We start from the raw sequence: 72,089 nt of genomic DNA on the forward strand, positions 1-72,089 counted from the left end.
AGATTAATACTCATAAAAATGGTATAACTCAAAATAAAAGGAAAACAGGTTTGTGCTCAGTAAGAAAATCGGGGTTTTCCACAACTAGCACGTGTACGTACTCGTCACCTCACGTACACGGCGCTCACATATCACAATAGTTCCAAATCTTAAGGGAATTTCCCCCACACAAAGTTAGGCAAGACACTTACCTCGAGTCAAGCTCAATTAATCCTTCACAATGTCTTTCACACGAATATCTGGCTCTGAATGACCCAAATCTAGCCAAAAGCAATTACATATCATAAATACAACAATAATAGACTCATCTAATTAACAAAATCAATATTTTAACGAAAATTCCAAAATTAACTCAAAAATTGCCTGTGGGGCCCACTTCTCAGAATCGGGTAAAAGTCATAAAATTTGAAAGCCCGTTGACTCACGAGTTCATTCATACCAAAATTTACCAAATCCGGTGTCTAAATCCCAATCAAAACTCAGAATTTCATTTAGGGAACTTTCCCCAATTTTTTTCCAATTTTTCAATCCAAAACCGAAATTAAATGGAGAAAACAACTATATATTAATAAAATACAATCAAAAACGAGTTAGGAATCGTTAACCCAAAGCTCTCTCTGAAAAACCCTCAAAGAATCGCCAATTTCTGAGCTCCCAAGTCCAAAAATGGAGAAATGACTCAAGCCTTCGAAACTCTCTCTTTTCTGCCGAGCGAACTCGTTTCTGCGAGCCCAAAAATGCACCTGCGATACCTCTTTTGCGGCTAGGACGCCACACCTGCGAGTTTTCATAAAACTCCCAAGCTCGCACCTGCGCGCCTAAGTCCGAATCTGTGGATGTGCTTCTGCGCTCAATCGTCCGCTTCTGCGGAACCTTGAGTCCTTCTCATCTCCGCATTTGCGACTGCCCTTCCACAGATGCGGCTCTGCTCCTACGGCTAACTCGTCGCATATGCGAATACTGACTCCTCGGCCTAAAAGTGCACCTGCGATCCCAACCTCGCTTCTGCGAGGCCGCACCTGCGGATTTCCCACCGCAGGTGCAAAAACACCAGAACCAGCAACTTCAAAATTCTTCTAAGTCCAAGCTTTTACCCGTTAAGCACCCGAAACTCACTCGAGGCCCCCGGGACCTCAACCAAATATACCAACCAATCATAAAACACCATATGAACTAAGTCGAGCCCTCAAATCACATCAACGAATGCTAAAATCACAATTCATCCTCCGATTCAAACTTAAAGTACTTGAAACTTCCAAATTCGACAACCGACGCCGAAACCAACCAAACCACGTCCGATTGACCCCAAATTTTGCACACATGTCATATTCAACATTACGTACCTACTCCAACCTTCGGAATCGAAAAATGACCCCGATATCAAAAGTTCCACTACCGGCCCAAAACTCCAAAAATGCGACTTTCGCCATTTTAAGCCTAAATGAGCTACGGACCTCTAAAACACAATCTGGACATGCCCCTAAGTCCAAAATCACCTAACAAATCTAATGGAACCGACGAAACTCCATTATGGAGTCATCTTCATACAGTTCCAATTACGGTAAAAAATCCTAAGACTTAAGCTCTCATTTTAGGGACAAAATGTCCCAAATCATTCCAAAACCAAAACGAAACCCCTCGGCAAGTCACAATAGCAGAAATAGATATTTGAGAAGCAGTAAATAGGGAATCAGGGCTATTACTCTCAAAACGACCGGCCGAGTCATTACATCCTTCCCCTTTAAAAATAATCGTTGGTCCTCGAACGAGCATAAAGACATACCTGAAGTGGTGAAAAGGTGAGGGTAACGGCTGCGCATAACATGTTCGGTCTCCCAAGTTGCCTCCTCGACCGGCTGTCCCCTCCAATGAACCTTCACGGAAGCAATGTTCTTTGATCTTAGCTTTCTGACCTGCCTATCCAAAATAGCCATTGGCTCCTCAACATAAGATAGATCCCTGTCCAACTGGACTGAGCTGAAATCCAACACATGCGACAGATCGCCGTGATACTTCTGGAGCATAGAAACGTGGAATACCGGATGAACTCCTGCTAAACTGGGAGGCAAGGCAAGCTCATAAGCAACCTCTCCAACTCGAGGCAACACCTCAAATAGACCAATGAACCTTGGTCTTAGCTTGCCCTTATTTCCAAACCTCATAACGCCCTTCATAGGCGAAACCCTGAGCAAGACTCGCTCTCCAACCATGAATGCCACATTGCAAACCTTCCGGTCTGCATAACTCTTCTGTCAGAATCCGATTCTGAAAATTTGAACAACTTCGTTACGTCATTTATGACTTGTGTGCCAAATTTGAAGTCATTCTGGATTCATTTAATATGTTTTGGCATAAGATTTGCAAATTGAAAAGTTTAAAACTCAAAGTTTGAATCGGGGTGTGAATTGTAATTTTAGCATTGTTTGATGTGATACGAGACCTCGAATAAGTCCGTATTATGTTATTGGACTTGTTGGTATATTCGTACGGGGTCCCGAGTACCCCGAGAGTGATACAGATTGAAATTGGATCAAGAATTGGACTTAAGAAAAATCTGAATTTTTCCTTCTGTTGTAATCGCACCTGCGGATTTTTGACCGCAGGTGCGAGCTCGCAAAAGCGAGCCTTCCATCGCAAATGCGCCCAGGCGTGTCCAGGCTTCGATCACATAAGCGGACAGCTTCTCGCAGAAGCATCTCCGCAGATACGCACCAAATCACGTAGATGCGGGACTGGGCTGGCCTGGGGTCTTCGCAGGTGCGACCATTTTGCGTAAAAGCGGATATCGCAGGTGCGACACGAGTGTCTGCAGATGCGGAACTTCACCTGGTAGCCTGGCATCATAAATGAGAGATTTGTCTTGCAAATGCGAGTCCGAAAATGCAGAACTTTTATCCGCAGATGCAAAAATGACTGGGCAGAGCCCATAAATTCGGAAGTCGCCAGAACTTTAACCAAAAGTGATTATATTTCACTAATCAATGTCTATATTCATCATTTATTTCGGATTTAGATGGAAGAAATTAGAATTTTTGTAAAACTTTCCAAAAAAATAAAAATTTAGATTTGAAGGTCCATTTGACATCGGAATTGGATAATTTTTATATGGTTGAACTCGTAGCGGAACGGGTGTTTGGATTTTGCGAGTTTTTTTGAGATTTGAAACGTGGGTCCCACTGTCGAATATTTTAATAAATTTCGGATTTTTATCCGAAAAATTTATAAATTCATATGGAATTAATTCCTATGATTAGTATTGAATATATCGAATTATTTTTGAATAGATTCGAAGCTTTCGGAGACAAATTTAAAAGGAAAAGTTGTGGTTGAGTAATTGATTGGAATTTACAAAGCGAGGTAAGTGTCGTGGTTAACCTTGACTTGAGGGAATAGAACCCTTAAATTATTTGTTATGTGAAATGCATGTGAACGACGTATAGGCGAGGTGACGAGTGTCTATACGTCGTCAAATTAATTGTTTGCATATTTACTTGAAAAATCATAAATTATTTTAAATCCTAAATTAATTATTATAATAATTGTTTCTCTCCTATTCTTTGTCAAATATTAATTCTTGAATTCCTGCATTAATTGTTATATGCTATTTGAATTATGCATTTTAATTGTTATATGACATTTAGCATATTAAATATTAAACTACCTATTTTCTCCCTTATTTCCATAATAATTTGCTAATTGTCATTGTTTGTTTCGTGATTAAATCATAATTATTGTATATTTGTTGTCTTATAATTTTATATTAATTGTTGCATTTATTTGAGAAATTTCTTCTATAAGAATTGGTAAATGGATATATTGGAGGATCGGGTTGCACACCACAACAAATTTGATTGAAATGGATATATTGGAGGATCGGATTGCACGCCGCAACAGACTTATTAAAAGTCAATATTCGGGGATCGGATTGCACGCCGCAACAGACTTATTAAAAAGTCTATATATACTTTATTGAAATAAATATATGACACACTTGATTAAAATGAATATATTGGGAGAGCGGGTTGCACGCTGCAATAGAATTGAATGTGAATATGTTGTGAGAGCGAGTTGCACGCTGCAACAGATTTGATGAAAATGATAATTGGTTACGACTGCTGAATTGGCTTCAATTATTATAAATGAGTTACCTAATTTAATTCAATTATTTGTTGTTGTTACTAATATTGCGTACAGTTTAATGTAAGTGACCCGCCTTAGCCTCATCACTACTTCGTCGAGGTTAGGCTCAGCACTTACTAGTACATGGGGTCGGCTGTACTGATACTACACTCTGCACTTCTTGTGCAGATTTCGGAGTTGGTCCCATTGGCATACTATAGACTTGCTTGGATTTCAGCTACCAGAGGAGACTTGAGGTATAACTGTATGGCGTCCGCAGTTCTGAAGTCCTCGCCTATTTTACTTTAGCTGTATGTTTATTTCCAGATAGCTTTATTTTATTCAGGCCTTTATTTGTATTATCCTAGAAGCTCGTGCACTTGTGACACCAATTCTGAGATGGTATTTAGACATCGTTGTTTTTATGGATTATTCACTACATTTTAGAATTTACTTCCGTATTTGTTCTTTGATTATTAATAAATTTTTAAAAAAAATTAAAAATAAATAATATTATTCTAATGTTGGCTTGCCTAGCAAGTGAAATGTTAGGCGCCATCACGGTCCGAAGGTGGGAATTTTGGGCCGTGACACATTTCCACTCCAGAATATCTAACTTATGAAGCAATCCACCTGGTCGCTGATGCTCATATTTTACCTGCTGGCAATTCAGACATCGAGCCACATACTCTACTATGTTTTTCTTCATCCGCCTCCATCAATAGTGCTGTCTCAAGTCTTGATACATCTTTGCATCACCCGGATGAATGGAGTACCGCGAACAGTGAGCCTGCTGGAGAATCAACTCACGCAAACCATCTACATAGGGCACACATAGCCTGCCCTGTATCCTCAATGCACCATCATCTCCGATAGTGACCTCCTTAGCATCATCGTGCTGGACTGTGTCCTTAAGGACAAGCAGGTGGGGGTCACCATACTGACACTCCCTGATACTATCATAAAGAGAAGACCCAGAGACCATACAAGCCAATACTTGGCTCGGCTCAGAAATATCCAATTTCACAAACTGGCTGGCTAAGGCCTGAACATCCAACGCCAATGGCCTTTCTACTGCTGGTAGATATGCTAAACTCCCCAAACATAATGCCCGGCGACTCAAAGCATCAGCCACCACATTGGCCTTCCCAGGGTGGTACAAAATAGTGATATCATAATCCTTAAGTAGCTCCAACCACCTCCGCTGACGTAAGTTAAGATCTTTCTGCTTAAACAGATGCTGCAAACTCCAATGATCGGTGTAAATCTCACAAGGAACACCGTACAAATAATGCCGCCATATCTTCAAGGCATGAACAATAGTTGCTAACTCAAGGTTATGGAAAAGATAGTTCTTTTCGTGCACCTTCAGCTGTCTGGATGTATAGGCAATCACCCTACCGTCCTGCATCAATACCGCACCGAGACCAATTCGCAATGCATCGCAATATACAGTATAAAACCCCAAACCTGTAGGTAATACCAATACTGGGGTTGTAGTCAAAGCTGTCTTGAGCTTCTGAAAGCTCCCCTCACATTCCTCTGTCCACCTGAATGGAGCACCCTTCTGCAATAGATGAGAATCCCTCTACAAAGCGACGGTAATACCCCGCCAAACCAAGAGAACTCTGGATCTCTGTAGCTGGCCAACTCTGCACTGCTTCAACCTTCTTTGGATCCACTCACTCGATACTATATGACCCAATAATGCCACTGAGTCTAGCCAAAACTCACACTTTGAAAATTTTACATATAACTTCTTTTCTCTCAAGGTCTGAAGTGCAGTCCTCAGGTGATGCTCATGATCCTCCCGACTCCGGGAGTATACCATAATGTCGTCAATAAACACGATGACGAATAAGTCAAGATAGGATCGGAACACACTTTGCATCAAGTGCATAAAGCTGTTGGGGCATTGGTCAGCCCAAAAGACATCACAAGAAACTCATAGTGACCATATTTGGTCTTGAAAGCAGTCTTCGGGATATCCGACTCCCGAATCTTCAACTGATGATAACCTGAACGTAAGTCAATCTTGAAAAACACTCTGGAACCCTATAATTGATTAAGTAAGTCATCAATACGAGGCAATGGATACATGTTCTTCACTGTGACGTTGTTCAACTGGCGGTAATCAATACACATCCGCATAGAACCATCCTTCTTCTTCACAAATAAGACAAGAGCACCCCAAGGTGACACACTGGGCCGAATGAAGCCCTTGTCAAGCAATTCCTATAATTTCTCCTTCAAAACTCAGGAGGATCCATACGATATGGAGGAATAGAGATGGGATGAGTGTCCGACAATAAGTCAATGCCAAAATCAATATTTTTGTCGGGCGGCATGCCCGAAAGATCAGCTGGAACCACATCTGGAAAGTCCCTCACTATTGGAACTGACTCAACTGTAGGGGTATCAATACTAAAATCTCTCACATAAGCTAGATACGCATCACACCCCTTCTCAACCATTCGTTGAGCTTTAAGAAAAGAAACAACTTTGCTGGAGTATACTCTAAGGTACCTCTCCACTCTAATCGTGGTAAACCTGGCATAGCCAGCATCACGGTCTTAGCGTGACAATCAAGAATAGCATAATGGGGCAACAACCAGTCCATGCTAAAAATAATATCAAAGTCCACCATGTTGAGCAATAATAATTCAGCTCTGGTCTCAAAACCACTAAGAGCAATCACACACGACAGATACACGAGGTTCACAACAAAAGAATCTCCCACATGAGTAGACACATAAATAGAAAAACTCAAAGAATCCCGAGATACGCCCAAATAGATCCCGGGTCAAATAGTACTGACACATCTCTATGACAGACCGGAACAATATATGTAATGATAGAATCAGAAGCAACTGCCTCTGTACGAGCAGGAAGTGCATAATATCTGGCATGGCCTCCCCCTCTAGGGTGACCTCTACCTCCCCGAGCTCCACCTCGAGCTGGCTGAGCAGGTGGGGTGGCAGCTGGGTGCTGTAATCATAGCCTGAGGACCCTGTGGAGCACGTTGTGGCTGAGAAGTCTATGGAGATGCACCAATACTAATCCTGGGGCAATCCCTCACCACATGCCAAGTGTCACCACACTCAAAACAAGCTATGGGAGGGCGTGGCTGCTGTTACTGGCTCGGACCAGGTCTGCTGGACTGGCCGCTAGGAACACCCCGTACTGGAGGCACACTAGATACTGGCGGTGCATACTAAGGCTCCTGGGGTCTAGAAGGAGCTGGAACACCGCTGGCGGCTGAAAGAGCTGAATGAATGAGGCGGCTCACACAACCCCTACCATGGCGAGCTGCTGGGACACGAGCTCCAGAATAATAACCAGTCTCTCGAGACCTCTTGGCCTCCCTCTCCACTCTATCCCGGGCAAACATGCCCTCAAATCTCCTAGCAATACTCACAACCTGCTGATAAGAAATATCCATCTCTAACTCCCTGGACATACTACTCCGGATGCTGGGATGGAGTCCCTCAATAAACTGTCGAACCCTCTCTCGAACTGTGGCAACTAAGGTCGGTACACGTCGGGCTAAATCATTGAAGCAAACTGCATACTCTGACACAGTCATAGCGCCTTGGCGCAGCTGCTCAAACTCCATGCGCCATGAGTTCCTGAGGCTCTGAGGGACATACTCTTTCAAAAACATGTCCAAGAACTGAGTCCATATAAGCGAAGCTGCCTCAGTCGGACTACTCAACTCATAAGCACGCCACCACTGATAGGCTGCTCCTCTAAGCTGGAATGTAGTAAAAGAAACCTCGCTCGTCTCCGCTATGCCCACAGTACGGAGAATACGATGACATTCCTCCAGAAAACCCTAAGCATCATCTGTAGCCAATCCGCTGAAAGTAGGTGGGTGGTACTTTTTGTACCTCTCAAGTCTGAGCTGCTCCACCTCAGAAGTTGCTGCCCTAACCTCGGGCTGAGCTGGAGCTACCGGGTGCATTGGTACAACCTCTGGAACCTGGTCGACCTGAACCCGCTGCTCTGGAATACCGACGACGGCAGTCTGTGCTCCTCCCCGGCCTGAGATGTGTCAGGAGCAAGTGGAATCAATCCAGCCTGAGCTAAGGTGCTGAACATGCTTAGAAACTGGGCTAGAGTCTCCTGGAGGGCTGGTGCAGAAACAGGTACCCCAGGTGTCTGCCCTCCAGGTGGAGCTACTGGGGGCTCCTCTGTAGCAGCTCGTGCGGATGCTCTGGCTGCACCACGTGGACGTCTTCGGCCTCTACCCCGACCCCAGCCTCTCGAGGCTCTAGCAGAGGGCGCGAGTGCCTGGTCATCAGATCCGCTTGTACGTGTCCTCACCATCTGTGAGAGAATAGTATACAGAAGTTTAGAATCTTTGAAGTCAATAATTTTTCGCACGACAAGGAATCAAAGTAGTGAAATTTTCCTAACAGTTCCATAGCCTCCCGAAGATAAGTACAGACATCTCCATACCGATCCGTGAGACTCTACTAAACCGGTTTGTGACTCACGACACCTATGAACCTAGAGTTCTGATACCAACTTATCACGACCCAATTTCTCCTCTGTGTGACGTCGTGACGACACCTAGTCTCTACAACTAGGTAAGCCTAACATTTTGCGGAATAATGAAATAAAAATATAAATTTAACCAAATATTGAAAAATACACAACAAATCCCAAAACCCGGAACATCGTGAATCACAAACTACGGAAGGAAAGATCTAGTGTCTCTATACATCAAAGTTTAACAAAAAAAAATACAGAAGATAATGGACATGAGAAAGAGTAGAAGGGGACTCCGAGGTCTGCGGACGCGGCATATATACCTTGAAGTCTCCAAAGCTATCCTGGCTCACTGATAGTGCGACTGATAAGGTACACCTGGATCTGCACACGAAAAAATATACAGACAGTAGCATTAGTACACCACAATCGGTACCCAGTAAGTGCCAAGCCTAACCCTGGTCGAGTAGTGACGAGGTTAGGTCAGGTCAGGGCCCTACTGGTAAATATATAATAAAACAATATAGAGTGAAATGCCGCAATAAAATAAAGGCTAAAATTTAACAACAATGAAATCATAGAAGGTAACAACTCAGTACATAGAAACATAACATGGGATCTTCCGAGATACCGTCTCGTAGTCCCAAACGTGCAAGGGGATCTCCCGGAATACCGTTCCATAGTCCCAAAGTAAATATCCAGTACAGGGGGATCTCCCGAAATACCGTTTCGTAGTCCCAAAGTAAATATGCAGTACAGGGGGATCTCCCGAAATACCATTCCGTAGTCACAAAGTAAATATCCAAGACATGGGGATCACCCGGAATACCGTTCCGTAGTCCCAAAGTAAATATGTAGTACATGGGGATCTCCCGGAATACCGTTCTGTAGTCTCTAAGTAAATATGCAGCGCAAATAATAGAAATACAACTACATCACGAAATCTTAAGATTTAGACTAAGTACCAGTCAAGGAAGAAGCAGGAAATTCACTAAGCATGCTGCACAGAGTTCACATAGGCAAATAAGACACGTAGACATATTGTATTAGACTAAACAGGAAAGCTACGCAAATGGGAAAAAACTCAATTAAGAATGAAAATAGATTAATACTCAAAAAAAGGGTATAACTCAAAATAAAAGGAAAACAGGTTTTTGCTTAGTAAGAAAATTGGGTTTTTCCGCAACTAGCACGTGTACGTACTCGTCACCTCACGTACACGGCGCTCACATATCATAATAGTTCCATTTTCCCAACTTTTCAATCCAAAACCGAAATTGAATAGAGAAAATAACTATAGATTAATTAAATACAACCAAAATCGAGTTAGGAATCATTACCCCAAAGCTCTCTCTGAAAATCCCTCAAAGAATTGCCAATTTTCGAGCTCCCAAGTCCAAAAATGGAGAAATGACTCAATCCCTCGAAACTCTCTCTTTTCTGCCCAGCGAACTCGCTTCTGCGAGCCAAAAACTGCACCTGCGGTACCGCTTCTGCGTCTAGGATGCCGCACCTGCGAGTTTTCATAAAACTCCAGAGCCCGAACCTGTGCGCCTAAGTCCGCACCAACGGATGTGCTTCTGCTCTCAATCGTCTGCTTCTGCGGAACCTTGGGTCCTTCTCATCTCCGCATCTGCGACTGCCCTTCCGCAGATGCGGCTAACTTGTCGCATCTACGACTACTGACTCCCCAGCCTAAATGCACAGCTGCGATCCCAACCTCACTTTTGCGAGGCCGCACCTGCGGATTTCCCACCGCAGGTGCGAAAACACTAGAACCAGCAACTTCAAAATTCTTCCAAGTCCAAGCTTTCACCCGTTAAGCACCCGAAACTCACCCGAGGCCCCCGGGACCTCGACCAAATATACCAACCAATCATAAAATACCATACGATCTAAGTTGATCTCTCAAATCATATCAACTAATGCTAAAATCACAAATTATCCTCCGATTCAATCTTAAAGAACTTGAAACTTCAAAATTTGACAACCGATGCCGAAACCAACCAAACCACGTCTAATTGACCCCAAATTCTGCACACACATTATATTCAACATTATGGACCTACTCTAACTTTCGGAATAGGAAAACGGCCTCGATATCAAAAATTCCACTACTGGCCCAAAACTCCAAAAATTTGACTTTCGTCATTTCAAGCCTAAATGAGCTACGGACCTCCAAAACACAATCCGGACATGACACTAAGTGTAAAATACCCTAACGGAGCTAACAGAACCGACAGAACTCCATTCCAGAGTCGTCTTCACACAGTTCCGATTACGGTCAAAAATCCTAATACTTAAGCTCTCGTTTTAGGGACTAAGTGTTCCAAATCATTCCAAAAATCAAAACGAAATCCCTCGGCAAGTCACAATAGCAGAAATAGATATGGGAGAAGTAGTAAATAGGGGATCAGGGCTAATACTCTCAAAACGACAGGCCCGGTCGTTACAGTTAATGACCCTCTCGACATTTAGTTGTTGGTCGGTGAGATACCCCAGCAAAAAGAGGGATCACTGTATGAAAACGCTGTTTTTCTTTCTATCTATTTAACAGATTTTATTTTAAAATGAATGCTAAATATTTTTCCCTAATTTTTTTGCAGTGACTGTGGTGTATACATGGCGGCATTTGCAAAATATCTCATCATTGAAGAGCTAACGATTTCAAAGGAAGCCCTTTCTGATATTGATCAATACCGTAGACGCTATGGAGCGCTACTTTGGGATTATGCTAGGAAAAACAAGAGCTTGGTGCAATTAGTGAAAGTGGGGTGATTGGAAGATTAGCAAGAAGAAAAGGTAACGAGAGAACACAAGTCCGAAAAAAGAAGAATTAGTTGCCCTTTTCTGTAGAAAAATTATAGTTAAATTGTTTAGTTGTAGCTGGTTTATAGTAAAGTTGTAGACAAATTATTAACTAAGAACAAGTCAACTGTAATTTATTTATAGCAGATTTGTGCTACAATTGTTTTACCTTTTGTTTTGTTAATTTGTCCAGAATTCTACTACTTAGAATAGAAAATATCTGTGATTTTTTTTGGTTGAAAGTTGTTAGTACTTGATCTCGATATTGTTAGCATATAATTTCTTTACAGTTTAACTACAATTATGTCTAAAACTAATATACAAAAAATACATAATCCATTCAATTTTAAGCAGTGTTGTTAGGAAAGGCTGAAATAAATAAACTAAGTAATTGAACAAAACAACTACAAACCAATTACATTAAAAGTTGAAAATATTTTATTATAAGAGACAGTCTTTATTCAAATTAGCAACACAATTACACCTCAATTATAATTCTCCAGAATAGAACAAATACAACTTCATATCTTAAACTACAGATTATCTTCAACAGTACTCAGGAAAAAAAATCTTGTGACTGTATCAATTTTTATTTCCTTTTGGGAGCATTCTTACAAGATCTTTCGTTATGTCATTCTAGTCCGCAGTTGCCACATGAAACCTTGTACTTCTTTACATTTACTTCATCATATGGTTTGTATCTTTATTTTTTAGGTCTCCCTGGCTGTCTTTTCCCAGTAGGTGGCATTACAACTTCTTCAGCTATATGTTGTGGCACATTTTATTTGCTTTCGTTTGGCAGCGGGTCTACTAGTATTTTATAAGTATGCAAAAGGCTCTTCCTCGTGTAATAAGGAGAACAATAGTTTTCATAAGACTAGTTCATGTGCCTCAAAGCCGCCAAAGCATATGCACAAGGAAGTTCATCAAGCTGGAATTGTCCACAACTACATCTTTTATTTTGAAGGCAAATAATGAAGCGCTTCACACCATCTATCACAGTATGGATGTGATCTGTGGAAGCCCTCACCTATAATTTCATTACAAACACACAATAAATTGTCAGTAACATATATAAAATAACTACAATTATACAACACTTTATCTACAATTAACAATATATATTTAGTTTGATGGAATCAATGATATGATATTATTGGCTATAGTTTACTCTCATCATCTGCGATAATGTCATGTTGTCCTCCAACTCTTTGTTGTATTTTTTTCCAAGCTATGTGAATGTACCCTTTGCTTTCAATAAATTTTCATTAGTCCAACATTCAAGAAGAGTCCTCATGTACTCTAATAGTTCTACTACGGGTAGCTCTCTTGTATCTTTTATTATTGCATTCAATGACTCTGCAATATTTGATGTCATCGTCGACGTTATGTTCACCATAGCATGTACCCAAGATCATCTGTGATAGCCAATATCGTATAGGTATGCTTTAACACACATGTCGATCTCTTCAATCTGTGACATTCTTTCATTAAATTCATTAAGCGTGTATGATCCTGCCATGGCAAAGTACAATTCGCTTAACTTTAGATGACCCTTCTTGAACTTTGACCTTATATTTGTCCAAATATGCAATATGCAAGCATAATGTGGTATGCCGGTATAAACAGTAGATGTTACCTTCAAGATACTCTCATTCCGGTGTGAAACAATACACGTATTTGGTTTTTCACCATACGCATATTTGAATTGCTCAAAAAATCACGTCCATGATGCGTCATTTTCTGAATCAACAACATCGTATGTCAGTGGTAATATGCTACCTATCACACAGGTGACAAAAAGAAATTCAATTCCTATAATAAAACTTGAGAGTATAAAAAATACATACTGAAAAATAACTTTATAACAATATTTCTGTAATTAATCTACAATACCTGTTGCATCCATTGTGCTACATGTTAACATTATTTCCCTATATGCCGACTTCAAGAAGGTGCCATCAACTACAACAACTGGCCTACAATACTCCCAACCCTTGATGGACGTACTAAGTGCAACAAATGCGTACAAGAAACAGTCATCTTCAGTCTTCTGTAATTTAACTACCGACCCCGGATAAGTCTTCTCCAGAATAACTTGGCAAGCGACTGTAGGAATCAACAAGATGACCTCTCAAAAATTACAAAGCCTTTTCCTTTGCTCTTCAAGCTTGTATGTATGTTAAGTTCACACCATGTTCCGACAACATATCAGTTTGTATGTCTTTTGGTGTGTATATTGTCTTAGGATCCGCATATTTTAATATAACCATACTACCAACTACCAACTACCATGGCAGTAGGTTTGCGTTGTATGTATGTATTGTGCATCAAAGAGTATGTGTGCAAGCTATTGAATTTTCGAACCTTGAACAATGCTGATTCTTTTATGCTGGTGGACTTGAAGTGCCATGTACAATTGTCCCCAACACATACGAGGCAGTAGCTACAGAATAAAAATAATTTTAAAAATATGATGAAAAATGTAACTACAAAATAAGAGGCTGCTTAAGCACAAAAATCTTATATTAAACAATTTATATACAAAAAAATTACAAATTATATAAAATTTATATAAAAGAATCTACAAATTATACAAAAAAATGCAAAAAAACTACAAATTAAACAAAATATGAATTTGACAATTGAACTGTTCCTACCTTCTTGCGCTAGACCTTTTCACCCTAAATTGAAACTTATTCATGACAGAATAGTGCTTCATTGCATTGACAATTGTTTGCTTGTCTTTGTAGACTTGGCCTACTTCAACAATATTTGGTGTATGTTCTGTTATGATGATACTTTCATATTCCACAATCGCCGGAGATGTTGGCCTATCAATAAACTTCATTGTTCCTGATACTTCTCCAATTTTATTACAATTGCTTGACAATTGAACCACGTTAGACATACGATAATCAGATGAACCTGCACTCAATTAAAAGTATCTACAATTCAGACCTACATTATAGATAGGTTGTTGTAAAATTGTAGAACACGCGAAATTGAATACTTCAATAAACATAACAGTTGAACTACATTTGTTATGTAGTATCATTGTAGATATGTTGTAGAAAAATTATAGAACACATGAAACTGACAAAACATCACCACTGAAAAAACAGAGCAAAAACATGCAATTGTGCTCGAATTAGAGATACTGCATTCTAAATCGAATTCATGCACTGCTATACACATCGGATACATTCCTAAACTTTTGTTTTTCTTTTTCGTCTCCATGTATACTTGAACTCCCATATCGCTCCGAATTTCCATTGGAGGACAACGTTCATTGAGAGTGTATTTGATTTCGATGATTTTTGTGGAGGTATCGATCATTAGATGCTCTGCAATTGCAGAATTCAATCGACTATAATTTGAATCCTCGTTAACTATAATTCCATCAACATTAAAATCTTTGTATTTCCCAATGCTATCTCAGTGACCATTTAGCTGAAGCATAATCACTAATTTTGACATTATGTAACGAAATTCAATACAATTGTAGATAATTGTTTGCAAATTTTTTTCAAAAACTTTGCTTATGGAAAACCAGAGAAAACCAGAGAACAGAACTTGATTATGGTGCGATGATAATCAGAGAAAATTGGCGTAATAGTAGGATTCTACAAATACATTGGCTTGATTAATGAGCGATGATTGCGTCAGTAAAATCTCTGAAGAATCCTACGCGATCCCAAAATCCCGCGACTAAAAAAGGAAGGCTACTGCAGAAAGGATTCTAGTTTAAATAAATGTATATATTTTGTAGATAACATTTGTTTAGGTCGGGTAAATAACTAAACGTAAATATTTTTAATAATAAAGTTTCAAATAATGTATAGGAACGAAAAAATCCCATACGAAATAAGGCGCCATTTGTGGCCCTATTGTCCAAACTGATAACAGTTTATGTTACTTTTTTATCTCTTGAATGTATGATGAATTTATATTAGGTCTAAGGACATCTGGCCTTATAAATTATTTGGCAGTGAGAAATGATTTGGGTGCCTCCAAGTAAGGGATGGAAGTCAAATGGATAGGTTGGACTGAGTTTTGGCTTATCAAAATGGACATAAATCGGGAGTTTTATAGCTTTACTCATAAAAATCAAACTAATTATTTTTGTCTATTTATTTATTTTTCTACCCATTAAACTAGTTACTTTTCCTATCCATTGTAGCTTTTGTGGGTAATTGGCTATTTTTTATCCTTTTATTTTTTCTCCTTTTTCTTTATTTTTTCCTTTTTACTCCTTTTCTGTTCTTTTTTTAAATCATATTGTTTTTTATTTTATTATTTTCAAATAATCTGATTCCATACGCAATTTTGGCTCCTTTTTTATTTTATTTTTTCGCTTTTTTCTTTCCTTTTGTTCATTTTTTTTATTTCTTCTTCCTTTTCTAAATTAATTTAGCTTCTTTTTTTATTTTACTTTGTTTCTACATAATCTAATTACATTCACTTTTTTGCTCCTTTTCTTTATTCTTTTTTTATATAATAATAAAAGATAATTGATATATTTAATATTTATTCACCTTCTTTAATATAACCGATAGTATAATATACTATTTGTCTTTCTTTTTCTCTTTTTTTTCTTCTTTAAATCAATTATTAAAATAACTTATACACTATACTTGTTTTCTCTTCTCTCTTTTTTTCATTGCATTTTCATTTTTTAAAAATGTATGTATTATTGTAAATATTTTTAGCGCATAGAATTCAAAATTATATATCATTATAATAAAATGGTATATTAGTATAATAAAATCACATATTAGTATTTAATGTTATTGTAAAATACTTGTCACAATAGTATACCAAAACTGCATATAAATATACCAAATAACTATATTACTATTTTATGTCTTCCGACATCTATTTATATAATAAATATTATTTTCATGGAACTCCATAAAAAAATTCATTTAAGAAAATATTTACAAGGACATAGTTGGAAAAATTAAAAGAAATTAAAAAATGACTTATTTATTATAGTATAATGTTATATTATATTGTATACTGTAACAATATAATGTTACTATAACCATGACTTTAGCTTTGGACAATAACACCTAGATGATTCAACAAATAACAGTCGAAATATACTATTATGGTATATTGTATACTATTACAGCATATTGTTGTAGTATATTGCATATTATTATAGTATACTATTACAATATATTATATACTATAATAATATACTCCTACAGTATATTATATACCATAGTGGTATACTGTTAGGTAACTTTGTTATTCTTCCATTATTATAATATACCATTATAATATATTATATACTATAACGGTATACTGTTACAATATAGCTATATACTCCTACAACATACTGTATACTATTGGGTGACTATGTTTTTTGATTTTCAGCTAAAAACTTCTATCTCAATCACCTCAAATCAGCTACAAATGCGAAGAAATTTTACTATAAACTTCCTGAAAGTATTATAAGTAATAATTTACAGCACCTACTTTGAATTAAACATCAAACCTTAAAAATAAAATTTCAAATTTAGGAGTTTCAAGCTCAACAATGGTGGGTCTTCAATGACACACAAAATTTTTGATCTGGGAAGCTTATTATATAACCACAATAACATGAGCTCAGAAATACAAATAAATACACAAAAAATAATATACTAATATAGAAAGAGGATTTTGGAGTGAAACTCATGTAAAATAATATGAAACTTGTCTTTTAAAATTTATATAGAAAATTCTAAAAACATATTGGGTAAATGCATGGGTTTGTACTGGATTTTCATCATCCACTAAAAAGACTAAAGCTATGGGTGTTTTTTGAAAGGGGAAAAGAACGTTTGGGATGTAGGACTCTGCTTGTTTAGAGAAATTGAAAGGGAAAGGGGATTGGATAGGCAGAAAAATAGTTTAGGTCGTATAGGTAGGAAAAGTAAATCCTTTGGGCTTGGGTATTAAAGGATAAATAGTTTGGGCTTAATGAGTATAAAGTGAGATTTTCTCCAATAAACCGGCTGGTCAAGATGGGCTAAATAATTAGTTAAAATATTCTTTTTCTTTATTATGGCTATATCTAACATATCAAACCAAAAAAGTATTTTTTAAAAATATTTTCACATTTTTTCTTATGCATCAATTTGGGCATATTTAATTTAATTATGCTACTTTAACACCCAACTCATCTCACGTTAAAAAGATCTACCAACTAATGACCCATGAAATGGGATATATTCATTAGCACGCCTCCAAATTCCTTTTCTGTTCTTTACTCTATAAGTTCAATATGGAAACCAGATTTAAAGTAGAAGTATATATCACATCACATGTGATAACATTACAATGAGAATTAATTAGTGTTCGAATTATTTTTAAAACATTTTGATCACAAGCGGTTGTATGGTTTTGATATATCTGAATAGGGTAAAATATATATACTATGCTAAGTAATTGCATAAGAGAGTGACACGTGGAGCCGAAGGCAGAGGATAGCTAAAACCGAAGACAATTGTTTCATTTGTTACCGGAAAGAATGATACTCATAAAGATGCAATAAAAGTCTGCCACCCGGTAGTATTTAATGAAGAATATTCTACAATATTTAGTACATTGCATGTTACAAAAAAATTGTCAATCAAGCCCGGCGTTACACAATCTTCAATGACCCTCATAATTGACATTAAAGAAGGGCATGATCCTAGAACCTTGTTCCCTAGATGTAGCTATAAATAGTGAGTTCTGTTATCATTGTAAAGGGGATGAATTTTCCGGCAAACTTATGCTATAATCTATTCAAAACTATGTACAATTTTACCTTCTTGCTTTTTAATTTCATTATTGTGTGCCCGGAAGGCCGGAAGCCTTGCTCCGAAATTACCGTTTTTGCTATTTCATCTTTATCTCAAGGCTAAGTATTACATATTTCTTCAATTCTTTTATTATTTCAGGAATGAAATAATTCACTTGTCTAGAAAATACGTATAGATTCAATTGTACCGTTTTACGGGTAAATAATATGTAAAGACGAGCAATTGAAAGTTCACTGCATTTTACTCTAATTTTCGTGAATGCAAATAACTTTTCTAATTTCCTTATTTAGTGATAAATTTTAATTACAAATACACCTCACGTATTCAAAGGAATCAAAACTTGAAAAATGGGTTCCAAGTCTTCCCACTCCAAACCAAAGCTTTTCACCCTTTCAATAATCTCCTTTTTCATAGTCTTCGTTTACCTAAGTATATCACACAGCCCTAAACGCCATGAAACCATAATCCACACCTTACACAATCAGAAACAACCAACAGAAATCTTCCCTAGGCATGTCACAAAACCTAGCTGGTACAAATATCTCGAAAATGAAACAAAGAATACAAAGTTCAAAATCGGACTAGTCAACGTGTATGGAACCAACGTTGAAGTCAAAGATCTACACGACGAAGCAGAACTAGTCAATGTTCATTTTCGTCGTGTAAATCAAAGTGTTATGTGGAAGGACTTATTCCCAGAATGGATCGATGAAAATGTACTTCAGAAATCATCACAATGTCCTGAAATTCCTATGCCAGAGCTCGACGATTATTCAGATTTGGATGTGGTTTTAGCTAGGGTTCCTTGTGCAAATGATACCAATGTTTTTAGGTTACAAGTGAACCTAGTCGTGGCTAATCTTTTAGTAAAAAATGGATGGGGGTTTCGCGATGTTTCTCGTGAAATATACGTTGTTTTCGTAGGACCTTGTAGTCCTATGCTTGAGATTTTCAGGTGTGATGATCAAATATGGTATGAAGGAAATGCATGGATTTACAAGCCTGATTTGAGAAGACTGAAGCAGAAAGTTCTCTTGCCGGTTGGAACTTGCCAACTTGCCAGTCCATTTGCTGAATCAGGTATGTCCAAAAATCTAATGTTAGAACTTATGTTAGAAGAATTAACCTAAATAACCGTTAACCCAACCGCTTGAACTAAAAATAGTCGACAAATATATAATATAAGTATAATTCATGTATAATATGTGTATAATTATGTATAACCAGTGTATATCGGATATAATGTATATCAGATAGAAAAAATAAATAGTGAATCCGGCCGGCTATAACTTCGTCTATTTTTGGATAAATTAATTAGGAGCAAATGTAACAACTTCAAGATCACGGGAAAGTGGAAATAATATGCAGGAAACTGATTATATTTCTTATATTATGGGTGCATTTCCTTGTTTATTTGAGGCATATCATTTTTGTACTTTGAATATATGTATATAGATGGTACGGTAATATTCTGAAGCAATTGACCACATGCGTTGTTTGGGAATATGTTCTTTAATAAGCAGTGTATAAATGCACTAGAAATCTTGATAGAAAAAATTTGCTAGATATAGAAAATGAATGTTTCTTTCATTAATCCTTCATTTAGAAGGCAATATTAGAAGGGGCAATTTGGATTTTTTTTCATGTTGCCTTTACAAGGCAGCAAGGGATCAGTTTGGATCTTCGACAACATCTTCTAGTTAAAATTCTTAGGTAGACATAATTATTTTGCGTATATGGTATTGACATACATATCACTTTAGAGAGTATCAACGTCCATAGATGGTGGAGCCAACTAAAGTCTTAAATCTTTAAGTGCTATGAATTTTTTCAACATTCCACCAAATAATATAGTAATTCGATAAATTTCACTTGTTTAACTTTCATCTGTAAGTGATCAAGATAATTTAACGTACACTTTTTTTTTTCGTTTGCATTTGTTTTATAGTTTGGCAAGGAATGAATACTTAACTAAAGTCCGTTTATCCAAGTGTCTATACCGCAATCTGAACCCAGGTGCTTCGAATCTAGAATAAGATATTACGGAAATGAATCAATGGTGGTAAACAACTTACTAAAAGGATTAAATGAAATCACAAAATTTAATTCAGTTATTCTCCTAGTAATAATATTTAGTACATCTCCCATCCCCTGTGTGAGTGTAATCCAATAGTGTACCATATCAGAAAAGAAATAGGCCGAGAAAAGAAAGGGTCAAAAATGGAACTAACGTGTCACCTTCTTGTTTTAGTTAAAAGAAAATAAGGTCTCCTGTACTTGTCAAAGTTCAACATATATTGATAGGATATGAGTATAGAAAAAGTTTTCCTTTTTTCTCCTTGAAAGGATATGAAGACTGAAGAGTATAGAAAAATGGCATTCTTTTCAAAATTCTCATTTTACCAACCCCTTATAGAAGTGCCATAACATATTTAAGGTCAGAAAATTCAAAAGACATTTTTGGTGTATGTTAGAAGAGTCTTTAATTTAAGATCCCAAAATTTAAAAGTTTACATTATTTTTGAAAGCTTCACAGTGATTCAAATTAAGACACATTTTTGGGACAAATAATTAAGTATTTCATTTACTTTTTCTCCTTGCTATGTAGTACGTTTAAAGGATTTCAGCTCACTCATTTACCTTGGCTGAAAATACTAGGTCAAGAAGAATGGAGAAAATATACTTCGTCGGGGAGGAACAAAAAGCCAAGAGAGGCTTACGTAACTGTTCTTCACTCCTCAGAATCATATGTTTGTGGAGCAATAGCTCTAGCACAAAGCATCATCTTATCTAACTCCACAAAAGACCTCATTCTCCTAGTTGATAACTCAATATCACACGAAAGCATCAATGCTCTAAAACTAGCAGGATGGAAGATCAAAGTAATCGAGAGAATAAGAAACCCTCATGCAAAAAGAGGAACGTACAATGAATGGAACTACAGCAAGCTCCGAATATGGCAGCTAGTAGAATATGATAAACTCATATTCGTAGACGCCGATTTCCTTTTCTTCAAGAATCTTGATCCTTTCTTCATGTTTCCTCAGTTATCTGCAGCTGGAAATTGTAGGCACGTGTTCAACTCAGGGATCATGATAATCGAGCCATCGGAATGTACTTTCAAAACCCTAATGGAAAAAACCCTCACTATTGTCTCATACAATGGAGGTGATCAAGGGTTTTTGAATGAGGTTTTTTCTTGGTGGCATAGGTGGCCTGCTAAACTGAATTATCTCAAGAATTTCCAGACAGATGAGCGTAGAAAATATGAATATCCTGAGGATGCATATGCAATGCATTACTTAGGTTTGAAGCCATGGATGTGTTACAAAGATTATGACTGCAATTGGGATGTTTTGGAATATAGGGATTTTCCAAATGATCGAATTCATGCAAAATGGTGGCAAGTATATGACTTGATGCCTAAGGAGCTTCAGAAGTTTTGTGATTTGACTCCACAGATGGATACAAGGATAAGATTGGAGAGACACAAGGCCAAGGCTGCTAATTTTTCTGACGGTCATTGGAAAATCCAAGTGAAGGACCCAAGAAGACTTTCCGATTCCGACATTTACTAATTCTTCAAAAGTACTTCTTTGTTGCTTCTTGTATTATTTTTCCCTCGATCTATTATCATTAAATAGTAAATGTCAAACTTACCACTTAAATAGGAAATTTTACTTTTGTAATTGCTAAAAAACGTACTTTTAGTTTTGGATAATGAAACAAAAACAGATTACATCGTGTGCCATTCTTTCTCAAAAAGTGGTTAAACTATTTTTCACTTCAGAGGTAAACGGAAAATTATGACTAGCACGAGTAGCAATTGAGTCCAATTTAATCAATCCAGGTTCAGGCCAGTTCTAATTTTTGGTATTAAGCACGTGTACTTTAACCTAGGGATCAATATGGACACGCTAGCACACCTAAAATATTAAATATCAAACAATTCAAACATAATGATCACAAAGAATTGTATACTTTAGTTTTCATTTCGGTGTAAAGAACCAGTGCATGATGCAGAATCAATATTAGAGCACATAGAATCCATACAAGGCTAGATTTGGGATAATTTGTCTTTTGCTCTCGGCATATATAAGACCTCAGTTCTGGATCAATAAAACTTTACATTTCAAAAGAAAAGATCAGATAAATGCACTCGGAACAACCATAAGTTTCAAGCAAATTACATATGAACTTCAAAATATGACAGGAAACATATCCTAACAGGAAAGTGGAACAGGACATATTGGTGGCTACAATCTGCCATACCTATCCTGATTGCCCTACATGAAGGAATTTTACAACTCAAGAACATACAATAAACTCTGCTCCTCTTTCCTTGAAAAGGAGAAAAAGAAAAATATAAGGAAAAATTTGGAAGTAGGATCAATCCCTGAGTGGTAACATATCATTTTGTTGCTGGCTTGTGAGGTAGAAGCAAACCACAGCACATGGATCAATCCTGTGACTAGATTTTTTGGACATCTTTTTCCCCAAGTGTGGTAACATATACAGTAAAGAGGCTTCATAGAAGGGGGCGAAAAACCTCTTGATCTATGAATGCGGATACAGAAATATACAATCATTTTCCTGGAGATGCAAACCTTGAACGCTCTCTCTGTCGATTCAAAGCTCGATCCTTGGGAGAAGATGTTTTCCCCCCCACACCTGCTTGACGCATCATTTCTGCAACCAATGCACCCATTTTGTAGTTAGGATATTCTACCATTGAGAACCAGGAAAGCGGCTCCAAATATTTCTCTCCAACAAGTTGTATTAGATTCAACTGTATTCCACTTTAACAAAAGAACAGTGAAGCTAAAGATTAAGCAGGCTCGCTTTGGGGGATAAACTAGTTAGCATTTAGCTCTGGAATTAAACCCAACGCCTTTACAGTGAATAGCAACAGCCATTCAAAGATAACCTAATCTGCAAGTTTACTAGTCTGATGCAGCAGCACGGTTCGGAGGGACAAAGACACCCCCACGTTTGACCATTAATAACTAGGAATTGACAGTGTTTACGCAAGGTTGGTATCAAGAACCTACCAGAATTGGCCTCGTTAGAAGTCCCCATGCTTCTTGCAGAAGATTCTGCAGTACTAAGAGGGTTGGGGACTCCAGTTTCATGATTTCTAAGCACTTTTTGCTAGGATCATTTCTTAAAACTTTGGATAACGTCTGCAGTTTCTCTAAGAAAATTTGTACTCTCTACAAGTATAAAGATCGAGAAAATGTTAAAAAATACAGGATTACAGGTCCCTCAAGCACCAGGCTTCACAAGATATTCTTATATTCAGCAATAAACAGAACAAAGGGTCAGGCAGGAGACAATATTTATGACTCCTAGGATGGGTTTAAAAGCATGATTTCCAAGTTCTCAGTGTAACTGGATAACAGCCCTAAGGGAATGAAGTGATGAATATCCAACTGTCAGGAATATTTAAACAACTTTACTAGCGATGTTTTAACTTTTAAATAGAACATCCGTTAAATAATTTCTAAGGGCAATTAGAACTTCCAAATATAACGATCTTTCTACATGGAAAAAAACTACAAGAGTTTTGGGTTTCATGAAACTATCTAATAGATAGATAATAATTTACAGCAACAAAGAGTCCATTTGGGTTCGCTGATTAAAAGTGACTGAGAAGCATTAGGTGTTCAAAAGCACTGCTGAAGAAGATTTTATAAATAAGAAGTTACGAGTTTGGATAGAAGTGTTAAAACTAATACTACAGTTAATGTATTTGGCAAAAAAATGCTGAACAATTTTTTTGTTTAAGTTACTTAAATGTCCTTAAAACTATTTACAGAAGTACTAGACTACAACTACAACTACGCCTCAGTCTCACACAAGTTAGGGTGGGCAATATGGATCCTCCTCCTATTATTATGATCAACTCATATCATCATGGAAAAGTATAATTTAAAAAGTATAATTTGAAATATCTTTTCATGGAAAAGGACGAATGGTGGAAATGGAATGGAGAGGAAACTTGGTTTTGTTTTGAGAACGTGGCGGATCAAGTTTTTATCCTGCTTTAAAGTATGAAACCTATATATATAGAATTGGCAATACAGAACAACCATGCATGAGCAGAGTGAGGGAAGAGCATTGATCAGATAATCATATAGAGAATCAAAGATTTACCTCGCTTTCTTTCAAGCTCTTGGTCAAGCTCTTCCTTCCACTTCCTCTGAATCTCACTAAAACTTGCACTACAGACAGAGTAACATATCTTCAAATTACAGAAACCAAAAAGAAAATCAAGACAAAAGAAAGTTGATCTACAAACTTACATTGGACTATTTGATTGCCTCCGCTCATTAGATTGCGGTGAACTGTCATCATAGTCTTGGTTGCTTCCACTGCCAATGCATGATGTTCGCCTGTTGCTGCTCCCGGGACTTGCACTATTGATGATATCAACTCCTGTAGACGGGCTTCCAATAGGACCCCTACTTGGTGACCTACTTTTTGGGGGTAATTTCAAGTATTTTGGAGTGGTTTCATCAATTGCAGTCTCAGCCAACTGTGGAGAGTATGAAGGATTCAAACTGTTGTTGTAGTACTCTTCATACAGAGGTGTCTGCAGTTTCTTCAATTCAAGAGCCTATACAGAAATAAAACGATACACTTTAAACACAAAGATAGAAATATGTAAGAATAACTCTGCATAGAGCAATGTCAAGCAACACGAGAAGTGGGAACCTTTTCATCCAGGAAGGCTCTGATTTTAGACTCAGTAAGCTCATCCTCGTCTTCTGATATGGAAGGACCACAAAAAACTGCAGAATTGTTGTTAGGCGAGACTGAAATCCCATCGCCTATGCCACCTTCCTGATTGTTAACTATATTTGCATTCCCTTGTTGTGATTGAGGAGTCATGCCATAATCACAGTTCCAATCATCAGCGGGCTCTGATATAGGATTGAAACTCTACTTGACATGACGATATAGAGGAAATCAACTCCAGTGTAATATATATATTTTAGCAACAAAAGCAGCAAGCAGAGACACTTAATACCTTATTGAAGTCATCCACCGTCTTAGCAGTGCTTAACTTTGTTCCTCCACCCGAGAAAAAATTATCAGTATCATCAATCTGACACATATCATCATCACTATTGTTTCCTCTCCACATATGTCCAGTCTCCGACAAGGTACATGCATTTTCTGTTGAGATATTCAAGGTACCCAAGTTGCAGGTGTCTATCGAACCAACACTGATTGTCATTCAATCAACAAGGTATTAGACATAGTTACTGAATAGTCCATATAATCTACAAAGAAATGTATAATCCATATTGTCCATTGGAAATGCAGCCAAAAGCTATTTCACAAGTAGATAAATACAGGTTTCAACTTTCAAGGTCAAAATCTAGAGGCTTTCTTTGTCGCACTTTTCAATGCACTGCATATCTTATCGATTTAGTTATCATATCATATCCTAAATACCAAACGAATATAGCACAACGAAAGAAAAAGATCTATATAAGCATTAACAATTAGTTGGGATTAAGTTTTAGTCATGCTAGTAAGTTTACTTTAGGGCCAATATTTTTAGGAGTCTTTTAGTCTTGCAAGAGATATATGCCGGTAGAAAATATAAAGAACTTCAGTTGAGTACTTTTTATTTTTAATATTAATTTTATTTTATATAATACTGGACTGAGATGAGCTTAAATGGAGTAACATGGACAGTGAGGATTAATTTAGCCAACCCCAACTTGCTTGGATTGAGGCATAATTGTTATATTTCAAATCAAAGGATTTCAAACTTTCTCTCTGTCTGTTGACATTAGCATTTAGGTAGTGAAATCGTAGCTTTGATTCTTCTTAGGACTTTGGGATTATTTATGCAAATGCTACCGTCTATGCTAAAAAAAAGCCTTAAGAGCACTTACACGCTTTTTCTGTTATGCCCATTTGAATCAGAATGAGCTTGAGATTTGCCCTATCAGTAAATGAATTTCAGAAAGTAAGTGCTTGAGCAATATTAACTATATTGCCAATTGATGTAGATAAACTGACCATCATGGAACTAGAACCGTCAGGAGAAGATAGTTGTGCTTCACCAGTGACAAATGGATGCTACATGTGAAGCCAAGAATGAACATATTATTACATTGTACAAGAGGGACAAAACGATAACAGATTGTCATACGTCAAATCAAATCACCTGTAACAACTCACTAGCTGATAGTCTTAACTCTGGTTCCCTGCGTGCCATATCTTAGTCTCATTAATGGTGTAAGTACGGATAACTATAACAGATAAAATACCAAACCAAGGATGTCAAGAACGCAGCACTATATCTACTGGTTAGTGGTTACACTATGAATCCAGAAAGAGTCAATCAAACATCAGACTTGGCGAAGAAGGAAATCATGCAAAACTATATTCTCTCCAATTGAATATCATCTCTATATGCTGTCATGTCTATGTCTACTACGAAGATCAAAGTGCATGGTGCTGTGAAGTGTGAACTAAATGGTTTTGGCATCAATATTTATTGCGCTATTATTGGACTTCGATTGGAGTCAGATACAGCGATGACTACATACTTTTGTAAACATTTCAGCAGAAAGTCCTTTGCTTCAACAGACAGATGTTCAGGGATTGGAGGATGAGCTTTTGTTGTCCCAATATAGAAGAGCGCAGCAACCTAAAACAAACACAGCATCAGTGCAAAGCATGAGTGGACCCGCAGATAGTAACCAGTTTATAAATGCCAAAAGGAATATAAAGGAGTTAAACAAGACCTGCATGAAGAGTATACCTCTTGATACTGTTGGCTCCAGGGTGGCTTGCCAGTAGTCATCTCTATTACAGTACATCCTACACTCCATATATCAGCAGAGCTGAAATTCATATACAAGGACATAATAATTACCAGCAGAACTTATGCTGAAGTGATCAATTCAAGGAATATGCTGCAAAGGCTAACAGAATCAGAACCATACATCTAGTCAAAAACAAGAATTGCTTTTTCACCGAGAAACTCCTCTTTCCATCAGAAAGTTCTGTTCTACTATTAACAGGCTTGATTCACAGACTTAAATATTAACTTGTGTGCACCTAGACTATTCCACTAGCCACCTGCTACCTCCTACCAGCACAGGTATATTGGATAATTCATGTTAGATAGTTATGTAAATAACGTGAATTAGTCCTAGTCCCACATCGAATAGGAGTAGGATATGTATTGTATAAATAGGGCTCATTGTATTATAATTGAATAGAATATTAATAATATATTTTTCTCCCGTGCTTTCTCACATGGTATCAGAGCAACCGTGAGAAATTATCATTGTGCATAAATTCCAGCAACTCCGAGAAGAGAAATCAGTCAACAGGAAGCCCTTTTTCCGGGAAAAACAGGTCTGTCCGCAAGAAGAATATTATCCGGCAGTGTTGTGCAAAATCCAACACCACCACGAAGTAGATCAGCCTCCGGCGACCAACCATTCAAAAAATCTCCGGCAGAAACTCATACGCGCACCCTCACGCACCGCCGGAAGAATTTTTCCAGCGAAGTTCCGACGTCCACGCACCGGCGCGTGAACCTATTTCCGGCCAGATTTTGGCAAAATTTCTTTTGGACAGTGTGTTGCCCCTGCAATTCCGAGCCTACCCATATTAGTTACATCAAATTCTGACAACTTTTATTTTCTCCGGCGTGAACAGTGCAATATTTCCGGCGTGAACAGTGCACTTTTTTTCCGGTTGTGAACAGTGTATTCACATATATATCTTCAGCTTTAGTCATGAATTTGAGAAATGAGATCCAATATTATGAATAGTTGGATTGTTTCTCTACCGGATTATATTGAGTTCCTTCAGTACAAAGCATGTAAACAGACATCTTCAGAGATAGCTTTCGTTGTTCAAACAGGAAATAGCGTGATTTGTGTCTCCCAATCTTCATCCTCTGGTTCGGGTCATTGATCCAGGTGTATCTGATCCATATTTCTAATAACAAATCTCTTTTCACTACTATTTCATATTCTCAATCTCTGCATCACATCCGGTGTTTCATAAGAGAACTAAACACATTGAGATTGACTATCACTTCGTTAGAGAAAAGATACTCTCAGGAGATGTTACTACAAAGTTTGTGAAGTCGAATGATCAGCTTGTAGATATTTTCATCAAGTGCCTCACTCGTCCTCGTATTAGTTACATATGTAACAAGCTCGGTACATATGATTTGTATGCACCGGCTTGAGGGGAAGTATTAGATAGTTGTGTAACACTGTAACTAACGTGAATTAGTCCTAGTCCTACATTGAATAGGAGTAGGATATGTATTGTATAAATAGGGCTCATTGTATTATAATTGAATTGAATAGGAAATTAATAATATATCTTTCTCCCGTGCTTCTCACGACTCTGACCACCAAGACCTGAGTAGATGGGAAAATTCACTCAGCTGGAATTTAAACTTGAGAACGACTTTTTTTGGTGATTAATAAAGATATTAAAGTTGGAAATACCCAGAGTATGATAAGAAGTAAGGTGGCATGGAGCTTGAAAGCATGTTCATACCTCAGGAGGGTGGTAAAGTTTCAGAAGACTAATCACCATATGAACTGGATAAGGAATGAAAACAAAAGGTGGTAGACATAAATGCTTAACACCAGAAAACTTTTGACCTAGTGAGGGCCATTATGATTGAAGAAGCAAAACAAGATAATGTTTACAAAAAGGTGTGACAATTCGAAAACAAAATCTGGATGATTCTTCTAAAAATAGCGAGAGGCGGAAAGAATAAAAATATGAAAAATGGAAGTTAAAGTAACATAGATAAGCTAAATGTTTCTCTGTCATAGAGAAGAAACTGTTAGGCTCATCATAAAGAAACGGCTGAGAACATTTGTCTGAGCACAAGAGACACTAACTCAATTTCACGAATCACAATTAAATTTGCAGCAGTTAAGCATGGTCAAGTATGATCAGAATTAATGAGTTGATCTTATGCTTATAGTGTCTCATTAAAATCAAGAACTAAGACTCATTGTGAAACCAAAAGTGCGCTTCCAAGTAATCAGCAAAACAAACAAAATGTGGGCTCAAACTAGAAATAAGAACCATTAAAGTGATACAACAGATAGGTAACATATTGCAATCCAGATCAAACAAGAACATAAGCTACAAATTTATCAATACAATGCTGTAATTGTCCTTACAAGCTATGACCGGTTTGGCGAATGACCTCAGGAGCCATCCAGTATGGTGTGCCCTTCATGGACTTGGCGCCTGATATAGTAGCCTATCGTGAACATGTTTCATCAATATCCTCTTCATTACATCCCAACTAAACCAAATACAGATAGATAATGGATGGTAGACATACCAGTTCGACAACCTTCTTTGATGCCCCAAAGTCAGCCAGTTTTATGCAACCTTTGTTATCAACAAGGATATTGGCCCCCTGAATCCAAATTAGTATACGAGATTATTGTTGGTCATACTTCGATAGCAAGAAAAGAAAGGAAAAAGGATACCTTAATATCTCTATGCATGATTCCATTCTTGTGAAGATAATCCAGCCCTAGGAGCAATTGCTTAGTGTACGTTCTTATAACCTACTAGGGAAGATAGTCTTAGATAGAGACATCCAATAAAAAGAATCATACATCAAAAGAGGGTGGAAAATAAGACCGTAAATGACTTACTGGCTCGGGGAAAGATCCAAATTTGCCTAAAAGGGATGATATCGATCCACCAGGTACAAATTCCAGCAGAATATTCAATGTGTCTTCTTCTCTCACAGTTCCAAGATATCTCTAACAACGCAATATAGCAACTGAGTATTTCAGGGACAACAATTCCCCAGACAGGAGATCAAGGATTTACTTACAACAATATGTGGATGCGAGAGATTCTTGAGAAGCTTGACTTCCTCCTCAAGCTCTTTAACGTGGGACTATTCAGGACAATCAAGAATCCAGAAGAACGTATCAGACAGTAGCTAAACTAGAAACTAATAATCTCAAAAATTTAGATACACAATAGTCTGTCAGATGTCTTTAAGCCCCTCAGATTCAATATAACGACCTTCCATCTAACATAGCTGTCACAGAAACATCTCCTTTTACACAATGTCAGTTGTTACAAGCAAACAAATAAATAGCTAAAGAATTGAAGTCCCATTCATCAATGGACGGCGTACAAAAGAAAAGTTAAAGGTCACATTCTCCAACTAAACGTAAATACAGCAGCAGGGAACTACGATGAGAGGGAAGCTTCATTCTATTAAAATGCAACTATTCTAGCAGGCTTTTACCGTCATAAGAGAAGCAGATTAAAGTTTGTATAATCAAACAATAGCAACAATCTAACCGATTAAAGTTTTGTCTCTTGAAAATTTCAATTCAAGCAGTCAATGCAACCAAATATTCATAGAATGAGTGATTATATCATTGTAAGTTGTGAACAAAACAAAAAGTATCTCAATCGCCATTTCCAACCTGAGCTTTCTCCTTTGAAGCACTGTTCGCAGCTATCAAAACCTGAAGAAAAAACATCATAAATCGGAAACACCTTCAGACTCACTCTTAAAAAAAGGTTAATACCTAATAATTCCACTAAGATAAACAAAATTGGAACTCCAAAACCTAAAAAAAAAAAGTAGTACAAAGGTAAAGACCTGCTTGACGGCGAGAAGTTCACCAGAATCGAGATTCATTCCCATATAAACCTGTCCAAAAGCGCCACATCCAATCATCTCACCTTTTCTCCACCGGATAGGCCGCGGAGCCGCATCACCTCCATCTTTAACGGCTTTTGGTGAGGGCAACGCCGGCGGAGGAGGCGACAGCTTAGAGAAAACTCTGGAGTTCCGGATGCAGGAATTGATCTTCTCAACTAGATTACCGTCATCTCCACCGTCGGCAGTCGGTGTTCGGAACACCAGTGATCGCCGAACTGATCCAAAAATATCTTGCATCTGATTTTTTGAGTAAAGGAATTTGAAAGTTCTAGGGTTTTATGGAAAAGAAAAGGAAGAGTCAGTTCATCTCTTTGAATTTACTCTGCTTTTTTTTCACAGTGCAATGATGGATACGAGTTAGAGGAGTGTGTGGGTTTTTGGAGTGGAAACAGAAGGAATTTGTGGTTTCTTCTTTTCATATACGATCGTTACTGTAGAGAGAAGAGGGAAAAAGGTGATTGGCAATTTCTTTTTGAAAATAATGGAATACGAGTTAATTACAAATACGCCCCTCTAATTCTTTATAATCTCTATTTTTACTATTACCTCTATTTTATCAATAAATAAAATCATTGATTTAACTTCGATAGTTAAATTCTTTGAAAAAAATTTATCTAATATTATTTTGGCTATCATATTAATGAATTTTTGGAGGGAACCGACACTAGGCAATAGATACTAGCTTCGAGTTTGCAGGTGAGTACAAGATGCTACACAATAATATGAAAAACTCAAGACAAACAACCTCTTTTATATAATAAACACATTTACCATGGAAAAAAATACCTATAAAAGAATGCCCTCAACACCAATCTACTAGTATTATTGTCAATTTTTATTTCGTTGTTGAATTGATTAATGCCTCTAGGGAGTTCTAATTATGGTACCAATTGAATTTTACCGCTGGATTTGAAAATCCAAACAGTTTATTATGTTTGTATTTTCAGTATCCTGCTTAGTAAAATGTTGTCCCTTGTCGAAATGCTAGTACCACCATCAGCAATTAATTTCAATAATTGTTCTACCCGTTCCATCTTAGATGATAATTTACCTTTAAATTCAACTCTCTGATCCCCTTCTATTAAGGATCTTGTACTAGACGTATTTAAGGATACAATAACCTCGGTAAATTCGAACTATAAAAATACTCACTAGTGTAATTGTGTTTATTAAAGAGTACCTACTTTTCCTTTTACAATCATATTCCAGATTATTTAAATAATTCACTTTTACCAAAGTGCTAAAAGTTCCTTTTGTATGTGCGTAGATCTTAATTAATGCAGTAAGGCATTTTTCCATGAATGCTACGAGATGTCCATCTCAAGCCCTAGAGCCACACTGAATCTGATACTAGGGTGGAGCCTCAATAAATCGACGAACACGCTCAGGAGCTACAAATCGAGTATAGTATCTTATCATGCACATATCAAAAAGCACAAAATGGTCAATCAGCAAATCTTATGACTAAAGTTTCCCCTACTAAAAGTAAGCAAGACGCATACACTGTGCAAATAAAATCGAGGGGAAAGACGCATAACTGTTGAACTTTCTAGCATCATTAAGAACACAGGGACTTCCTACTGCCTACTTCTCATGGCCTTCATCTTCAGAGGACTCCACACAATTTGTTTCTTTATTGCAACAACTGTTGGATGCTTGGGCCTCCATGAACCTGCTTGTGAAGGAGGACTTCCCATGAATTTACTGCTTTGTTTTGAACCAACCGGGGTTGCCTCTCTGGGTGTAGCAACTGATGTTTCCTTTTCTTGTGCTATTGGAGAAAGCACTCTTGATGTCTGCCACATTCTTTGTGTATCCCAGACAAATGATTTCCGACCAAGACGATTATTCCTTGATCGAGCAGCAGAGCCATTGAAAGTTGATATGTTAGACTCGGGACGAAGGGTTGCAATAGAAGCTCGCCTTTTGGGCTGCAAAACCTGCTTCGTTCCTTGAGGTGATGGTCTAACTACAGCAATTGATCCTCGCCTTGGTTTCAGAATTGCAGTTGTCGTTGATGTACTTGCTAAATTTTCCTTGCCACGTGATGGCACAAATGACTTCCTAGCTTTTGCTGGACGAGGAAGAGGGGATGGTGGAGGCAAAAAATTGCTGGTTCTTAGGGGCAATCTTAGTGCTTTTGAAGGAGCCAGTGGTGGTTTCTTCTCTGTTATGATCTTCTGTGATTGGCTTAAAGCTGATATGGTAGTGAACTCTCTAGGAACTCCAGGGAAAGTGTTGCTTTCTTGTTTTAGACGTGTTCTCCTCTCGTCTGCCAATTGGTTTTCAAGATCACGAACCTGTTGGGAAATTGGAAAGCTCAGCTCTTTTAGAGTCTTTTCGGAAAAGATTAGACATTTACACTGTAAATGTGACACTACCAGATAGTTTTACGAAACTCCATTGGAAGAAAGAAGCTAATTTCTTTCCTACCTTGTCCTGAAGATTTCTGCATGTCTGTTCTCTGTTAGCAAGTTTCAGCTGCAGAAACTGTAAATTGTCCTGCAATTTTTTGGTTTCCTTCTCATCTTGCTTGGCTTTTTCTGCCTGTTGATGAGCATCACAGTATTAGCTGAACAACATTTTAGTGGAAACGAATGTTCATTGAAAGAGGTGTTTGTTTATAACTACCAGTAGTTTATGCTTCATGAGCTCTACAAGGTCTGTCTGTTTTCGAGCAGGGCCATGTTCAACTCCTCGGACTCGACTAGCAAAATTCAAAGAGCATAGAGTTTCTCCCAAATCTGTCGTACTAGGGCTGATTTGGACAAACATGATCGCCTTGCAATCTCCTCCTGCATTTCAGGTTACAGCAATGTAAATTGGAAAAGCTGTATGTTTTAGAGAAGTGGGAGAAAATATAAATTCCCCGGTTGGGAAGATATAGCATGATATATTTCAGTTAATTGAAAATGATTAACAATCATGTTGAGAGGATTAATTTGCTGTTTCATCAGGTTAATTTGGAATTTAAACTGATGGCTTAATATTTTTGAGGTTCACAAAATTCAGAATTATCTAATAAGTGATGTTACAGATGCTTTAAAGAGTCTTACCCAGAGAACTCTGCAGCATATGAGTGAGCTTTGAATTCCTGTTGTGCAGAGGGAACCAATGTTATCTAAAGGAAAAATGGTAGTAAGTGGTTATCACATGCACAAATGAAAGGAGAAATACCTGTATGGAATGTGAGCTGTCTTAGAGGCTAGTGCAGAAATGACATCCCCAAGTGCAGACAATGACTTGTTTATGAACTGTGACTCTTTTAACCTCTCACCTTCAACTGCTATCCGTCCCACGCGCTCACTGCCAGCGAGGTCAACAAGCCAAAGGTGGCTCCTAGTCCTCTGGCCATTAATCAAGTTGTCCCCCACAACAGTCACCCGCAGTAAGCTAAGGTAAAAGAGACGAAGAAAGTGTGATTCTTCATTGATGAGACCTAATAGCGGATAATAAAACTAAATTCTTTGAAATTTATCTAAACTAAGGCATCGGCAGGACTTATGTAAAGGAAGAGAAGAGAGGAAAGAAGAATGTGAATCCAGAGTAAAAGCTGTTAATCATACCAGTGAGAACGGCTGCTAAGCTCGTTGGCACTAGTTGATCCAACAGATCTAGCCCGGCTTCCGGACTTGAGCAGTTCCCATACTTCATCTGTACCATATACACGAGCTTCCACAAGTCCTGGAACTTCCTGAGTTCCCTCTGCCGATTGTTTTATCTCCAACCTGTTTAATGTTTAAATATAAAATCATTTCTACAAAATACATACACAGAGACACACGTAGATATTCTCTTTCTTTAATAGATTCTGGCTCACTAAAATTTACTCACTGGCACTGCGAGCCAATTTACTAGTATTTTCTCCGAGCTGAGCCCTTATGATCATTTATCCAAAGCACTGTTCCAAATTCCATCTTGCAGAGTAACTTTAATGAATTATGAAGACTGTTTTTGATTATATAAAAATGAAGCACTGTTCCTAATTCCATCTTGCAGAGCAACTTTAATGAATTATGAAGACTGTTTTTGATTATATAAAAATGCATAAAACATAATTAACCAAGTTGATATCGTGTTTTTGGGAGAAAGGCTTTTCTTTAAAAGATAGTTTTCGCCTGACTTTAGCTACTGTGAAAAAATATATACTAATGAGATCAATTTTTGAAGTTCTTATATTAATGAAACTTGTTACTATTAGTCAATTATTTTTAACACATTCCAGAAACAATTTTTACAGTTCAAAATATGCCCATTGTGATCTCCAATCTAGCACATACATTTACATTGTTATCTTTTTACATTGTGGTGAGAAAATATATGCCAACCCAGAATGATGTTCTTATCTAGCCATAACTAGCATTATGGTCTTAACTGTCAAAGCTTGAAAGCACAACCAAGCCAGTAAAATAAAGAGCTTAAGAACTTACTTCTTAGCTGGTTGATTTGAGTTCTCTACCAGGAGGTCTCTTATCTTCTCATTATAAACTTCTAACATGCTGACGGACAACTCATATTTCATGATACTGCTTCTTTCACTAGATAAGCTAAATAGCTTCTCTAAAGTTCGGTAGTTGACTCCTCTATTTTCTGGTGTCCCTTCCATGGTGAACGTCTTCCCCGTCCCAGTTTGTCCATAGGCAAATATGCAGACATTATATCCATCCAAAACAGAGGTCACAATGGGCATAGTTTGAGCAAAGACGGCATCTGCAATAGAAAATTACAGAGTTTAGAAGTCAAAATGCAACAAGCTATAGAAAAATCCCTTACAAAAGAATCTTGGATATACACATCAAATCACATATACCGACTTACCTTGGTTGTCCTCAGGTTTGAACACATAATCAAACTTAAACTGCTTTTTAGAGGAACCTGCACAGATCTGCAGTTCATTTTCATGAGATGGATCAAATTCGACCACAGATGTTGATCCATCTGCAATTTCATCTGAATTTAAAGGTCTACATCTACAGAAGACCCTGATATTTCCTTTGAGATCGATCACTTCATTGTATAGACGTTTTCTTTCAGTACACTCCTCCAGATACTTCTTCTTCAGTAGTTCACATTCTTCATCATATTTCTTTTTTAGAAGATCATGTTGGACACCTGATATTGCCAAAGAGACCACAAATAGATCAGAATTGATAGCGCACAACTGTATAAAAGACCAGTTATGAGATGTTCTTCATACTCATGTGCTGAAGAGCGTTAGAGGCTTCAGAACCAGGAAAAGAGTCCATACTCATGCCCTTGACTTCATTACGTAATGCTGCCTGCTCTTTCCTCAAGTCCTAAAATCAAGTAATAGTTATGAATAATAATAATAATAATACTCGTTATATCTCCATTAAAACATATAGAAGGAAATAGTTAACATCTTACGAGCACTTTGTTTCTAAGATCTTCAATCTTTGTAAGAATTGGAAGAGTATGCTCTTGAGATGGACATACTTCTGCAGTAGAATGTGAACCATTACTCTCATCCGCTGACTCAGAACTTCTGTCGACTTTAACTGAACCAATTCAAAAGACAACAATTCAACAAATGTAAGAGGCAAAGTCTATCCATTGACAATGTCTACACTACAGACCAGCAGCTCACTTTATAGCTTTAGGTGGAATCAGGGACTCATCTCTTGAAATCATCTTTGTGAAAAGATAGTTAATTTCAGAAGCAAAGTCTACTACATTTTGTAACTCACAATCCAGGACGGTAAATCAGGCATAAAAAATTCAGACATCCTAATTTTCTCCACATTCATTAAATAACAAGGAGGCAACTAATTAGCTAATTCTTTACAGTTCCTAACAGTTTCAGTAGCAAAAACAAAGGAAAATGCGGCAGAGTCTACGCAACAGCTAATTAATTTTTTTAAATTATTCCCATCACACAGAAAAAAGTAAAGAATCAAACAACAAGCAGTGAAGAGGAAACGAACCCCCATTTGGAATGGGTGAAGCCTTCAAATTGTCCCCAGAAATGGTGACTGCTTGATCAAAATTTTCGCATAGCTTTTCTAGGGTTCGAACTGAAAAAGAAAAGAAACACAGAATTTTGAAATTTTATAAACAATACAGATCTCAGTATGGAATTTGTACGAAAGAAAGAAAGAGAGGGGGGAGAGAGAGAAAAAAGTACCGTCCATTGTGAGTATATCAGCAACTGTGAAATCAGTGAAGATGAAGAAGCAGTATGAGGAGGAAAAGATTTGCAGAAATGGAGTGATGAATTGGGGAGGGAGAAATGGGAGAGTTTGGAGAGATTTGGGAATTTGATTCTTCAACGGTCTACAATAGGGTTTGAATTTATTATGGTAGGATTCTCAAGTTTTTTGAATCAATCTGGGCCGTCTGATTTATGGGGTAGCCACCTTTAATGGCTTCATCTCCTCAAGGAGCGTCTAGATGACGGGTCAAACCGGACTCAATCCGGATCTATCCGTTATTTCGAATTACTCTTCTAAATTACCCTACTCTATAGTCTATATATAAGGGAAAAAATGAAATAAAACCTATACGATCCTCTTATCTATTTTTCTTCTTTCTTTTATTTATCTTTGTCCTTTTTCCCTTCCGAACATGCTATACTTCGTTTAATTCTTCATAGTATATGTTATACGTGTTAGAAGTTATATGGATATGTGCAATCATATAGTACAATATATTTATTTATTTATGGCATTAGCTTATACTAATTAGCAAGATATCCAATATTTTTCGTGTTATAATAAATTTTCGTGTTAATTTGGCACTAACTTAGCAAAATAAGTTGTAATATATATATATATATATATATATATATATATATATATATATGAAAATGAATTCTCATGTTGCTTTTTCGTTTGAGAGATAATTCATTATTTTCATATTAGACTAAAGTTTTTATATAAACAAAAACAAGTGATCACCAATAAAATATAAGAGGTCGTCATGAGATTACCATAATAAGCATTGAATTGAAATTAAAAGACTGCTCAATATTTTCTTTGAATTAGACTTAATTCATTACCGGAACTTCATACATGGGATGAATGTGAATTAGAGAGAAACAACAAATAACAATAATTCAATAAAATATTACAAGTAGGGTCTGGAGAGGGTAGGGTGTAGGCAGACCTTACCCTATTCGGAGGGATAGAAACTATTTCTAAAAGACTTTCGGCTCAAGAAAAAGAAAATAAGTAATAGACAATAAAATAGTGGCAACAACAGAAGCCAAAAGAATAATATCAGCATCGTAACAAATATAAAATAGATGTAAAAGTGAATTAGAGAGAAAAAGAATTGCAAATTTCATTCATTTTATCCTCCAAATTTGTTTTTTATTTCTTGGACCAAATTGTCAATTTAAGACAAGTTTTGTGGCTCTCCATGTCTTTCAAATTTAACTGTACCACTTCACAACTTATCTCGTCTTGTGTGGAGCATTTGGAAGCTCCAATGGCAGCTTCTTCGTATTCAAGCCTCTCATGGTGTTCTGCTCCAATACCCAAACCATCCTCCACAATTCCCTTACCATCATCTCTTTTTCCCTCAAATGCTCGTGGGTTTACTGGAATTTCACCCCAAAAATCCATTTCCAGCTCAAGAGCCCAAGCCAAGTTTGACAAATTTCAAGGCCAAGATAATCTTGAACAAGACTCCACAGAGCCAGCTCTTTTAGACCCACAATTGCAAACAATTGAAGAAGAGGAAGAAGAAGATGACGAGTGGGTTTGAAGCTTTCTTATCTTTAGTAATCATTAATTCATGTCAATCAAAAGAATATTGTAACTCATATGGTGCTGTCTATTAGATATTTTCAAGAGCAGGTATAGAAATGACTGTTAATGGCATGCTATTCTTCCTTTTGCTTTTTCATCCTTTTCAGTTGCCTGCCTTCTGATTTGGAGGGTGCCGTTCAGCAGTCGGGCCAAGCAACTGCCACTTTTGTATCTTCAGGAGGAATGAGAGCCATAGTATGTTTTAGCAAGTCTACATTTTATACTAATGCAGTTTAATTGATTGTCAATTATTTCTGTCGCTAACAATTAGATGATGAATTTCGAATTTATTTGTTGCCCCCTCTTAATCTGATAACATTTCAGTTATATGCTGTGCCATTCTTCAATTTGACATTCTCCCTTTCACCTTTTGTTGTGCTCTCAACTCCTCCAAATTTAGTATATTATCACAATCCTGCTGTCTTTAATCACGGCAACATAAAGTGATGAGTACATTATAATCAGAGGTGAGGGATTAACACATCTTTTCTTATCCTTCTGCTGTATCATGGAGAAGTTATGCATAATGCTCTATGGACTCCTAGTACTATTTCTTGTTTTCCCATTAATAATAATATTGGTTCATGCATGATGGGTTAACCATGAGTCCTAACCTAACCAGTGGAAGTCCAATGTGACTTTCTTCCTCAGGTTGAGCTCTTAATACCACAGCTTCAGTTTCTTGATGATGAGGGTGCACAAGCTGAATTATGGGAACTATCAAGGATATTTTTGGAAACACTTATTGAGGAGACAGGATGCCAGGTTAGCTTGAAAGTTGCCATAACACTAGAATCAAGATTTTGCGACATACTCCCTTTGCCCCATTTTATATAAGGAGGTAAAATGACTGGACAGGGAGTTAGGCCTATTATACATAACTGAGATTGGTTCTAGGTTCCGGGCCCCGTTTTTATCTTTTCTATCTTTTCTCGTACTGTATGCAAAGATACGTGGGCTCATATAAAAGAAAAATAAAGAAGAAAATGGGAGGTGACTAACTTTGTTGACAACTTTGTTGAAGAAAATGAAGGTGCCTAACTTTGTTGAAAAATTATAGGACTAAATCAACAACAAGACATCTTCTTTGTAGTAGTTGAATGACATCTATTACTATAAATAGGGGCCTCCATTCTTTATTTCAATCACACCAAAATAAGAGAGAAACAATAGAAGTTAGAGAGAGTAATCCGCAGATTGTAGTCTGTGAGATAAATAGTGAGTGTGAGTAATATTGTAGTGAAGTGTTTTAAATAAAGAGTGTTATTTCTTTCAAGATTGTAGTAGTCTCTTGACACTACTAAGTTATAATATTATAGTGGTTATATTGCTCCACTCGGGTATTTTATTTTACCCATTAAAAGAATTGGTGCCGTTGTTACTCTCTTGTGTTATTATTATTTGTCGTGAATATTATTCCTGGGCGGGATTATTATTTTTCCTAACAACGTGGTATCAGAGCCATGGCAAATAATGGTACGCTGTCTTTTCAGTACCCCGTCTCACAAAAGATAATTATGAAAAATGGTGTCTACGTATGAAAGTCAGTCTTGGCTCTTAGGATGTGTGGAAAATCGTAGATAGAGGGTATGCAAAACCCGATAATGAGGAATCTCTGCCTCAAAATGAAAAAGATGTCTTGGCAAAGACAAGGAAGAAGGATCAACAAGCCCTCACCCTCACCCATCAATGTCTGGATGATGCCATGTTCGAGAAGGTGGTAGATGCTAACACCTCAAAGGAAGCTTGGGAGATTTTACAAAATTCTCTTCAAGGAGTTGATAAGGTGAGGAAGGTAAAACTTCAAACTGGCTGATTTTGAATTTTTAAAAATTAAAGAATCCGAATGCATTTCAGATTATTGTTCAAAAGTGAAGGTTGTTGTAAATCAATTAAGAAGATATGGGGAGGACATAAAAGATGTCCGTGTGGTAGAAAAGATCCTTCGCACTTTAACACTTAAATTTGATTTTCTGGTGTGTGCTATTGAGGAGTCTAAAGATTTAGACTCTATGATGGCAGAGCAATTGGAGGGTTCTTTACATGCCCATAAAGAAAATATTAAGAGGAGACAAGAAGTGCCATTGGAGCAACTTCTTAAAACTCAGGCATCCTTCAAAGATTATAGAGGTGAAAAGAGCTATCGAGGGAATGGACGGGGATGAGGTCGTGGCAGTCATGGAAGAGGAAGAAGCAACGCTTACAACTTCAACAATGAAGTTAAAATCCACCAGATATTCAGAGGTCATGTTCGTGGACATAGAGGAGGAAGAGAACGTGGCTACTACCAAGAAAATAATGGACACAGGTATGACAAATCAAAAATTGAGTGATATAATTATCATAAATTTGGCCATTACTCTTGGGAATGTCGTAGCAATGTTAAAGAAAAAGCTAACCTTGTTGACGACAAGAAAGAAGTTGATTCAACGCTGTTGATGGCACTCAAGGAAGAAGACAAGGATGATTGCAGCTCGTGGTATTTGGACAATGGAGCAAGCAATCATATGTGTGGATGCAAAGAGAAGTTTGTGGAGATCAATAAAACGGTGAGAGGTAATGAGTCCTTTGGAGATACCTCAAAGATTCAAATTGAAGGGATATGTACGATTCTGATCTCCTGTAAAGATGGTAGTCACAAGTTAATTCAAGATGTTTATTATGTCCCAAAATTAAAAAGTAATATTTTGACTTTGGGCCAACTTATTGAAAAGGAATCAACTTAAGACAATTGATGCAAAGTGTTTGGAGGCAAATGTGCAAGATGAATCATGGTGTTGGCACATGATATTTGGGCACTTAAATTTTGAAGCGCTCAAATCAATGAGAGAAAAGAACATGGTGCATGAGATACCATCAATAAGTCATCCCAATCAATTGTGTGAAGCTTGTCTTCTTGGAAAACATGCAAGGAGGAGTTTTCCAAAGGAGGCCATGTCAAGATCAACCAAGCCGCTTCAGCTTGTTCACACTGATGTGTGTGGACCAATCAATCCACCTTCCTTTGGTAAAAGTAAATACTTTCTACTTTTCATTGATGACTTTAGTAGAAAGACTTGGGTTTATTTCTTGAACAAAAAGTCTGAAACTTTTGCTACTTTTAAAAATGTCAAAGTACTTGTAGAAAAAGAAAGTGGCTATGAAATAAAAGCTTTAAGGTCTGATAGAGGAGGCGAATTCACTTCAAAAAGAATTTAATGACTTTTGTTAATCTCATGGAATTCGCCGCCCTCTAACGGTACCTTATTCACCCCAACAAAATGGAGTTGCAGAGAGAAAGAATCGAACGATTCTTAATATGGCTAGATGTATGTTAAAAGCTAAAAATATGCCCAAGGAATTTTGGGCAGAAGCTGTATCTTGTGCAGTTTATTTGAACAACAGGTCTCCAACAAAGAATGTTAGAGATCAAACCCCTCAAGAAGCATGGAGTGGAAGAAAACCAAGTGTCAAGCACTTGAGAATCTTTGGGAGTATAGCCTATGCTCATGTGCCACATCAAGGGAGAGCGAAGCTTGACGATCGAAGTGTCAAGCATGTGTTTGTTGGCTATGATACGAGTTCAAAAGGCTACAAGCTATACAACCCAAGTAGCGGCAAGATGGTCGTAAGTCGCGATGTTGAATTTGATGAAGAATTGGCATGGAACTGGGAAGCTCAGGAAGAAACTTCATATGATTTTCTTCCATACTTTGGTGATGAAGAAGAACCAGAGACCGTGGAACCTATGCAGGATACAACTCCACCTCCTTCTCCAACAAATGTTGCATCTCCCTCTTCTCAAGAAAGTTCAAATGAGAAACCGCAAAGGACAAGGAATATTCAAGAACTCTATGAGGACACAGAGGAAGTTACTAATTTTGATTTTTTATATTGTCTCTTTGCTGATAGTGAGCTAATGAACTTTGATGAAGCTGTTGAAGACAAAAGGTGGAGGAGACAAGCCATGCATGAAGAGATCGAGTCAATAGAGAAGAACAACACTTGGGAGTTAACAACACTTCCCAAGGGTCATCGAGCAATTGGAGTTAAATGGTTATACATGGCAAAGAAGAATACTGATGGAGATGTGGAGAGATACAAGGCACGACTTGTAAGGCTACAAGCAAAGGCAAGGCATTGACTATGAAGAAGTCTATGCACCTGTTGCCCGTATGGAGACCGATTCGTTTGCTTATCTCTTTGGCGACACAAATGAAGTGGAAGATTCATCAACTAGATGTCAAGTCAGCTTTTTTGAATGGCTATCTTGAAGAAGAAGTCTATGTTGAACAACCATTGGGCTTTGTGGTAAAAAACCATGAAGATAAAGTGTTGCGGTTGAAGAAAGCTTTATATGGATTAAAGCAAGCCCCACGAGCATGGAATCGTTGCATCGGCAAGTATTTTCAAGACAATGGGTTTACTCGTTGTCTCCATGAATATGCTCTTTACCTTAAAGTTCATACTAATGGAGATATCTTACTTGTTTGTCTTTATGTTGATGACCTTATTTTCACGGGTAATAACCCAAGTTTGTTTGAATCTTTTAAGAAAGATATGTCTCGTGAGTTCGAGATGATAGATGTAGGGCTCATACCATACTACTTGGGCCTAGAAGTGAAGCAGATGGAGGATGGAATTTTCATCTCTCAAGAAAGCTCTACAAAGGAGATCTTGAAGAAGTTCAACATGCTCGATTGCAACCCCGTGAACACACCGATGGAGAGTGGGACAAAATTGTCCAAGTTTGATAAAGGAGAAAATGTGGATCCCACATTTTTCAAAATTCTTGTGGGAAGTTTGAGGTACTTGACTTGTACCAGGCCAGAGATACTCTTTGCAGTTGGAGTAGTAAGTCGCTTCATGGAAACTCCTACCTCCACCAATTTGAAAGTCACTAGAAGAATTCTTCGTTGCCTAAAAGGTACGATCGACTTTGGGTTATTTTATTCTTTTTCTAATGATTTCAACCTTATGGGATTTTGTGATAGTGATTATGCAGGAGCTATTGATGATAGAAAAAGCACAACTGGCTTTGTGTTTTTCTTGAGTGATTCTGTTATTTCTTGGAGTTCAAAGAAACAGTCCATAGTTACTCTCTCGACTTGTGAAGCCGATTATATAACAGCAACATCATGTACCTGTCATGCTATTTGGCTAAGAAGATTATTGAAGGAACTCAATTTGCCACAAATTGAAGCTACAGATATTTGTATTGATAACAAATTTGCATAGACACTCGCCAAGAATCCAGTATATCATGATCGAAGCAAGCATATAGATACAAGGTATCACTTCATCAGAGAGTGCATTGCCAAGAAAGAAGTCAAGCTCAAATATATGAAGTCTCATGATCAGGCTGTAGATATCTTTACAAAACCTCTTAAGTTTGAGGATTTTCAGAGATTGAGATCAAGTCTTGGAATGAAAAAGAAAAATCAAAATTAAGGGATAGATTTGTGGGGCTCATATTAAAGAAAAATAAAGAAGAACAATGGGAGGTGCCTAACTTTGTTGACAACTTTGTTGAAGAAAATGGGAGGTGCCTAACTTTGTTGAAAAATTATAGGACTAAATCAACAACAAGACATCTTCTTTGTAGTAGTTGAATGACATCTATTACTATAAATAGGGGCCTCCATTCTTCATTTCAATCACACCAAAATAAGAGAGACGCAATAGAAGTTAAGAGAGTAATCCATAGATTGTAGTGTGTGAGATAAATAGTGAGTGTGAGTAATATTGTAGTGAAGTGTTTTAAATAAAGAGTGTTATTTCTTTCAAGATTATAGTAGTCTTTTGACACTGCTAAGTTGTAATATTATAGTGGTTATATTGCTCCGCTCGGGTATTGTATTTTACCCATTAAAAAAATTGGTGTCGTTATTCTCTTGTGTTATTATTATTTGTCGTGGATATTATTCCTGGATGAGATTATTATTTTTCACAACAAGATACACTTAGCTCTTTGTCATCGATATGCAATTACTAAGATCTAAAACTTTCACTTCTAGAGAGTTAAAGCCATTTTTCCAGATGCTGGAGCTGCCGCACTTCTGAAATATCAGTGGAAAGATGCTACATTTGGATTCTCCAGGTATACTTTGTTAGATGAGTATTCTCTGTTAATGATTTGATCACTAGTGCTTCCTAAGTTATAAGAGTTCCTGAAATGCTTTCTCTGTCAGTGGAATACCTGAATACAGGTTCCTTTTAACTAGGACATTATAATATGATATGAATAGTAGATTGTCTAACATTTTGTTACTGTTCTTCGTGTACTTACTGGTCCAGTCTAGGTGATCGGAAGCCAGTCACTAGGGAGGATGAAATTGTTGTCATGGTAGTTCCTGATTATCAGATGCTGGGATATGTAGAAAAAATTGCATCCGATCTCTCAGATGACCCGGTACCCTTATGATTTCGGCTTTATATTTGTGTCTCTTATTTATTCAACAACTGCTATCTCTCCTTCTCTCTGTCTCTTTCCATGAACAGTTAAAGTTACTACTTAACCTCAAAGTATTTGATCTAAAAGTCATCAGTAACTGTTTATCTAAAAGTCATTATAGTACATTACTAGCTTTATTCTTGTCTGCCACAATGGAGAAGACAATACATTACTTTTTGAAACTAGTGATAACTTCTTGTGTAAATGGTGGCGGCATCATTCTTTATCACTAATTTATACGTTTTCCTTGATCTTCTTCCTCGTTACAAAAATAGATCCTACAAATATCTGGTTTTAATAATAGGAGCTACGACTACACAAGTTCTCAAAATTGTGAGGATTGGAACTTTATATAAGTTTTTGCTCTTCAAGCTTTTCAAAACAAACCTATTCCCACTATAGACAGTAGTAGCATCTAGCCAAGAGGAATACAAGTCTCAGGCTATTTGATTGCATGCTAGCATCTGTTTTTCTTGATTCTCACATGCTTAAATTGAACCTCTGTTATTCTTCAACCTTATTTTCTGTTTTTTGTTAATGGTCTGTGGTTATTTTGTTAGCCTAGGCCTCTTATCATGTGGAATCCTCGTCTGATTAGTGAGGATGTCGGAGTGGGGATCAATGTACGTAGGCTGCGGCGCAATTTCTTAAGGTAACTTTGGTTTCTCATAGGGAAGTTTTGCTTCAGTTCTGAAATTCAGTTAGTTATTGTGTGTTACAGCTCAGTCGTCCTATAAGATTTATTTATGTCATTCAGCACAAATAGGGTTCTTTATGATTTGGCTCTACTATTATATTTAGCTGATCTCTAGTGTGTTGACCAAATGTTTCTATCATATGTAGTTTTAAACTCTCATGCATGAGCAGCAATTGTTATGCCCCTTCTCCTTCATTGTCCTCGGGTTGAATATGAACTACTAATGCAAACAATGTGGTTCCTCAGGGTAACCACTGACCGCACAAGTTAGTGATTGTACAACCACCATTCATCTTCATGCCGTTGAGCAACTTCTAAGTTTCTAATAAAAATTTCTTCCCATATGATTCGTCGTTGATTAGTGGTTCTCTTCTTCAATGGAACTCCTTGTTTTATGCTCAACCTTACACCATCTTTGCTTGGGGATGTATTTTCCATCTTTTCTTGTCAATGTGAACTTGCCAAACTGTATACTATAATTTTACCATATTCTGACAGCAACAATGTATATTTTTCACTGCAGCACCTTCACCGTTGCTTACTCGATGAGACCTCTAGCATCTGGTGCTGTATTTAGATGTTATCCCGGGTAAGGATTCACCTACTTAAATCACAACACTACATGGCTTAAAGGACTGGTCTCAAGTTACCTGCTAATTTACTTATTTTCTGGTTTACTCTAGATTGTGGAAAGTGTTTTATGATGATAAGGACCGACCAAACAGATATCTTCTTGCCAAGGAACAGATCAGCCGTCCGACTACAGAAGATCTGGAGGTCTGTTGCTCCACTACTTCTCTATATTTAAGTTAGGCTGTAATGAAGTAGTAATAGTAGTTATACATTCTCTAGAAGTCTATATAGTTCTGTGAGAAATATGCAACTGGCAAGTCTTTCGTTGTTGGCTCCTGTAGCATTGTAATCCTGACCTTTTGTAATTTAACTTGTTCATAAGTTTCCCATTGAAAAACTATGATCTCTCTCTCTCTCTCTCTCTGATACTTCGTGCTGATCTTTCTCAGATAATATTTGGAGGTGTGGATGAGAAGGAAGAGAACGGTCCCTCACTGTTAGATCAAGCAGCTGGAATCTTCTCTTCTATAAACCGCTTCATGAAAGTCATTTCAAGATAGACCGTGCCATCACCTTTTAACAGAGAAACATAATGCTGAGCATTCGACTAAATCACTGTACAGTCAACACCAGGAGCCTTTCGCAATGCACTCCCTCTATCTATGAACACATTTGGATGTATTCTACAATGGATTACCAAGTACAGATTAAACGAGTGCATTCAGTTTTCGTGATCAGAGTAATCATGGTGAATTTGAAGGAACTCTTTTGCTATACATGCATGTAAACTTCATAGGACCCTTGATATAATACTATAAAGACTGATCCAGGATGAAGCAAAATGTTTGTTAACCGAATCATGCCTATCAACGACATTTTTTTGTTTAAAGAAGAAAGTGAATCTTCCAAAATAGCAGCATAACAGTTCACTTTTCATAAATCAGACAATTTGATTTGATGCTTTTATCAAATTAATTTGATTAAGTCCAAAAGGAACATATTAGTGCCAAGAGTCCATAATAGTATCGCGGGTCATGATATTACTGTCCAGTTGAGTCTTCCATATTCCCGAGACAACGTGAGAAGAATCAAACAAATTAAAATTGAAAGTTTGTTTTTCTTCAAGAGGTTAGTACAACCACCCACTACAGGGAAAATTACAAGAAGAGATACAAACTTTATCAGTTAGCATTGAATGTTACAATTTCACATAATATTGAGTATGACGATAAGCATGTAACGAAGTGAATTTTTCTAATACAATCAGTAATGTTCCATCAATCTCAAATCACACAATGTTCAAGCAAGTCAGTTGGTGCGTATCCCCAGCATCTCAGATGCTGCAGCGTGTTGTGCAGTGCAGTGCAGTACAAGATCTTTGTAACATAGCATAAGGTTGGCAGGTTTGTGACTCTAATAACATTTGCCCTATGGTCCATGTGATAACAGCTGCGTTGCTTAGCATTTTAAGTGGTAGTCTCAGTTCAACTTGCAAGTTTCTCCACACAAGGTGGTCTCCTTAGAGGATTTTCAAGATTTAGAACCAGTCTACATGTTTGGTTGAAGCCTTAGGTTGCTTCTTGAGTATTGTGCCCTCATTTCATTCACGGACTTCCAGTCTGGGAAGTGGGATCAGCATCTAACCCTTGGAAAAGGTAATGTTCATATTGAAAGAAAGCAATGTCTTCTTTCCTCGTGAGACAAATAAAAAGAAGCACCTAATGATGTGTGTTAAGGTTTTTGGCATTTTCAGCCAAAAGTAAGTATTTCCCCTATTTACCTTGAACTGGATTTTAATAGTAAACAGAGGAACTGATACATCTGGTAGGATACCTCTAAGAGAAGGGGCATTTTACTTTTGTCTGTAAATACTTTTCTTGCATTCTTGGTGCTATTTATCAATATAATTACCAATTCTCAAAAGGTATTTCCCCTATTCCCCATTTCATAATATAATTTAAAACATATTCATGGTCGCAATTCGCAACAATCAATCATGTTACATGTATATTACATTGCATTGGTCAGCCACCAGTTCACAAATGACTACCACATGCTGCACAAAAGTTCAGAGGTATCTCGCAAATCGACAGAAAATTCCTTCTCATCACTGTCCATGTAATACAGAATGAACCTATTACCTGGTACATACCCTTCATCTCTCATGTGTCTAAACAACTCCGACAAGGTAGAATAAATGATCATGGCTCTGGGATGCATTTGATCCGCAACGACGAAACTATGGACTTCCTTCTCAATCTCTATCCAGCTTGTCCCCGTCTCCTTTGCCACTCCCATTTCCTTCATTTTCCTGATGGTTCTAGCTCTATCTTTCCATCGCCCTCTAGAAGAATATATGTTTGCCAGTAGAACATATGGCACAGGATTATCAGGTGAAACCAAGACCCATTGATCAGCTGCATATTTTCCCATCTCAGCATCACCATGAATACTACAGGCACCAAGTAATGCCTGCCAAATAAGCATGTCTGGCTTTACTGGTAGCCCCTCAATGAAACTCTTGGCTTCACTTAGCAGTCCAGCTCGACCAAGCAAGTCAACTACAGCAGCATAATGCTCCATTCTTGGAGTCATCCCATAGATACTCTGCATAGATTCAAAGAATTCCATACCCTTATTTACTAGCCCAACATGACTACAAGCATGAAGCAGAGAGATGAATGTAACATCAGTTGGATCTACACCATCTGACCTCATCTCTTCGTATAACTGGAGTGCCCTATAGCCATTCCCATGACGAGCATAGGCTGCAATTATGGAATTCCAAGAGACTGAATTTTTTCGAGCTATACTATTAAAGATTTCAACAGATTCCTCCAGTTGACCACACTTGGAATACATGTTAATAAGCCCATTACTTACAAACGAATTTGAAACGAAACCTTTCTTGATGATTAACGAGTGCACTTGCTTACCAAGACCCAAAGAAGTATCGCTACCAAAGACACCAAGAACGGCTGACACTACATCAGGGTCAATGTCAACCCCTGCTTTTACCATTTTCACAAAGATCTGCAGAGCCTCTTCTTCATATCCATTTTGGGCAAACCCCACAAGCATAACTGTCATAGCAATTGTGTCAAGAACCTCCGCGGACTCAAACATCTGCCAAGCATCTTGTACACTGCCACACTTGGAATACACATCCATCAATGCACTCTTTATACACAAATCTGAATGAAACCCCAACTTCCAAACAATCCCATGAATTTGACGAGCCTCCACGAGTGCCTTGATGCCAGAACACGCCAACAGTGCACTTAAGTATGTCAAATAATTAGGTACAACGACAGCACCTTGCATCTTCGCAAGCAAATCCAAGCTTTCCTCACAAAACTCATTTTGAGCAAGACCTGAAATCACAGCTGTCCAAGAGATAACATTTCTCACAGCCATCTCAACAAAAACCTGCCTGCCCGAATTAGCATATCCGCATCGAAAATAAGAAGTAACCAATGCGTTACTAACAGATATTTCCCTCTCCATGCCGCTCAAAACAACCAACCCATGTATCATCTTGTTAAGACTAAGGAAACCACGCCCATCACAAGCTGATAAAATCGTAGTCAAACTGGCATGATCAAACTTAAAACAACCAGAACCCATCATTTCTTTGAAGTACCGAAATCCCATGTTAAAATTCCCATTATTCATAAATCCTGAAATAATTGAGTTCCATGAAACGGTATCTTTCATGGACATTTCATCAAACACTTGGGCAGCATCATCTGTCCTACCACATCTTGCATACATCGTCAGAAGAGAGTTCCAAACTACAAGCGCATTCTGGGTATTAAACTGATATCCTAAATACACAAATTGTGGGTCTTTGAGAACGAAGGCATGGATGGACGAACCAAGACGAACATTGCGTTCCCTTCCACAAGTTGAAAGGAGGAGGCTTATTCCTCGTGAGCAGGTTAGGCTCATTTTTTAGCATAGTTTAATTTTAAAACATCTAAACGGCAAATTAGATACGTTATGATCATGAAAATTGGGATAAGCTAGTTTTTATGCATGTTATTAAATTAATTCGCTAGTATCTAATATTAAACAGGGACTTCAGCAGAGGAAAAACTTTGCATTTATAAGTTTCTAAATTGTGTGAGTACTTATTAGTTTCATCATCTTTAACCAACTAACTCGTGTTCTAAGATTTTACGTCTTAACCTTTGATACGAACCCCTTAAAATTATGAAACACGAAAATGGTCTTAAAGATGAGTAAAAAGAAGCAATTCCTTATTGGCTAAATGTATAAAACGTTGCAGGTAAATCTATCGCTTAAACAATTCCATTGGAATATTATAATTGAAAGAAAGATTTATTGTGCACCTTGGCAAGAAATTAAGAGCTTAGAACTTAAACTTATTGGCAGTTCAATTTGGGTAACATGTCATTAATTAGCCATCTTGCCAACCATTTGTATGCTTCTTGTGTCAAATGAATTCCGTCCCAACTGATGTAGGCATTAGGGTCAGTACAGATTGGCACTCTAGGAGATCCACATATTTTACTTAAGTCAAAATTATAGCCTCTTCCTATTCCACAACAAGCTTTCTGTAAGGAGCTTTTGTCAAATCCTGCATTGTATTTAAATTAAGAAAGTTTTAAATGCATATACATACATATGTAGTTTGAAATTTTGTCATAATATACTTCTTTATTAGTAAGTGCATTTTAAAAATTGGCTGCAGAGAAAGAAATTGAAATAGGTGGGAAATGAATTAATTTACGGAACAAAAAGAAGAACCAATTTTTTGAGCCCTTACCAAGAGCGACGGCATTGCTTAGAAGCCACATATAGGCATTGTAGTAGTCACCATAAATCAGTGTAATTTTTGGATACCTTTTCTTCAGCTCTTGAATGGCTTGTTGCAAATGATAATTGTAGAATACTGCAAAATTATTTAGATCTTTCAAGCAATGGTGATTATCATAGGCAGTTGAGTTGTCAGTCCTGAATTTGGTTAGGTAAATTGGTAAACAACCAATTGGAAAATTGCCAGGAACTACAATTTGAGTAGCCCCAAAACCAATGACCCTCTGAAAAGAAGTAACTGATCATTAGGCGAAACAAATTTAATTTCAACCAAATAAAGGTACTCTAATAATCATGAAAGAAATTAAAGAGATATGTAACAGCAAAATACATAAACTCACTCTAACACCATGAATGATGGTCTGAACAACTTCTGGCGCCATATATCGCAACTCTTTTATAGTTTTACCTTGCAATAAGCCATGGTTGAAATCATTTCCTCCTACTTCTCCAACTAGGAAAAGAGCCTTCTTCAATTTTGCTGCGCGATCTAGCAAGAACCAGAAAAAGATCATTTAAACTTGCTCGCCATTAATTAGTTTATAGTTAGAGACTACTCTCCCTAGACCCCAGACCTCACTTGTGGGAATATATTGATTTTATTTTTGTTGTTGTTCTAGAGATTAAGCAAGTAAACATGCAACATCGTTTCCTTAGAAGTTTCTCTTCCGCATACAAAATACAAAATTGGCTGGTCCATCGAAGCTAATTGCATTCGCTTACAAAAAAGAGTATAAAATATGTATAATCTTTATATATAATACACAAAAATATATATTTTGTCGGCTATTATTTTTGAGAGTGACTAAAAATATACATTTCTCTTTGAGTAAATAAATTACCACGGGTGGATGTTTTAAAATGAGAAGACATCCAAGCAAGCTGCACACTTAATGAGCTATTGGTGGCTGCATTAACAATCTTCTTTTCTGCCATGACTTCAGCTGGTAAAGCAGTAGCTCCTGCTACTGCAAAATTCACACCATGTGTAAAATTTGCACTTTGAAGCTTGTACGGATTTAGGAGAGGTAGACCAGATCCCAAAGCTGTCAAAAGCAAAAGAAAACACATATATATATATAGCACAATCAGCCTCCACTCCCATTTAAGTTAGTAATTTGTACCTAAATACAGAAACGTGACTATACCAGCCAAACAACAAACCTCTTTTTATCTAAATTCTCTAATTAAATCAAGGACACACAAACACTGGAAGAGAATGAAGTTTTATACATACCTATGAAATCAATAATGAGCATGCCATTAGAACAACGTCCAGTTGATTTTTTCTGGGAAAAATTCATTCCATAAGGAAATCTTCCAGATCGAAGACGACGTGCACAAAGATTCTCTCTTATGCAGTTGCCTGTATCAGCAAGTGAGTCACCCAACTGATATATTTTATCAAATCCACATTTCATCAATCGTAGTGATTGAGCACTGCTTTTCTGTTGAAGAACAACGAAACTGAACATGAAAGAAATAACTAGGAGATCAAGCATTACTCTTATTGTCAATGTCATGTCCCGATTTTTTCAAAATGAAATCCAGAACTAACTGAAACTTCACATGCAATCTCGATTAACAGTTTATTAGTATATTTATTCCTGCAAATTAAAAAGCTCACGATGAAAATATTTTAATAAATAAATAATACAGTAGAATAATAATAATAATAATTGGTATACCTAAATGAAAGATAGATTTCCTTGAATGATACACTATCATTAAAAAGTATTGCGTAATAAACGATCAACAGAGTCTCTTTAGCTTTCTACCCTTTTTTCTTACTCCTATAAATAATTAATGACTTCTTTTCTTGAACTACGAAAAAATTTCCTAGAGATACAATAATCTGTATAATCTCAGCTTTTTTAATTGATTGATACTGTTGACTTCACATGGCAAAACTTTGCACACCATCACGTCGAGATTCAAGAACGAACGCTCTATACTGTTTCATCGTAATTTGTTTTAACACTGTACTAATTAATTGGAAAATTTTGCATGCGAGAGTGATTTTTTTGTTAAAAAAATAGTTTAGTGAAATTTTGGTTGTAAAAAATTGTTAAACGACTTTGGTAATACCTTGGTAATGTTGAGTAACTCTTTAGTTATAAAAAATAGTTTAATAACTTCGGTGCAAGAAAAATGAAAGTTGTATGAAATTAACGTCAAAATAGTCCCTCGAGGTTGAATTATATTTTTACTACTTGATATAAGGTAAAATAGATCACGGGGAAAATATTTAAAAAAAATAAAAACAAAATTGAATTTTGATTTTTATGCACGTATGAACTTTGGACATGAAGCCCTTAATTAATAGAATTAATTTCACTAAAGGTCATCCAACTAATTCTATATTTCACAAAAGTCACTTATTTATTTTTTATCACTTAAAAGTCACTCTACTTTACCTTTATAACTTAAAAGTCATTCTAATTCAAAACCTACAAGTATGACATGTCATTAAATTTATTAAAAATTTAATAATAATGTCACATGAGCTTAAATATACCATATCTATGTTAAACTCATTTCTTCAACCCGATTTGACCTATAACCAAAATAGGTTATTAATATTTTGACCATCTGATTTTGTGATTGATTTGCAGAAAAAGAAGTCTAGGAAATTTAGGAAAAATTAGGTCTTTTGAATTTATCTTTGGGTTTTGGTTGTACATTTACGGTCAATGGCACAATATGTTGTCTCTTTCTTTTGTCCAAACTATTGCTATAGGTTGTCTATGATTGCAGTGTGTATTGACAACTTTCACTATGCAATTTAATTGTGGGTGTTTTTCATTGAGTAATATTTTTGTCGGTTGGTATTGCATAATAAGCAACATTTTGACTTTAATGGAAAAGTAATTTGTGAAAATAGGTTCTTATTAGCTTATTGTTCTTCTCTGTTAGTGGTACATTTATATATTATGTGAGATAAATATGGTAGTATTTTATAAAATGATTGAACGATACAAAAACTGGTTCTTTGCTAGTTCTGTTCATACTTTTTTTTATGAAACTAGCTTTAATGCACGTGTATACTGAGTAGAAAAAATATGCAAAAATAAAAAATAAAAATTTTGCGTGTACCATTAAGTATGCAACTTAAATATTAGTATTAAATAATATATGTTATGAAATAAATATCAAATAAAAAGTGTAAGTTCCTCAGAATGATGTCGATCCGATTGAGCTGGCTTAATAAAAAGATAAATATTGCCCCACATACCTCAGATGTGTTGTTGTGATTTCAAGTTTTGCCTCTATGCTGAAATTATCTGGTTATCTTCTTTCTTGTAGAATTAATTAGAAAATATAAGAGATATAAAAAAATATTAATGATAAAGTTTAATTAAAAATTAATATATTTACCTTCTTTAAAAATACGTGTTTTTAACTTTCGTGCAATTGTTAGGTTTCCTTTCTTAAGTATTTTATAATTTGATGTTGAGTTAGAGTCTAATGGTAGTGGTAGTAATAGCATTTATATCTTATTGTATTAATAAAAATGTATGAGTGTTTTCGTTGAAAGGTATAATTGGTTGTTTAACTTTATAGGTCCTGTCACGACCCAAAATCCAACTAACCGTGATGACACCTAACATCACCTGCTAGGTAAGCCAAATAACAATAATCCGATTCAATTAATATTTAACTGACTTTAATACACTCCCCAAGGACTAGTAGTACAAATCATGAACTTCTAAGATTAGAATTTACAAAGCTGGTGTGAAATAAAAATACATCATCTGTTTGAAATATATATAAACAGATTAATATACATCATCTGTTTGGAGCTACCATGAACAAGAGGCAGCGATGACTGGAACACAAGTACATCTTCAGATCTAGCTCACGTCGTACGCAGCAACATCAACATCAGAAATCTGCACGCAAGGTGCAGAAGTGTAGTATGAGTACAACCGACCTCATGTACTCAATAAGCAGCAAACCTAACCTTAGGTTGAAAGTAGTGACGAGTTGAAACAAAGGTCAGCGTATAACACCAATAACCAACAACAGTTCATAATAATATAATGAAAGAAACACCAATAATAACTCAACGATAAAATGCTCAGCTCGTATACAATTCTAGAAAATAAACATTTTCTTTTCAATTATAACAGTAAAACTCAAATCCTTTACCGAAATCACCGAAAATATGAGTAAATCTGAAATCTGTGATTTTTCTCAAGAACTTTAACAACAGATAAGAAATTTCATTATCAGATGGCATGAGGAAAAATACTTCACTATGCTTACATATCAAGTATGCATGTCTAATGCAATACAGCATAATGATGATCTTATGTACTCACACTCTTAGAGTATTCAATCACTCAGTACTGTATATGGCCAATCCAGCCCAGAAAAAATCCATCCCATATATATATATATACACATAATAACTGACATTCAGTCACTTAGTACTGTACATGGCCAATCCAGCCCAAGGAATTTCATCCCAAATAAAATAAATGATTCAGGCAAGATTAATGCCCAGGAAAATTATAAATAAATAAGGCAACTCCATGCCCTAGGAAGTCCATCCCAAATATAAATAAATAAGGCAACTCCATGCCCTAGGAAGTCCATCCCAAATATCATATCATCTTCGCTCACTGTGGAGGGTGCAGACTCCAGAGGGGCTCCTTTAGCCCAAGTGCTATATAAAGCCGATATGGCCTACTGCGGCGTGCAGTCCGATCCCATAATAATAAAGCCTATAAGGCATTCTGCGACGTGTAACCCTGATCCATATAATAATAAAGCCTATAAGGCCTGCTGCGGCATGCAGCCCCGATCCATAAAATAAAATATATATAAAGTCAATATGCTTTGCTGCGGCGTACAGCTCGATTCCATAAATATCACTCTCAATTAGGCCCTCAGCCTCACTCAGTCATCAATCTCTCTAGTCTCTCGGGCTCACAATATCATGAAACTAGCCCAAAATGATGATATGGTGTATTAATAAATAACAACTGAGATTGAGAGATGATATGAAATGAATGAACATGACTGTGTATGAAATTACAATTGAAAGAAATAATTCAACAGTAATACGACCTCTATGGGTATCAATAATACCGGCATATAGCCCCAACATGATTTTTAACATGATTCTCAGCTCAATTTCTGTAACACGTGAAAGTACATGGAAATGCCAAGATTATTTGACTACACAATTTCACGTAATCAATTACGTCACAATTTATACGGTGCAAACCCACACGCCCGTCACCTAGCATGTGCGTCACCTCCAAACAAATCACATAACACGTATATTCAGCCCCAAGTTTAGAAATATTACTTATCTCGAACAAGCCGAATCCAATGTCGAGCAAGATAAACAATTCTCCGAAAATTCCATTCCGCGCGAATCAACCTCCGAACGCCTTCATATTTCCTCAATTCCAAGCCAAACGATTCGAAACTAGTCAAACAACGTGCAAATTAATCAAAATATACTCCAATGCTTACAATTTAATAATTTATAAAAATTCCCAACTCCGCTCGAAAAGTCGGCAGTAGAGCGCACGTCTCGGAATCCGATGAAACTCACAAAATCCGATAACTCATTCATTCACGAGTCCAACCATACAAAAATTCGCGAATACAATAAAAGAATGCAAGGAAGGGTTCCCCCAGCAAAGGCATCTCGACTGCTTCCAAAATCAGGTCATCGACCAGTAATGCGACTTGTAGAAGACTCCCTACCTATACCTAGCGGAGTTGGCACTAAACTAATAAGGAGAGCAGAAAGCAGCTAGCCTTACTCAAATTCGACCATAACTCGGCCTTCAAATCCTCAATTAAAGTCTATAAAATTTTCTACCATTTTCAACCCAAAACACTAATTTAATGATAAAAATAACAATATATTCATGTAATTTAACCAAAACCGAGTTAGAATCACTTACTCCAATTCATATGATGAAAATCGCATAAAAATCGCTTAAATCCGAGCTCCATAGCTCTAAATATGTTAAAATGGCCGAAACCTCGAAATATAGCTTCTGTCCAGGCATTTACTCTTCGCAATCGCGAAACACAAAATTTTTCAGCCTAAAATTTGTCCTTCGCGATCACGAAAAACCAATCGCGATCACGAAGAATAAACTCCCCAACTCTACCAGACAATCTCTAGTATAATGGTCATAACTTTTTGTACAAAACTTCAAATGATAAATGGTTTAATTTTTGGAAAACTAGACATGGACTATAACTTTTATTTTCGGATCATCTCCAAATTTCTTATAGATTGTGAGATATAAGCTTTTAAAGTCAGGTAAGTGCAATAGAAATTTTGTTTTACGCGATCGCGATTCACAAGGACCCAAACTGTTGTTTGCTCTTGGCGAACGCGACCAAATGTTCGCAATCGCGATGCATACCTCTGTAGACAAAAATCAGCAATTCAAAATGGCCAAGAAATGGTCCGAAACCACCCTGAAACTCACCCGAGCCCCTCGAGACCCCGTCCGAACATACCGCCAAGTCCCAAAACATATTACTGGCCTACTCAATGCCTCAAATCACATATAACAACATCGAAATGACGAATCGCACCTCAATTCAAACTTAATGAAACTAAGAAATTCCAACTTCTACATTCGATGCCGAAGCCTATCAAATCAAGTCCGATTGACCTCACATTTTGCACACAAGTCATAAATGACATATCAGACCTATTCCAATTTTCAGAATCGGATTCCGACCCCGATATCAAAAAGTCAACTCCCCGGTCAAACTTTCAAACTTAAGTTCCCTATTTTCACCATTTCAAGCCTAATTTAACTACTAACTTCCAAACAATTTTTTGGACACATCTCTAAGTCCAAAATCACCATACGATGCTATTGGAATCATCAAAACTTAATTCCGGAGTCGTTTACACATAAGTCAATATTTGGTCAACCTTTCAACTTAAGCTTTCAAACTTGAATTTTATTATTCCAAACTAACCCTGAAATACCTGAAAACCAGAACCGACGATTCACAAAAGTCATAATATATCATATGAAGCTATTCAAGACTTCAAATAGTATAAAGGAGCGTAAATGCCCCAAACGACAAGTCGGATTGTTACATTCTCTCCTACTTAAACATATGTTCGTCCTTGAACATGCCAAGAGTTGTTCCTAAACCTTCAAATCATTATTCCACCTTACCATGCACATACCCGGGGGTGATCCCATGCCAAGAGTTGCATGTCTCTTTCTTTTGTCCAAACTATTGCTATAGGTTGTCTATGTTTGCAGTGTGTATTGATAACTTTCACTATGTAATTTAATTGTGGGTGTTTTTCACAAAGCAATATTTTTGTCGGTCGGTATTGCATAATAAACAACATTTTGACTTTAATGAAAAAGTAATTTGTAAAAATAGGTTCTTATTAGCTTATTGTTCCTGTCTTTAGTGGTACATTTATATATTATGTGAGATGAATATGGTAGTATTTTATAAAATGATTGAAGGATGCAAAAATTGGTTTTTTGCTAGTTTTGTTCATACTTTTTTTATTGAAACTAGCTTTAATGCACGTGTATACCGAGTAGAAACAATATGCAAAAATAAAAATAAAAATTTTGCGTGTACCATTAAGTATGCAAATTAAATATTACTTAAATATTTGTATTAAATAATATATGTTATGGAATAAATATCAAATAAAAAAGTGTAAGTTTCTCAAAATGATCGATGTCGATCCGATTGAGCTGGCTTAATAAAAAGATAAATATTGCCCCACATACCTCAGATGTGTTAGTTGTGATTTCAAGTTTTGCCTCTATGCTGAAATTATCTGGTTATCTTCTTTCTTGTAGAATTAATTAGAAAATATAAGAGATATAAAAAAATATTAATGATAAAGTTTAATTAATAATTAATCTATTTGCCTTCTTTAAAAATATGTGTTTTTAACTTTCGTGCAATTGTTAGGTTTCCTTTCTTAAGTATTTTATAATTTGATGTCTAGTTAGGGTCTAATGGTAGTGGTAGTAATAACATTTATTTCTTATTGTATTAATAAAAATGTATTAGTGTTTTCGTTGAAAGGTATAATTGGTCCTAGAGCTCTGATACCAACTTGTCACGACCCAAAATCCAACTAGCCATGATGGCACCTAACCTCACCCGCTAGGTAAGCCAAATAACAATAATCCGATTCAATTAATATTTAACTGACTCTAATACACTCCCCAAGGACTGGTAGTACAAATCATGAACTTCTAAGATTAGAATTTACAAAGCTGGTGTGAAATAAAAATACATCATTTGTTTGAAATATATCTAAACAGATTAATAATTCTGGAGCTACCATGAACAAGAGGCAGCGATGACTGGAACGCAGGTACATCTTCAGATCCAGCTCATGTCGTACGCATCAACATCAACATCAGAAATCTGTACACAAGGTGTAGAAGTGTAGTATGAGTACAACCGACCCCATGTACTCAATAAGTAACAAACCTAACCTTAGGGTGAAAGTAGTGACGAGCTGAAACAAAGGTCAGCGTATAACACCAATAACCAGCAACAATTCATAACAATATAATGAAAGTAACACCAATAATAACTCAATGATAAAATGCTCAGCTCGTATACAATTCCAGAAAATAAATATTTTCTTTTCAATTATAACAATAAAACTCAAATCCTTTACCGAAATCGCCGAAAATATGAGTAAATCTGAAATCTGTGATGTTTCTTAAAAAACTTTAACAAGAGATAAGAAATTTCATTATGAGATGGCATGAGGAAAAATACTTCCCTATGCTTACATATCAAGTATGCATGTCTAATGCAATGCAACATAATGATGAACTCATGTACTCACACTCTCAGAGTAGTCAATCACTCAATACTGTATATGGCCAATATAGCCCAGGCAAAATCCATCCCATATATATATACATAATAACTGACATTCAGTCACTCAATATTGTACAGGGCCAATGTAGCCCAGGGAATTCCATCCCAAATAAAATAAATGATTCGGGCAAGATTAATGCCCAGGGAAATTATAAATAAATAAGGCAACTCCATGCCCTAGGAAGTCCATCCCAAATATCATATCATCTGCACTCACTGTGGGGGGTGCAGACTCCGGAGGGGCTTCTTCAGCCCAAGCGCTATATAAAGTTGATATGGCCTACTGCGGCGTGCAGTTCGATCCCATAATAATAAAGCCTATAAGACCTGCTGCGACGTGCAGCCCCGATCCATATAATAATAAAACCTATAAGGCCTACTTTAATACCCCAATTTTTTACTAATATTTGTATTTTCGATTAAGCATCTTTATAATGAGGATATATTTTACTTCGCACTTCCTAAACGTAAAATTGACAATATATGAAAATTTCATACTTTAGGTTGTGTTAATATTGACAAAGAAGTTTCATGGTGTTGCTATGTGTAGTACTTAATATTATTTTGATGAATTGTTATTAAATACATTATATAATTAAGGTTTTGGGCTGCCATCCTTTTGTATTTATCTAAAGATATTTAGTAGGTTGGGCAGCCACATTTTTCATATTTATCCAAAGTTTAGATATTACTTTGGTTGACTTGCTTTTCCATAACCTCCTCTCATATTTCATTCTTTCAAGATAAAGAAAACTCCTACCCTCTTTCCTTCTTATCACCTGGAAAAACAACTTCATGAAAACCATCATAAATCTCCACTAAACCAACCAGCAAAACTCGTTCTTGGTGAAGCTCAAGTTGCTCCTCTCTTTTGTGGTAAGTTAATAAATCCGTTTTTACACTAGACAACTATTAGTGTTTTCTTCATATTTTTTTGTATAGAGCTTTGTTTTAAGTGATCCAAGATTTTCTGGAAAGTTATTTCATGGATCTATAACTCTTATTCAGGAAACAAAATCTAATTTTGCCTGTATGTATCCGAAAAGGGGTCGTAAAGTACAAGGCAGGTGCTTCCCAGATTTTTAATTTTAAAAATACTCCATGTACTACTGTTAGTAATTTTAGCATAACGTTTTGTAAGAAACTGATATTGGGGTGATTCAAGATGTTCTGAAACGCTAAGACATATATCTACAACTCTAATGAAGACCATATAGTCTAGTTTGTCCTTTTCATCTTCAAAACTGAGTCACAACATAAGATAGTGATACTGTCCAGAATTTCTATTTCAAATATTTTGGGTAATTTTCACCAATATCATGTTTAGTTTGACATGTTAAATCATTGAACTTATATAGATATTTGATTATGTATTTATGGTATATATACCCTTGTAAAATATGAGGGGAAGTGTTTGAGGAAGTGGACAAATTTGGTTTGTCTATGGCGTAAATGATTCGAACGTCCTCAAGTTGTGGTTGAACTGTTTTGTGGTAAAACACCAAGGTTTGTGTATAAATTTTGTACTCTTTTTACTTGTTGGAATATTTTGAAATTACCTGATATTTTATTTTTCTTATCTTCAATTTATATCGTTGTATTCGTGTTATATCAAGTATTGTAAGATATTCGCTAAATCGCCCACTCGTACGGATTGCTTGATCGTTTTGCATTCTTGTTGGGACTTTGTCCTTCTTGTGGCAGTGAATTTGTCTCTCATCTTGGTATGCCTCTTGATTAAGATCTTATTCCATCTTGACTTTGGATTTGTAGTTCGTCTTAAATTATGGAACTTGTCCGTGTTAAGTACGAACTAGGAAGCCATTTCAAATATGGTTCTTGATTCTCTTGACTATTGGGTTTTGACCCTACTTGATTTGGGGTTTCGGTCCATCCTGATATCTGATTATGCTTAGTGTGATGGCATGACGTATATATTGGGCGAAAAATAGATATTTGGCAAACTCTCTTGGATTGATAGTATACGCTTTCTCTGCTCTTGAACATTGTTATTGATATTTGGAAACACTTCAAGGTTTGATATTTGATACTTTTGATATATTTGTTCACTTGTTTTAAATTATGTTTGTCACGACCCGAAATTCCCACCTTCGGACTGTGATGACGCCTAACATTTCACTTGCTAGGCAAGCTAGCGTTAGAATAATATTATCAATTTTTAAAACAATTTTTAAATTTATTAAGAACAAAGAACAATTGCGAAAGTAAATTCTAAAATATAGTGAGTAATCCATAAAAATAACGGTGTCTAAATACCATCCCAGAATTAGTGTCACAAGTGCACGAGCTTCTAGAATAATACAAATAAGGGACTGAATAAAATAAAGTTGTCTGGAAATAAACACACAGCTAAAGAAAAATAGACAGGGACTTCAGAACTACGGACGTCGTGCAGTTATACCTCAAGTCTCCTCTAGGTAGCTGATATCCGCGCAAGTCTATGGTACACCGCTGGGACCAACTCCGAAATCTGCACAAGAAGTGCAGAGTGTAGTATCAGTACAACCGACCCCATGTACTGGTAAGTGCTGAGCCTAACCTCGATGAAGTAGTGACGAGGCTAAGGCAGGTCACTTACATTAACCTGTATGCAATATTAGTAACAACAATAAATAATATAAATAAATCGGGTAACTAATTTATAATAATTGATGCCAACTCAGCAGTCATAACCAATTGTCATTTCCATCAATTTTCGTTGCAGCGTGCAACCCGCTCTCACAATATATTCATATGCCATTCTGTTGTGGCGTGCAACCCGCTCCTCCAATATATTCATCCCGATCCTCCAATATGGAATTTTAATAAGTCTGTTGCGGAATGCAACCCGATCCTCCAATATGGACTTTTAATAAGTCTATTGCGGCGTGAAACCCGATCCTCCAATATGGACTTTTAATAAGTCTGTTGCGGCGTGTAACCCGATCCCCCAATATATTCATTTCAATCAATTCTGTTGCGGCGTGCAACCCGCTCCTCCAATATATACATTTACCAATTCTTATAGAAGAAATTGCCCCCAACAAATGCAACAATTAATATAAAATCATAAGACAACAAACATACAATAATTATGATTTAATTATGAAATAAATAATGACAAATAGCAAATTATTATAGACATCAGGGAGAAAATAGGGAGTTTAATATTTAATATGCTAAATGTCAAATAACAATTAAGACACATAATTCAAATAGCATGTAACAATTAATACAGGAATTCAAGAATTAATATTTGGCAAAGAATAAGAGAGAAATAATTATAATAATAATTAATTCATGATTTAAAATGATTTATGATTTTTCAAGTAATTATGCAAACAATTAATTTTGACGACGTATAGACACTCGTCACCTCGCCTATACGTCGTTCACATGCATTTCACATAACAAATAGTTTAAGGGTTTTATTCCCTCAAGTCAAGGTTAACCACGACACTTACCTCGCTTTGCAAATTCCAATCAATTACTCGACCACAACTTTCCTTTTAAATTTGTCTCCAAAATCTTCAAATTTATTCATAAACAATTCGATATACTCAATACGAATCATAGGAATTAATTCCATATGAATTTATTAATTTTCCGGATAAAAATCCAAAATTCATTTAAATATTCGACAGTGGGACCCAGTCTCAAATCCCGGAAAGGCTCACAAAATTCGAACACCCGTTCCGCTACGAGTTCAATCATACAAAAATTATCCAATTTCGATATCAAATGGACCTTCAAATCTAAAATTTTTGTTTTTGGAAGATTTTATAAAAAATTAAGTTTTCTTCCATAAATTCACGGATTCATGATATAAATGAGTATGGAATCATGAAATATAATCAATATAGGATAAGAAACACTTACCCCAATGTTTTTACGTTCTGCCCAATTTTACTCTTCGCGAACGCGAAGCTTGCCTGGCTTGGCCTTCACGAACGCGAAGGCAATTTCCTGGTTAGCCTCTTTTCCTTCGCGAACGCGAAGCTTTGCACCTTAATCCTTCGCGAACGTGTTCACTCTGTCACGAATGCAAAGTACAAAACGTTCCAGCCCCAATTTGCTCTTCGCGTTCACGAGAGTACCTTCGCGAACGCGAAGAAGAACACACCAGAAGCCTGAAGTCTGCAGAAAACCATATTTCCTAAGTCCGAAATCATCCTGTAGCCCATCTGAAACTCACCCGAGCCCTCGAGGCTCCAAACCAAACATGCACACAAGTCTTAAAACATCATACGAACATGCTCGCGCGATCAAATCGCCAAACTAACACCTAGAACTAAGAATCGAACACCAAATCAAAGGAAATTTTCAAGAAAACTTTAAAACTTATATTTTTACAACCGGACGTTCGAATCACGTCAAATCAACTCCGATTCTCACCAAATTCGGAAGACAAGTCATAAATATTATAGTGGACCTATACCGGGCTCCAGAACTAAAATACGGACCCGGGGTCAATGAATCCAACATCAGTAATTTCTTAAAAATCATTAAGCTTTCAAACTTTTAATATTTCATCAAAATTCCACATCTCAGGCTAGGGACCTCGGAATTCGATTCCGGGCATACGCCCAAGTACCAAATCACGATACGGACCTACAAAAATTGTCAAATTACTGATCCGGGTCCTTTTGCTCAAAATGTTGATCAAAGTCAACTCAGTTGAGTTTTAAAGCTCTATTTCACATTTTAATCCATTTTTCACATAAAAACTTTTCGAAAAATTGTACGGACTGCACACGCAAGTCGAGGAATGATAAATGGTACTTTTTGAGGTTTTAGAACATAGAATTACTTATTAAATTTAAATATGACATTTTGGGTGATCACAATATTAAATTTGAGCTACGTATGACTGAAAAAGGGAATTGGAGAATTTAATGGCTCCAAGCCCAAAGTTTATACACCACTAAGCTTTATACTTAGCGATAGTTATTTTCTATCGTAGGTAATATACGGGATGGAATTTGAAGACGGCCTTAAGAAGTAGTCTTTTTGGGAGCACTTATGAAGATCACATTTGCATATGCACCATGGTTTTGTATAGTTTTGGAATATGTACATGATATATATGTCATACATATGTATGTTATTTGGAGGCTTGTTGGATCTTAAGAACAAAATCTTGTAGCTTGAATTTGGTAACTTATTTTGCAGTTTTAGGGTGTGTTAATAACTCAAGTCTTGTAATATGCTGAATTTACACTTTGTCTTGTAATTATGTACAAAGGAGAAAACTAGTTTTTCTTTTTATACCCGATAGTTTGAAATTTATGTACAATACAAACAAGAAATAATGTCGAATGAAAGTATAATTTTGTTAGGAAGTTGCTTTAACGTATTGATTATTCAAGAAGGGTTATATTTGTAAGACCCGACTTGTCGTTTTAAGAATTTATGCCTCATTTAGTGACTTAAGGTTTTGAGCAGTTTCACAATATGTATTATGACCCGCGGGTGTGGTCGAGTTTGATTTACTAAAGATTCGGAATTAAATTGAAAGAACAATCCTTAATTTGAAGCTTAAATGGAAAGAGTTGACCGAAGAGTTGACTTCTGAGCAAACGACTCCAGAATAGAATTTTGATGATGTCAATAGCTCCGTATGGTAATTTTGGACTTAGGAGCGTGTCCGAAAAATTATTTGAAGGTCCGTAGTGGAATTAAGCTTGAAATGTCGAAAGTTAAATTTTTGGGAAGTTTGACCGGGGGGTTGACTTTTTGATATCGAGGTCGAAATCTGATTCTGGAAATTCAAATAGGTCCGTTATGTCATTTATGACTTGTGTACAAAATTTAAAGTCATTCCGGATTGATTTGATGTGTTTCGGCACAAGTTATAGAATTTGAAAGTTCAAAGTTCATTGATTTTTATTTGGGGTGCGATTCGTCATTTCGATGTTGTTTAATGTGATTTGAGGCTTCGAGCAGGTCCGTGTTATGTTATGGGGCAGGTTTGTATGATTGGACGGGGTCCCGAGGGGCTCGGGTGTGTTTCGGGGTGGTTTTGGACCAAATTGGAGCTGTTTGGACTGCTGTTGCTGAAGTCTGGTTTCCTTCTTCGCGAACGTGAAGGGAGTCCCGCGTTCGCGAAGAGGAATTTGAGGGACTGATGGTTTGGCCTTCGCGAACACGAAGAAGAAGCAGGGCAAGCCTTCTCAAACACGGCTCAAGCAACGCGAACGCGAAAAAGAAAGGAAGATTGGGGCCTGGGGTCGTTTGGCCTTCGCGAACGCGAACGTGAAGGAGTTGGTCAGCTGGTCATCGCGAACGCGAGGAGGAAATGATGGGGCAGAAATAGTTGGTCTTCGCGAACACGATGAGGAGGTCGCGAACGCGATGAGGAGGTCGCGAACATGATGAAGGATTTGAGGCAGTTGGGTTTTGGCCTAATGGTCGCGAACGTGAAGAAGGCCTATCTGGGCAGAACTAAAAGTCCCAAAAATGGGGGTTTGAGTTCATAACTCAAAATCTAATTGGGAGCTCGGTAGAAGGCGATTTTTGGAGAGATTCTTGCGTGGGTGTTTGGGGTAAGTGATTCTTATCCAGTTTTAATTAATTTCCATGATTATGTCTTTGAATCCATCATTTAATTCAGATTTAATGGAGGAAAATCAAGATTTTTGTAAAATCTTCCAAACCGAAAATTTAAGATTTGGAGGTCGATAAAATTGGTATGGTTGAACTCGTATCGGAATGGGTGTTCGGATTTCATGAAAATTATGCCGAGTTCTGAGAGGCGGGCCCCACGTTGACTTTTGTTGACTTTTTGGAATAAATTTTTATGTCGACGTATTATTATCCGGAATTATTTCTGATAAATTTTAATGAGGTTGTGCAATTAATTTGGATAGATTTGAGCTGTCCGGAGGTCAATTCAAGCAAGAAGACTATTTTGGAATATCGACCTAACTTCAAAAAGGTAAGTATCTTGCCTAACCTCGAGTGAGGGAATTACCCCTTAGGCATTGAATCTTATGTGGAAATTGTATGGTTGGAAGCCGTGTACGCGAGGTGACGAGTACATACTCGGGCTTATATGTGCAAATTTTATTGGTTTAAAGTTTTAGGCATCTTTATGTATTAAATTGGATAATTGTTGGCACTAGTAAATCCTTGAATTATCATATTGCATTCCTTATTTGTCAAGTTTGTATTTTATATAATAATTTGGTGTTATTGTTATTTGGATTTTATGTGAATTCCGTGTGTTTGTTGATTTGATATGTGTCTTGGAAGTAAATTCATGATGGAATCCTTATATGCAAATATTTATTAAACAAGTTTAAATTGAGGAGTTAATATAATTATCAAGAATGTGTATTAATGAAGGTGTTGCCCTATACTGAGTATTTTTCATCTCTGTTGACTGTTTTGAGGTTTTATATATGTTGTGTGGAGCCTTGGACTATTTATTGAGAAATTTATTGATTCTGCTACACATTTGGAACTTGATTGTGGTCAGTGGCAAATTGAGATATGAATTGTTGTATTGTGTTGTGGATTAAACACTCTCCTTGACGTTATTTATGCTTCCTACCTTGCTTGTTAATGATATGCATGTGCTTGGTGAGGAAGAGTGTAAAGCACGAAGGGTGATGTCGTGCCATTTGAATTATATTATCTTCCGAGGGAGAGTGTAAAGCACGAAGGGTGATGCCGTGCCATTGAGAGTGTAAAGCACGAAGGGTGATGCCATACCGTTTCATTTATATTATCAGGTGAGGATGAGAGTAAAATCACGAAGGGTGATGCCGTGTCGTTTCATTTATATTATCAGGTGATGATGAGAGTAAAAGCACGAAGGGTGATGCCGTGCAATTATTTTTATATTATCATATTCATGGCACGAAGGGTGTTTCCGTGCAGGAGAGGACGAGAGACATACATTATATTGTGATATCGTTTGTTGTGTATACATTCATGCCTTTATCTTGAGATGTTTGTAACAACCCAACTAGTCGTTTTGACTTTTAGAACCCCGTTACCCTAAATAAAACTTCCCGTATGTGCTTTAAATGATTTATGACTAGTGGGGATGGTTGGTTCGGGATTTGGAAGTGTTTGGGTTGAAATCGGAACACTTGGTTCTTTAAGTTGGCTTTAAAAGGTCAAATTTGACTTTGGTCAACATTTTGAGCAAACATACTCTAATCAGTGTTTTGACAATTTTAATGGTTCTGTATCGTGATTTGGGACATGGGCGTATTCCCAGAATCAAATTCCGAGGTCCCTAGCCCGAGATATGGAATTTTGATAAAAAATTAAAATGTTTAAGTTCAAATAGCAACCAGATATCTAATTATGTGAAAACGACCCCGGAATAGAATTTTGATGATTCCAACAGCTCCATATGGTGATTTTGGACTTAGGAGCGTGTTCAGAATTATATTTGGAAGTCCGTAGTTAAATTAGACTTGAAATGGCTAAAGACAAGAATTTAAGTTTGGAAATTTGACCGAAGAGTTAACTTTTAGATACCGGAGTTGGAATCCAGTTCCGAAAATTTTTATAGCTCCGTTATGTCATTTATGACTTGTGTGTAAAATTTTATGTCAATCGGAGTTGATTTCATAGGTTTCGTCATCAAATGTAGAAGTTGGAAATTTTAAGTTTCATTAAACTTGAATGTGAGCATAATTCGTGGTTTTAGCGTTGTTTTATGTGATTTGAGGTATCAAATAAGTTCGTATGATATTTTAGGACTTGTTGGTATATTTGGTTGAGGTCCCGAGGGCCTCGGGTGAGTTTCGAATGGTTAACGGATCAAAAGTTGGACTTAAAACAGCTGCTGCAATTTTTCCTTTTTGCTGGAATTTCTGGCCTAAAATCGAGCTCCCAAAAGAAATCGAGCTCCCAAGATCGATGCAGAGGATCGAGGTTGTGGATCGAGGCTGCCTAGTCAGAATTATAAAAGAGGGCATTCGTCCCATTTCGCCATTTTTAACAAATTGGAGTTTGAGCAGAGACGATTTTGATAGATTTTCAAGGAAAAGACATTGGGGTAAGTGATTCTAACTTGGATTTGGTCTATAAACATAAATATATCATTGTTTTCACCATTTAATTAGTGTTTTGAGATTGAGATTTGGAAATTTTTAGAAATCTCATAGAAACGAATTTTTGAGATTTCGGTATCGATTCAGAGTCGGATTTGAGTGAAACTGATATGGTTGGACTCCTAATTGAATGGGTTATCGGATTTCATAACTTTCACCGGATTCCGAGATGTGGGCCCTATGGACGAATCTTTAATTAATTTTGGGATTTTTATTAAAAATGTAGTATTTTCTTATAGAATTGATTCCTATAATTTTTAATGATTGTATCGAATTATTTTGGCTAGATTTGAGCCAGACAGAGTTGGATAATCGTGAAAAATGCCTTATAGTGGATTAAATTGGAGCAAGACGAGGTAAGTCTCTTGTCTAATCTTGTGAGGGAAAAATTACTCCATTGGGATTAAATTGAATAATTATTGCTAATTGCGGGGGCTACGTACGCACGAGGTGACGAGAGTCCGTGCGTAGCTACTATTAATGCTAAAGTCCAGTTAGCTTAGGACTAAAAGCATGAATTACTTGTGTAAATTGTATTCTTTATTTAATTAATATTAACTGATATATATATGAATATATTGTGAATTTTCAGATAAAGATATTAAAAGATGATAACCTTATATGCTTGATTTTCTGTTTAAATTAATTAATTGTTAAAAGAAATTGTTCTTCCTCCCGAATTTGTCTTATAATAAATATACTCTCCTTCCGGAAGCACATAGAAAAATGTTCTCCTTTCTTGTGGAGCGGGCCGAACGCCTTGGCAGGATAGATGCATCTATGAATCGCGCCGCACATCCCTCGACAGTGTACATGAAACTCTGGATCGGGCCGTACGACCTCGACAAAAATCGTGCTTAATAATAATAATAATTACACGATACTTGGACAGTTTATTACAACTTGTAAAGCTATCTGATAAATCGGAAATTTACTGAAATTGAATTGCAGCTTGTAAAGCTATTTGATAAATTGGAAATTTATTGACAATTGAATTGCAGCATGTAAAGTTATTTGATAAAATGGAATTTGTATTGAAATTGAAGGATTTAATTAATAGATTAGAAATTGTTGCATTTGAAGGAATTTGATTGATAAATTGGAAATTTATTGGAATTGAAGAAATTTAATTACTTATGCTGGTTTAATAAAATTATTGTTAACTCTGTGAATCACGTTGATATAAATATATCTATTTTCATGATTATTTAATATTATTGACCTATAGTGAGTGTCAAAGTCGGCTATCTCGTCTCTACCACTTCGAGATTAGGCTTGATACTTACTGGGTACACGTTATTTTCGTACTCATACTGCACTTGTTGCACATTTTATTGTGCATGTACATATATGTATAGCGGCCTTGTGGGCGCAGAGGTGTGGTTAATAATTGTGGATATTTTATTGTGCAGGTACATATATGTATAGCGGCCTTGTGGGCGCAGAGGTGTGGTTAATAATTGTGGGGACATAGGTGAGCTGCATTCTATATTACGATCCGCAGCTAACAGAGTCTCCTTCAGAGTTATTATATTTTCCTGTCTAATTTGTATTCTAGACAGATGCTGTATTTTATTTTAATTCCCTAGTAAATGCTCATGCACTTGTGACATCGGGTTTTGGGATGATTATGGGTTGCACTGTATTGGAAATTTTTAAAGATATTAGTACGTATTTGGTAAATGTCATCTTCTGCTATTTCATTGAGGGGAACAACTATGACTTCAAAAATATTAAAATGAGAATTTATTTAGTATTTATTGTTGGCTTGTCTGACAGCGGTGTCCGATGCCATCACGACCTATATGTAAAATTGGGTCGTGACAACATGGTATCAAAGCACTAGGTTCACGTAGGTCTCACGAGTTATGAGCAAGTCTAGTAGAGTCTTGCGGATCGGTACGTAGACGTCTGTGCTTATCTTCGAGAGGCTACAAGGCTGTTAGGAATACTTCCCTTTTTGATTCCTCATCGTGCGATTCGATTCCTTTGATGCTTATGCCTACATTTCCTTCCTATTCAATATTATGCGACGTGAAGCGCATGTTATAAATTGGGGATCGAGAAAAATTTTAATGGTACTACAGGTGTAGAACAAGATACTTCTCCTTGTGTAATTAATTGGGCTATTGTCATCGCCTTGCGAAAGGCCGCTCTGTCATTTCAAATTAAGTATCAGTACTACCTAAGGTTTTGAGATTTGGCATTGATTGTTATGACGATTCGTACGTTGTTATCGCACAGTGTTTATAAATTGGAAAAAAATGCCCATCTTGTGGCAGGGCAGTAAACAACTTGAAAGAAGGTTTTCTCAGTACATGATTCAAAGATTCCATGTTTTAATTCCAGCGGAGAAAAGGCAATCAGACTATGAATGTTCAGGTTTGGGGTTGATGGAGTAACGAATCTTGATATTTTCGAGTGTGGTAGAGTTCTCAATTTTTATATGGTGTCATCGCCTTGTAAAATGCGTTAAGGTTCGCCGATGTTATGGTTTTATTCAACTCGCCTTCACGACGGGGTGTTAGGAATTGGTATAGGGGAAACAGTCATTAGAGATCGCGGTGTGTAGTGATTCAGTATCAAAGTAGCGTTCCTAGTATTGATGTCTCGAGAAGGATGATCGCCAGAAAGGTTTAAAGCTGGTAACAAGCTATTGGTTAAGTGCTACAGAGACGGATTTTGAGTTAGGGCAAGAACTGGGCAGTGAAGGATGAGGAAAGACATATGGAAGGTGCCTTGCGGTGGTTAGATTCCAAAAAGGGAAAGTGTAAGAAAACATAAGCAGAGTAGTTGCTTAAAGGAGATGGTTGACCAAAGTGGGAGAGTGTCAACGTAGCATACGGGTTCTGTGGTAGGATAACCACACG

The 72,089-nt window shown here is 36.7% G+C and overlaps 6 protein-coding genes across 6 annotated transcripts; 2 read left to right on the forward strand and 4 right to left on the reverse strand.

The window, feature by feature from the left end:
- Positions 1–18,568: 18,568 nt before the first annotated feature.
- LOC107787870 (putative UDP-glucuronate:xylan alpha-glucuronosyltransferase 4) lies at positions 18,569–21,916 on the forward strand. Its single transcript, XM_016609485.1, has 2 exons — positions 18,569–19,301; positions 20,880–21,916. Exons 1-2 carry the CDS (start codon positions 18,569–18,571, stop codon positions 21,797–21,799), a joined length of 1,653 nt encoding a protein of 550 aa, XP_016464971.1. The 3' UTR covers positions 21,800–21,916.
- Positions 21,917–22,283: 367 nt separating this feature from the next.
- On the reverse strand, positions 22,284–31,380 carry LOC107787876 (mitogen-activated protein kinase kinase kinase NPK1-like). The gene is made up of 17 exons (XM_016609490.2): positions 30,883–31,380; positions 30,704–30,745; positions 30,094–30,159; positions 29,909–30,019; positions 29,738–29,818; positions 29,587–29,664; positions 29,420–29,502; positions 27,010–27,091; positions 26,795–26,895; positions 26,410–26,449; positions 26,262–26,321; positions 26,135–26,184; positions 25,255–25,453; positions 24,939–25,166; positions 24,527–24,840; positions 24,378–24,445; positions 22,284–22,910 (listed from the first exon to the last, which is right to left on the reverse strand). Exons 1-17 carry the CDS (start codon positions 31,180–31,182, stop codon positions 22,807–22,809), a joined length of 2,007 nt encoding a protein of 668 aa, XP_016464976.1. The 5' UTR covers positions 31,183–31,380; the 3' UTR covers positions 22,284–22,806.
- A 994-nt stretch (positions 31,381–32,374) lies between these two features.
- LOC107787874 (kinesin-like protein KIN-14S) lies at positions 32,375–37,240 on the reverse strand. The gene is made up of 12 exons (XM_016609489.2): positions 37,091–37,240; positions 36,891–36,980; positions 36,334–36,464; positions 36,143–36,242; positions 35,764–36,057; positions 35,376–35,655; positions 34,512–34,673; positions 34,123–34,338; positions 34,002–34,039; positions 33,577–33,740; positions 33,379–33,492; positions 32,375–33,245 (listed from the first exon to the last, which is right to left on the reverse strand). Exons 1-12 carry the CDS (start codon positions 37,095–37,097, stop codon positions 32,523–32,525), a joined length of 2,319 nt encoding a protein of 772 aa, XP_016464975.1. The 5' UTR covers positions 37,098–37,240; the 3' UTR covers positions 32,375–32,522.
- A 1,043-nt stretch (positions 37,241–38,283) lies between these two features.
- LOC107787873 (uncharacterized) lies at positions 38,284–47,331 on the forward strand. The gene is made up of 9 exons (XM_016609488.2): positions 38,284–38,663; positions 38,825–38,912; positions 39,369–39,482; positions 44,714–44,796; positions 44,994–45,108; positions 45,711–45,802; positions 46,371–46,436; positions 46,531–46,624; positions 46,870–47,331. Exons 1-9 carry the CDS (start codon positions 38,326–38,328, stop codon positions 46,978–46,980), a joined length of 1,101 nt encoding a protein of 366 aa, XP_016464974.2. The 5' UTR covers positions 38,284–38,325; the 3' UTR covers positions 46,981–47,331.
- Positions 47,332–48,334: 1,003 nt separating this feature from the next.
- Positions 48,335–50,371, reverse strand: LOC107787871 (pentatricopeptide repeat-containing protein At3g05340-like). The gene has a single exon (XM_016609486.2). It carries the CDS (start codon positions 50,369–50,371, stop codon positions 48,467–48,469), a length of 1,905 nt encoding a protein of 634 aa, XP_016464972.1. The 3' UTR covers positions 48,335–48,466.
- Positions 50,372–50,808: 437 nt separating this feature from the next.
- LOC107787872 (GDSL esterase/lipase At5g03980-like) lies at positions 50,809–52,936 on the reverse strand. The gene is made up of 5 exons (XM_016609487.2): positions 52,500–52,936; positions 52,105–52,308; positions 51,604–51,752; positions 51,213–51,486; positions 50,809–51,023 (listed from the first exon to the last, which is right to left on the reverse strand). Exons 1-5 carry the CDS (start codon positions 52,783–52,785, stop codon positions 50,809–50,811), a joined length of 1,128 nt encoding a protein of 375 aa, XP_016464973.1. The 5' UTR covers positions 52,786–52,936.
- Positions 52,937–72,089: the final 19,153 nt, after the last annotated feature.

Source organism: Nicotiana tabacum, chromosome 19 (genome assembly GCF_000715075.1).
Source record: "Nicotiana tabacum cultivar K326 chromosome 19, ASM71507v2, whole genome shotgun sequence".
NCBI classification, from domain to species: domain Eukaryota; kingdom Viridiplantae; phylum Streptophyta; class Magnoliopsida; order Solanales; family Solanaceae; genus Nicotiana; species Nicotiana tabacum.

Coding starts and splice junctions, on each gene's coding strand:
- LOC107787876 (XM_016609490.2), bottom strand. CDS start 31,182: ATGCAAGATATTTTTGGATCAGTTCGGCGATCACTGGTGTTCCGAACA. Junction 29,503..29,586: donor CAAAGAAGGTTGTCGAACTG/GTATGTCTACCA, acceptor TGTTCACGATAG/GCTACTATATCAGGCGCCAA. Junction 26,450..26,794: donor CTGCTGAAATGTTTACAAAA/GTATGTAGTCAT, acceptor TATGGCACGCAG/GGAACCAGAGTTAAGACTAT.
- LOC107787872 (XM_016609487.2), bottom strand. CDS start 52,785: ATGACATTGACAATAAGAGTAATGCTTGATCTCCTAGTTATTTCTTTC. Junction 51,487..51,603: donor CCATCATTCATGGTGTTAGA/GTGAGTTTATGT, acceptor ACTTCTTTTCAG/AGGGTCATTGGTTTTGGGGC. Junction 51,024..51,212: donor AAGCAATGCCGTCGCTCTTG/GTAAGGGCTCAA, acceptor AATACAATGCAG/GATTTGACAAAAGCTCCTTA.
- LOC107787874 (XM_016609489.2), bottom strand. Junction 33,741..34,001: donor TATGCTGCAGAGTTCTCTGG/GTAAGACTCTTT, acceptor CCTGAAATGCAG/GAGGAGATTGCAAGGCGATC. Junction 33,493..33,576: donor TCATGAAGCATAAACTACTG/GTAGTTATAAAC, acceptor GCTCATCAACAG/GCAGAAAAAGCCAAGCAAGA.
- LOC107787871 (XM_016609486.2), bottom strand. CDS start 50,371: ATGAGCCTAACCTGCTCACGAGGAATAAGCCTCCTCCTTTCAACTTGT.
- LOC107787873 (XM_016609488.2), top strand. CDS start 38,326: ATGTCTTTCAAATTTAACTGTACCACTTCACAACTTATCTCGTCTTGT. Junction 39,483..44,713: donor TTGAGGAGACAGGATGCCAG/GTTAGCTTGAAA, acceptor TTTCACTTCTAG/AGAGTTAAAGCCATTTTTCC. Junction 45,109..45,710: donor CCGATCTCTCAGATGACCCG/GTACCCTTATGA, acceptor TTATTTTGTTAG/CCTAGGCCTCTTATCATGTG.
- LOC107787870 (XM_016609485.1), top strand. CDS start 18,569: ATGGGTTCCAAGTCTTCCCACTCCAAACCAAAGCTTTTCACCCTTTCA. Junction 19,302..20,879: donor CAGTCCATTTGCTGAATCAG/GTATGTCCAAAA, acceptor TGAAAATACTAG/GTCAAGAAGAATGGAGAAAA.